At 37.5% G+C, this 71,453-nt stretch overlaps 2 protein-coding genes across 13 annotated transcripts; both read right to left on the bottom strand.

Moving 5' to 3' along the window:
- Positions 1 to 8,217: 8,217 nt before the first annotated feature.
- kcnj8 (potassium inwardly rectifying channel subfamily J member 8) lies at positions 8,218 to 11,269 on the bottom strand. Its single transcript, XM_079818175.1, has 2 exons — positions 10,663 to 11,269; positions 8,218 to 9,542 (listed from the first exon to the last, which is right to left on the bottom strand). Exons 1-2 carry the CDS (start codon positions 11,004 to 11,006, stop codon positions 8,642 to 8,644), a joined length of 1,245 nt encoding a protein of 414 aa, XP_079674301.1. The 5' UTR covers positions 11,007 to 11,269; the 3' UTR covers positions 8,218 to 8,641.
- A 2,465-nt stretch (positions 11,270 to 13,734) lies between these two features.
- On the bottom strand, positions 13,735 to 68,165 carry abcc9 (ATP-binding cassette, sub-family C (CFTR/MRP), member 9). 12 transcript variants are annotated; one of them, XM_079818170.1, is made up of 41 exons: positions 66,553 to 66,710; positions 65,209 to 65,364; positions 62,773 to 62,914; positions 62,572 to 62,693; positions 62,150 to 62,316; positions 61,038 to 61,280; positions 60,530 to 60,715; positions 57,769 to 57,939; positions 55,209 to 55,364; positions 54,992 to 55,126; positions 54,747 to 54,909; positions 54,543 to 54,583; positions 54,314 to 54,456; positions 54,124 to 54,238; positions 50,750 to 50,851; positions 49,385 to 49,457; positions 46,233 to 46,338; positions 43,467 to 43,505; positions 43,236 to 43,271; positions 42,404 to 42,505; positions 40,389 to 40,473; positions 40,142 to 40,222; positions 39,255 to 39,392; positions 38,953 to 39,078; positions 37,091 to 37,190; positions 36,715 to 36,995; positions 36,482 to 36,633; positions 36,324 to 36,393; positions 35,967 to 36,124; positions 34,715 to 34,807; positions 34,174 to 34,276; positions 32,510 to 32,611; positions 32,274 to 32,394; positions 30,155 to 30,285; positions 27,984 to 28,062; positions 23,665 to 23,773; positions 21,489 to 21,592; positions 21,157 to 21,290; positions 18,650 to 18,712; positions 17,958 to 18,140; positions 13,735 to 15,409 (listed from the first exon to the last, which is right to left on the bottom strand). In XM_079818170.1, exons 1-40 carry the CDS (start codon positions 66,575 to 66,577, stop codon positions 18,003 to 18,005), a joined length of 4,791 nt encoding a protein of 1,596 aa, XP_079674296.1. In that variant the 5' UTR covers positions 66,578 to 66,710; the 3' UTR covers positions 13,735 to 15,409; positions 17,958 to 18,002. The 12 variants fall into 12 exon arrangements, with proteins under 12 accessions (XP_079674296.1, XP_079674299.1, XP_079674292.1 ...); XM_079818173.1 differs by lacking the exons at positions 17,958 to 18,140; positions 43,236 to 43,271 and adding an exon at positions 68,036 to 68,165 and having other exon boundaries at positions 66,553 to 66,721; XM_079818166.1 differs by having other exon boundaries at positions 36,482 to 36,995; positions 60,530 to 60,712; positions 66,553 to 66,721.
- Between the last annotated feature and the right edge of the window lie 3,288 nt (positions 68,166 to 71,453).

Genomic DNA, 71,453 nt, shown 5'->3' with positions numbered 1-71,453 from the left:
ATTTGTTTCAAACTCAAAAGTCGCTTTTTAGAAAAGTACGGACCACAGAAAGGACTGATCCCATCCCGAGTCCTCCGCACCAAACAGAAGATCTACAAGATCAACAGTACCCACCAAATGAGGCAGGCATAAAGAAAATGGTCCAATATTTATTGAAAGAGAAAAGACTTCCTGCAGACCTGCCAAAGGAACTGGTCAATGGACTTAGGCCTAAGTGTGAATTCCCACGCAGGCTAATTCCAGAGGAGACTTTCTGCTCACAATGCAAGGAAAATCATATGTTAAGCGAGCCGATCCTCATAACATCAAGAGCAAAAATTCTGACCTTCACAGGAGTTATTGAAGGTAAATAAAATCTATTTTTTTTTTAATACAACAATATTCAGAAATGTTGAATGACTGCCGTTTGAAAAGCAAAACACACTCTTTTAAGGTATTTCCACCTACTACAAAATCTGCAGCAACTGCAGAATGACATTCCGTTACCAAGAGTACACAGATGGAATTCATAATTTTAATGACCACCTGCTGATTTGTCTGCATTTATGCATGATTCTTCGCAATGCTATTCAGGTATGTTACCCATTATAGTACCCGGTATTGCTGCTTAAATCAATTATTAGAAATATTTTTTTAATAATTATTTCTAAATAATATTTGAAAACTGAAATATATTGCATTTGAATTCCTTGAACTTTGATTTAAATTTGCCACTGTAATGTTTGAATTGTTCTTGTAGAATCACACAGCAGTTAGCAGAGTCCTCAGCCTGCTTGAAGCCACTGAAAATACTCAGTTTCCTAGTCATGACACTGTGCTTCATGCATACATTCATTTTGAAGCACTGACAAAGCATGATTACATGTACTCCTGCATAAATTGTGGTTATTACCCTAAAGTGGTAATCATGGACCTCCACAAAAAAGGAGTATTTACTGTGCCTTGTAAGTTACTTCACTGAACAGTACCTAAAATTTAAAAGTTTGTGCTTGTTTTTTTATATGAATTCCATTTGTTTTAGTCAGTGAAATAAAAACTCCCCCTGAAGACTTTGAGGGAAACACCAACATTGTGTCCTTCTGGGAGCAAGTGACACAAGAGATGGTTGGTCGGGGATTTCTGCGAAGTTGGTTTATTATTATTATTATTATTATTATTGTTATTTTTACTATGGTGGTGGTTTAATTGTTTTGTGTTATTAATAGTTATAGTACTGTTTTTGTTAACTTGTGTGCTTTACAATGTGTTTGTTAATGCAAGGTGGCAAGAATAACCGATTATGATTTTTGGGCTCCGTGGATTGGTGTCAACACAAGGAAATCCGAAATGGTGTTAAACACAGAATTTGCGAAAGTAAAAAAAAACAAGCCATGTGATATGGTGGATCTTGATATCACTGAAGAACGACTTGGAGATGAGCTCTTAAAGATGAAGGTGAGATCATAGATAACACTTATTAATAAATAAATAAATTAGTCAATGCTTTTTATCATTGTCATAATGATGGTTTAGGTTGAAGCCATAAGGAAACTCTGCAAAGAGTGTGGTTTGGAGTCGAAAGGATCAAAGATGGACCTTGTTTTACGGTTAAGACAGGAGATGCAAAACCGCTCCTCGTATGATAAAGTGTTCCAGCAGATCTCGGGTGCTTCTGGTAAGATTTCTTTCCACTCTCCTCGGCATTTACTATGATGATTATAATGTAGTAATTATTTTATATTGTTTTATTCATTACACTTGATAGTAACTTCAGTTATATTTCTAAAAGTTAAAGCAATTTTCCTAGACTACTTAATGCTTATTTGTACATTCTACTAATTATTTCTTCCTTTTTTGTTAGGTGGATGGGCAGTAATTACTTGTCCCTGTGGAGTAGTGTACTCAATTAAATTTAACATTAGAGCAGAGTCTCCAAGAGACTTTACTGATTTGCTCTTGTCTTGGAAACACTTCCAAAATGTGTCAATATATGATTTTGCTAGAGGACTAGCAACACATGCCAATCTTCGGGAACCAGACACTTTACCCTTTAGCCCTCATGAAGGCAGACTTGCGGAGCCAACACCTGAAAATATTCAGCTGGCTAAAGAAAAGAAGTTGACAGTGAATTTGACTTGGTTAAAAGTTAAACAGCCGGAAAAGGATCCCACTTGCCATCCTCTGAGCGGTTCTTCTGAGCATTATGCTCTGTATGACCGCTTTCATGAATACAGGGAGTGCAGAATTATTAGGCACATTGCTGCTTTTTTATAAAAAAATATAACATTCCTGCTTTTTTATAGGCTTTATAGGTTTTATAGGTTGAGAATGACTCTTGAAGGACCAGCACCACATCCTGTTTTGGGATTTCATTTTAGTCCATCCTGAAGTCCGTTTTGCAGAGATGGACTAAAAATGAACTCCCAAAACGTACTGCCAGATTCTGGAAGATGAATTCTTCAAACAGTGGTACTAGAGGATGTGGTGCTGGTTCTTCAAGAGTCATTCTCAACCTATCTGTCCATAAAGCCTATAAAAAAACCTTCTTCATGTATTTTACAACACTTCAGCTTGTGATTCTTATCTAGTGGGGGTCATTTTTTAGGATTCTTTACTTAACTTAAGTCTCTGAGATCCTGACACCTTGCACTTCTGGAGACTCCAGGTAGGTTGCAGCTCTGGAAAATGGTGGCGCTGGAGACTAAAGGGTTCCTGATGGTTTCACCCTTAATTCTTCACCTTAATTCTTAATTCTTTTGCAGTTAACAGGTGTCTTTTCTTCACCACCTGTTTTTGTCTGACCCTGCTGACCCAATGAGCATTTCACTGTCCAATGGTCACGCCTTAACTGCAATGTCTAGTATTGCATTAGTATTGCATCCTTCTCATGGGCATTTAATACTTTTTGACTTTTCAGTCTGAGTTAAATCTCTTTTTTGGCTCAATTTATCTGTAAAAGAAAACATGCCTAATAATTCTGCACACCTGAATATAAGGTGATTTTCATTTCCAGCCTTCATGAATAATTATATATCACTTATACATTATTAAATACTAAATCAATAGTAGTTATTAGGATTACTGTGGTTTGGAATTGGTCAAATGTGCCTGGAAAAAAAATATGATCAGAAAATCAACGTGCCTAATAATTCTGCACTCCCTGTATAGCTAACGTAACATTACTTAGCATAAAGTTACAATGTTATACACTTAGCGAACCATTAGTAAAGATGATAAATACTCAATATGCTTAGCTCAAGTTGATCGCTGTCGTGTTGAATTTCGGAAAATGTAACTTTAGATAACACAATGCATGTGTAAAAGCTAGTACACCGCATCCAGGAACTTTTTTTTAGAACTAAGTTAGCTTGAGCTACTACCCTCTGTCTAAACTCTTTTACCATGTTCACCGAGACTTTACCTGCACGTTTATTTCGGCCCTTGGTTTGTTTTTATATACTCTACCAATGTTTATGTTGATGTTTTTATCTTGTATCTGTGTGTGTCGTAGACACGGTGTTGTGTGTGTATTTTAAACTTTACCAGTATCGTTATTCTAGCTTGAGAGTGAGTACTAAAAGACATCTTATTTGTTTATATTCATAATGATAAAGTTAGATTTTTTATTACATGTGATTCTGACATGATGTCACTACATGCACTTCTTCTCCGCTCGCCTAAATAACGCGTAAATAATGCGTCTTTCAGCTGAGCTGATCGCGGTACGTGTTCATGTGTTTTGGGGGCGTGGCTTTGGAAAGAGCCTAGAAGGGAGAAGGTGGAGTGAATAGAAATAATGAGCTGTCTTTAAAACAGTCGTGAGAGGTCTACAGACACTCAACTTTTATACTTTCTTTTTCAGAGTACTTACATTTTAATTATGTATTGATATATAAAGAAAGTTTAAACAAATCTGGAAAAAAAGTTTTTTTAACCAAATCTTACCTACCCTACCTTTAATATATCTGAGATGATTTGACAGATCCCAGATCGTTTCATCGTGATAACTGATGTCTGGCTAATTTGGTTCTTTGTTCTTTGGTTCTTTTTTTTTCAAAACGAATTTGCGGATTGGATTTAAATATCTGGATTAAATTATCTAAGATCACTGCGCATTCTTGTTTTCCCTGAAGAGGGCAGATGCATCGATACTCGAAACCAGGATCAGCAATGCAGTGATTGGCTGGTGTCAAGACAGCAACGTAATGACATCATATAATTAAAAAAGCCACCTGGCAAAAAACTTGGCAAATTACACCAAAAAAAAAACCACGAATATCTGGACCTTTATAAGGAAACAGCTAAACGACCAAACCAACATTAAAGTTATTGATCAATGATACATTTTTTTTAAACATGATTACCTATTATTTATATTCACGATTTTATACAGTACTTGTACACCCTTTAAATTTTTATTTCAATGTTATACAATTGTAAAATGTAATACAATTTTTAATTCAATTTGAAGCACATTTGTAACGTGACCGTATTAAAGTTTCTTAAGGGTCAAGATCAAATTCTCTGCATCTCCAAGTGGCTGTGTCTATAGTGTTATACACAACATTATACTATTATATTCATTCTCTTATACATATACAATTTAAAATTTGTATATTATTATTATTTAAAATTATTTTTATTGCCCCTGGTTCAGTAATAAACTCTTGTAATAAAGTAGCAGTGGCTGGGACAGATTTTAAGTATCACCTCAAGATGCAATCTAATCCTGTTTAACGTTACATTAAATAAGCCTGCTCGCGAGCAGGTTTAAGCTTACGGACCTGTTGCTATGACAGCAAGTCCAGGGGCCGGTTGCATAAACCGTTAAGACTAGTCTTACAAGTTAGACATACATTTTTTTATTTAAGACTGTTCATAACTTTTTAAAATCAGTTAACGTTACATAACAACATAGACTGGCCTAATTTGATACGAAAAGTAAGACTGAATGCCACTTGCCTAACTGCTAGTGGGTCATACTAGATCTTAAGACACTGTCTTAACATAATGTCTTCGTTTATGGAACTGGCACCAGGATGAGCGTCAAAGAACCAATTAATCCAAGATCATGCCAAATCGTCAACAATCAAATCCAGCTAACTGAGTTAGCGAGGTACGAAGAACGGGCCCCAGCTCCAATAAACTACCTACACAAACAACTTGAGAGGTATGGCAAAGCAACACGGCGTCATTACCGTAATAACAATAAAAACCGCGCGTATAATATTTTAACTGTCCGTTAACTGAGCAACTATATATAATTGTATAATCATTACACTACACTGAACTGAAACAAATAATGCCGATTATTGAATACATATTAAACAATTAACATGCATTCATTGGAAAAAGTATTGATTTGGCAAATATATACGGCGCGAAATTACAATTATTTACGGTACTTCCGTTTAGAACCAGGAAGGAAATCATGTTAATTTTATTTTCACAAAAGTGATTCCATTCAGAGAGTTACAATTTCCCCCTTTGAGAGTTCTAATAACGCTCACATAATACACATTTAAACCTTCATCAGTCCATTATGTAGCTTATGTTTGTTAACATAAGCCCCATCTTCTAGTCATGTAATTTGGAAAAAGTTACAAGCACAAATCACTTGCTCTGTGTGTTGATTGTCTGTAGTGACGAATGACATGCTGACACAGAAACACTCATGCCACTAGGGTCCGTCTCTTTTTATTCCATAGCATGGTTCACTAACAATGTCCTGGTCTTCATTCAAAACTGTAAAATTCAATATGGTTGGCTCTCAATAACACGTTATCATAACGTGTTCAGTTTTGTAACAATGTTAGTTGTTTAGTCTCTCGCAGTTTAATAAAGTCGAGTGGGGATAATTATTTTAAGAAACAGCTTTAAAAACTACGTCACTCGAAGTTAGTCCAGTAGATTAAAAATAATAATGTTACATTTATTTCCCAGTTTGCACAAACTTTGTCACAGTTGAAATAGTCAAGTAGGGATAACTATTTTTAGAAATTGTGTTTTCTATCTTTTACTCACGCATGTTTAATTTTACTAGTTTATTTTCCACAATGTTAAATAGCTTTAAACTGTTCTACATGTTTCACATAAACATTATAATAATAGTCATCTTTATGAGTAAGAGTATAATACATATTTTAATTTGTGAAGTAGACACTAATATTTAGAGATACTCAAACTAGACTTCTATCATAACCATTACTTGTTTAAAAAATCTGTATCTGTTATTCACCAGTAAAATCAGTCTCCGTAGAGACCGTCAAAAATTGCCAATGCCGACTATATTTCAAGTCGTCACGGCGGGGTATTGGGTAAAGTTTTCAATTAGCAATAATCGCGCCTCGGATAAACCTCATAGGCTACGATACTGCCACTGCGCAAAGCTGACGTACCAACGGCCAGAGAGGGGACCTGGTCGATCAGCACACGAGTTTAGTCAACGGTAAGTGTATTTACCTTTCCTATCGCTAAAACAGAGTCACTGCGGGCTGAGATATGTAATCGAAATGCAGCAGCAAAAGTAAGTAATGAAAAAAAAGTGTTTTCATGTACGTTTTAACCAAAAGTATAGACGATTGGGTGACCTCGCCCAGTGCATGCTGGGATACACAGCAGTTTTTAAGCATACGCGGAACAAAGTGCCTCAAATTCTTTACGAACATACTTTTTGACATAGATGCACACGCGTAAACAAAAGTCAATTTCCTCTGCGGTCAGTGGCAGTGCAATGCAGCGATTCCTCGTCTCTTTAATCACATCTAACGTTATAATGTGCAGCCTGCTTTTAATATCAGAACTGCAAGTGACCGCCAGAGGGCGGTATTTACTCTCTTAAAAAAATAATTCCTCCCCATTGACAATGCCATCGAGTGATTAAGTTGGTAAAGCTGTTTAAAATTGATCAAATATTATAAACAATAAATACATAAGAGCGAATTTAACATCAAATAAAGTGGGACAGATTATCTTTTGTGTTGTTGTTGCAGCTGATGTTGATTCATTCGTTTGTCATTGGAATATCATGCCTATAAAAATGTTGGATAGAATATAAAACGTGATTCTATGTATCTTCATATCGTGGAATTATTCTAACAATATTATAATGAACGTAATAGCGTAATAAAAACACTTAAGAGCGTTATCTTTTGGTCGCGTTATCTTCATCCTGACTAAACATTCGACTTAGCCAGTTCTTAATTATGCACGACACAAGCATAATGCAAATGAACAGTCGTATGATGTTTACCTACCTTACTTTTAGATAATCAACGTTTGAGATGCTCTTGAGTCTTGCTAATCACAAAGTGGATGTTTGAGGAAAGTCGTAGCCTATACTCTCTGTTTACGTCCGTAATTCCACAGCACACCACCAGAGGTCTCCACACATGCAGTTTTACCAGTTCACCACCAGAGGTCTCCACACATGCAGTTTTACCAGTTCACCACCAGAGGTCTCCACGAACACTTTCACCGGCAGGGATCAGCATCTCAATCATTCTGACATGCAAGTTTCACGTTTATACAGTTAGTTTTCACTGTTTTACCCGTGATATTATAAGGTATTGCGTTCTTTTGATGATTTTCTTGGATCATTTAACTTCAGCTTTATTAATAGGCTAAACTTAAAGGCATAATATGTAGGTTTTCACCAGAGGTCGCTTATTCAAAACAAAGGCGTAGCTTGATGACGCCTGGATTTCGCAGAGCTTTTATTATGCCGCAGACGAGCACTTCCGCTTCTTCCGCTCATGCAGTGCTGTTTTATCATATTAAATACATTATTTGAGTGTGTTGAAAGTTATGTTATAATGCTACTCAGTGCGTTCGCTCGACATCTACTATGAGACACTTGTTGCTTATTGCAGTAGCTAGATCAATATTAGGCATGGTAAAACATGGTATTCATGGTAAATCATGAAAATGAGATTTAAACAATAAGACTAACTGTTGAGCTGTATAATAATGATTTGTTTTCTGTCGATGAATTCATCCAAACAGTTGCTTACATGTCTAATAAAACATAATTGACACAGTCTTTGGTGTTTTCATGGTTTCTACAAAATGAAAAAAAAAAAAAAAAATCGGAAATCGAGGGTAACACGGGTATGATGTCATTGATAGGCGACGCACAGAGACGTGTCCTGGTTAAAATAGCTTATTTCTCTGGATGAAACATTCTTGGAAGCATCTGGGATAATGCAAGTACACAAGTCAACAAAATAACACCGTTCTAGTGGTTTTTGGATATTTTAATCCGAAAATCGTACATAGTGAGCCGTTAATTAATGCATTAGGTTAAATTCGAGTTAATTTAAATAATAAAAAATAAAAAAAACAGAGGAAAGCAGATACTTTATTGAGCACATTTATTACAGAACAAAAAAAAACTGTCAAGTTTAATTAAGTGCGAACCATATTCTCATTGTCCATAGTACAATAGTGTGATCATTAGCCTACTTAATATATTTTGTGGAGCTCTTTAAAATTACACATTATTTGAAGATCAACAATTATAGAAAACCATCCATTATAATGTCTCAATGTCTCACGTTGCACCATCGCATATAAGAATGATCAAGGAACAGAAAAGAACATAGATAAGAGCATGACAAGGAATTAAAGAAAGACAAGTGAAAAGCGCTAACCAGGCCATTTGTCATGTGACGGGTAGATTTGCTCCCCCCTCAGGGGTGAGGAACTGCACTTTGGGCACGGAGAGGGCCGAATTGTTGCGGCGCATGGAGTTGCTTTTGCGCATGGAGTTGTTGCGCCGCATGGAGTTCCTCTTGCGCAAGGAGTTCTGGTGCGACAGCTCGCTCTTCTGGAGCGTTTGGATCAGGATGGAGGGCTTCTCGTCCAGCTCGCGGGCGCTGTAGCGCGGTGTGGCTACTTTGACCGTGTTCCCGAACTTTGAGTAGTCCACAGAGTAAACGCCCTCTTCCTCTGTCACTATAGGCACGAAGCGGTGGCCCCACTGGATCTCCTCGGTCACATACGAGGTGCGAGCCTGAGTGGTAATGCCTGTGGTTTCCACCACCCCTTCCAGGATAACGATGACCTCCAGGTCACTACACTGCAGCTCCATCGCCGAGAGATCATACAGAGGGCTGTCCTTATCGATGACGTGACAGATGATCAGAGGCGCCAACAGGAAGATGCTGTTGCTGGCCACCACGCTCTCAGTCTGGACGTCGATCTGGTGGATGGGTATGACCTCGCCCTCTGGCGTGGTGGTCTTTCGGACCACTTGGAGGCGAACGGCGGCATTGATGATCATGCTTTTGCGCAGGTCGCCCACCCGGATCATGAAGCACAGGCGGTTGTTGCGTACGGCGATGACGGCGTTCCGGCTGAAGATGAGGGTCTCGGCCCGCCGGTGGGACTGGGCGGTCTTCATGAAGATGCAGCCGAGCATGACGGCGTTAATTATTAGGCCGATGATGTTTTGTAATATGAGCATCGTGATGGCTGCGGTGCACTGCTCCGTTATCATACGCCCTCCGAAACCTATTGTCACCTGCACCTCGATGGAGAAGAGGAAGGCAGAGGTGAAAGAGCTGGAAAAGATGAAGAGAAGTCACAGTTTTAGGCTTCCAAAATGATTGAAATGATTATTGAAAGTTTCTATCCACATAGAATAAAACAACAATATTTTTTCCCTGACAACATCATCCATATTTTAAAAAGCACTTCTTTAATGATTAAATACAACACACATCAATTGTCACATTTTTTTTCTTCTAATTTTATAAAATAAAATTAAAAATGTGTTATTTTATCACTACATAATTCCCATAATTTGAATTATGGAAAATAATAAACAATGACTAGGTCAGTCTAAACTTTTTACTAGTATAATAGTAAAAAAACACACACATATATATATATATATATATATATATATATATATATATATATATATATATATATATATATATATATATATATATATATATATATATATATATAATATATATATATAAAATATATATTGCTACCTTAATTTTTTAAGTACCGTCAACTTGGATTTTTAAGTCATTTCAACTTAAATTACTTTAAACTGACTTTAAAATTGAGTTGAACCTTGTATAACTTATAAGTTATAAGTTGTATAACTTATAAGTATAAAAGTTGATATATAACAAGAATTGCTTAACTTATTTTGTTTTAAAACAATGTAAAAGGATATGTTGTCATAACTAATCATTTTTTACAGTATAGATAGATGGATTTAATAAACATGTATCTCAGTTTACATGTACTTTTTTCAGCTTGAATTAAAAACATATATATTTTAGATAATTTCAGTCATTATAAGATTTGTATTTATAGCCTATTATCACTTTATATTTATTTATAAAATAAATAATCATATAATCTATATCAATATAATTATTTTATAAATATTAAGACATTTAATAACATGAATGCAAGAGTTCTTATGTAGTACTTCATTCTTTTCATATCCTTTTCAACAACATCTGCTTCATGATGTCCTTTTAAACTTATTTAGAATTAAGAAAACAATAGTTTGCCATATCTGTAAGAGTTTTGACATGTTTGGGACATTTTTGTCTGAACATTATAGTCTCCATCTTCACAAACGTCAAAGTATACTCTTTTGATGTCTGTTACTGAACATTTAGCCATTGATTAAAATGACTTGAGCGCACTTACTTGACATTAGTGACACATTGCTCTACGACAGGTTTTCTGTCCAGATCCCCGTGCGCAAACGCCACCAGCCACCATCCCATAGCGAACAGCAGCCAGCTGCACAGGAACGTCATAGTGAAAATGACCAGGGTGAAGCGCCATTTGAGATCCACCAAAGTAGTGAACACGTCCTGCAGGAATCTGCCCTGCTCGCGGATGTTCTTGTGGGCCAGGTTGCACGCTCCACTCTTGGCGATGAAGCGCGCTTTGTTCACGCGGTCCCTGAACACGGGCTTTCGGGGGACCCGCGACACGAGCCCCGGGAGCGCGAACTCTTCCGGAATGATGCTTTTACGCGGCAACATTATTTGGGCATGTCAATGCAGACACTCAGGAATAAAGCCTCTCCAACGGCTGTCAAACGCGCAGTTCCAGTTTAATAACCATCCTGCCCTCTAACTCTGTTAAATAGCATAAACTAAAGCAAAGGCAGTTTTTACATCTATCAGACCTTAATCTGTGTTCTTGTGTGAGTTAATACTATAAACACTACATAAAGAGCGGAACACACTCTATGTGCCGCTAAAAGGCATCAAAAAGTATCTTTCTGATGATTGTGCAGCGCTCTACAGGACTTGACGCACATGGGCGGTACATGAGGACTGTCCTGCTGCCTCCGAGAAACATTCACCCTGGAGAGGAGTCTTTTACTTAAACTACTTTAAAAGATTGCATTGTTTATATCCACCCTTATTTTTTAGAGTAAAAAAATTAATACACTAAATTACAAACCAAAGTAAAATCGAGTTCATACAGTTGGCCTACCTATATAAAAATTAACACACAGTCAGTCACAAAATAATTGCAGATCAGGACATTTAAAAACAATTTTTTCTTTTTTAAATTTCTACAATTTGAATGTTTGTATCTTCAGTGCACTGTAATGAATGCAAGGGGTTTTCCATCTGGGATCTGGAGACCTTTCGAGGGCCGCAAGAGGGCGCTAAAGAGTAAATACACAATTTTATATTATTTCATATTTTACTTAAAGGGTTAGTTCACCCAAAAATGCAAATAATGTCATTTATTACTCACCCTCATGCCGTTCCACACCCATAAGTCCTCTGTTCATCTTCGGAACACAAATGAAAATATTTTTGTTGATATCCAAAGGCTCAGTGAGGCCTCCATAGGCAGCAATGACATTTCCTCTCTCAAGATCCATTAATGTACTAAAAACATATTTAAATCAGTTCATGTGAGTACAGTGGTTCAATGTTAATATTATAACGCAACAAGAATATTTTTTGTGCGCCAAAAAAAACTAAATAACGACTTGTATAGTGATAACCGATTTCAAAACACTGCTTCATGAAGCTTCGGAGCGTATCGAATCAGCGAGTCGAATCAGCGAGTCGAATCATGATTCGGATCGCGTGTCAAACTGCTGAAATCACGTGACTTTGGCACTCCGAACCACTGAATCGACTCGCTGATTCGATACGCTCCGAAGATTCATGAAGCAGTGTTTTGAAATCGGTTATCACTATAAAAGTCGTTATTTAGGTTTTTTTGGCGCACGAAAAACAACTTACGGGTGTGGAACGGCACGAGGGTGAGTAATGACATTATTTTCATTTTTGGGTGAACTAACCCTTTAAAGCCACAATATGATATTTCGCCACTAGAGGTCGCTTATTCAAAACAAAGGCGTAGCTTGATGAGGCGTTGCCTTGACTTCGGAGCTTTTATTATGCCACAGACGAGCACTTCCGCTTCTTCCGCTCATGTGTATGTGGGGGTAACGCTGTTTTATCATATTAGATATATTTGAGTGTGTTGAAAGCTGTGTTATAATGCTACAATGAGACACTTGTTGCACACTGCAGTAAGCTAGATCGATATTAGGCATGGTAAAACATAGTACTCACGGCGAGATTTAAACAATAAGACTGTGTGGAGCTATATAACAATGATAAGCTTTCTGTCGACGAATTTATCCAAACAGTTGCTCACCTGTCTCATAATATATTAACACAATATATTTAAGTCTTTGGTGTTTCCATGGTTTCTACAGAAATAAAACCGGTCCATGTCCTGTTTAAAATGGCTTATTTCTCTGGATTTACACATTCTTGGAAACATTTGGCATAATGTAAGTACACAAGTCAACATAATATATAACATTGTTCTAGTAGTTTTTGGATATTTCAATCCAAAAACGTACATATTGTGCCTTTAATTAAAATATATTTTACCTGAAACTTTTTAACTTTTATTTTAGGGTTAACAATCCGACACTTTATTTACTGAAATTCTTATTATTGTTTTAATCTGCTAGACAGATCGAAAATCAGATCAGTCAGAATAAAATTAATGTTTTATTTTAGCCTACTGTTAGCCCTAGTTTTTAACAGTAAGAAATAATAATATTAAACAAACGCACATAGTTTGCAAACATAATGCTAATCTTTTCTTCTATGAGACATGTATCTTTGAATCTTATCTTTTCTGTTGTTTTTAGCAGCTCATTATAATATTCTCTGTGAAATTCTCTAAATAAATCTGAATTAAAAAATTTTCCTCTTGAGGTTTAAACATCTAACAATATCCTAAGAATAGAAAGATACGCTTAATGCAATGTGAATATTATCCAGTTTTCTATGACTTCAGTGCATTTTCACATTTTAAAAGGCAGTCATTTAAATGTTTTCTTTATCCTTAATATGTTTCTCACACATTATAAATGGATTTTTGCATATGACAATACATAGCTGCCTTTATAATAGGAATGTGGCAAGATATCATATTTGGGAGCCCTTGGCATCAAATTGGAAAGTTCTATGAATTAGCGAAAATGTGAACAGAAGAGGGCGCTGTGTAGCAAACTATTTTCTCCAACAAGTGGTAATGTAAGATCTTCATATGTGTGAGAAATCTCATTATTTTAATAATGATAATAAATTGATGTCATTATTTTCATGTAGGATTTTCACCCATTAATTGTTCTGTAGACATGAGCACCATAAATGTTTTCTGTTTAATAATTGTTTTACATTGTGCTTAAAAGTATGCAATGGCACTCAATAGAGATAAGTAAACACACAAAGCAATTTTTATTTTCATTTCATGTGTAAAAAAAGTTAGGCACACAGTATAATGCAGTTAAATGCTTATACAAAAGCCATTTTAATTACATATGTACATTTAAAACAGTCCATCATGACTTACATTTAAAACAGTCCATCATGACTAACATGCAAATACCTGAAATTAGCAGTAATTGCAATAAACTCTTGGCTTGCAGTGAGTTTGACGCGGTGTTTACACATCACCAGAGTGTGTAAAGCGTGTCGGCTGCCGTTTTACGCACATGGTTGGATTCACAAGTTACTGGAATATCATTGCTCAAGTGTGACATCACAGCTCACTGCAAATATTCATCAAATCACTGGCCCTGACAGTCAGTGTCCAATGAACGGAAAGATTTCCCACAGTGCTCATAGCAAACACAGCAATGCATCATTTTACTGCAGGGACAACGAGTCATTGTTTAGATCAACCTTGGCTGTGATTTCAAGAAAGCAGAGCGTTCAAATAAAGAAAGCTGAAGGTTAAAAGGTAAAAGTGATGCGAGGGTAGAGACTGGCACTCCATTAAAGGGAGATGAGAGAAACAAACGACGTTATGTGTACAATATATCGCTTGGCTGTACAGAGACTGCAGACTCATTTTGACATCTCCATTATAAACGTTGTGTTAGGAGAGATAAATCACATGGTTTGAAATATTTAACTTGTTGTGTACTTGAAAAAGTGTGGGCCTTCAAACTACAATGCACCTTTTATAGTGTTTTTCTCTATTTTTAAATTGGGTTATAGGGTGAGCCTCGTGGGAAAAATGTCCAAATCATATTTCACCTCAATATATATTGCATTAAGTAAAAAGTACAATTACATTTAATTTTAAAATCTTGAAAGTGAAAAATGAAAGCAAAAAATTCCCCCTCTTTGTCTTTTGGATAAGGAGCAAATGTTAAAATGGAAAATTCCTGAACAAAGACTGACACAACATTAACAAAAAAAAAAACTAAACAAACAAACCGAAAATAAGCGTATGATTAAGTAATCTGCATTAAAGGAAAAGAAATTCTAAAATATGATGAGTTTTGTATATAGGGTGTGAATAACATGTAAGGGTTGATGTGGTGGACATTGCAGGACTCCCCAGAAAGTGAGGGCTCGCGATTCCCTCAAGAGTGCGGGCTTTGGGGAGCCGGCTATATTTGTCCTCCCTCCCTTAAATCTGTATCAGCAATGCACTTCAGACAGACAGAAAAGAGCGTCAGGCCTCAACGGGACAGACATGCTCTGTACAGTGTTTGTACTAGTCAAAACACAGTAGATAAATACTTATTGCTTATACGTTCAGGGTACACGCGTCATTATTTAGAAAAAGTGAAAAACAAAATGCTAAAAAAGAGTCTAATACTGTTTTGGGTTCATATAAAACGATAACAATTCAGAGTCTGTGTGTAGTTCAGTCCTTAATGCCTGTGCCAATGCATTTACTTTTTTTTTTATAAGGCCAAAAGTGGTGTAACTGGACGTGGTGATGGAGATGAGTGGCTCTACATGTCGGCTTTGACAAAGGATGCAAACAAGCCGTCCTCTTGTTCCATGAGAATCTCTGGTTTTCCGTACTCCATGATGCTTCCCCTTTTCATCACAATGACTAGATCAGCCGTCAGGATAGTGTGGACACGATGCTGTGGAAAACAGGTATAATGAAGCAGATGTGTGCAAAGGCATTTTGATTAAAACAACACCTTAGCTGGTGAGATTACATTTAACTCTTCCCTTTTGTTGCTCAAATCACTGCGGGTTTCTAATCGGAGCAAAACATCAAGCTGCTGTTTACAGGGACAATAAAAAGCAGCTTTCGGGAATACTACAATGGTCTTCTACATTTCCAGCACACAAAACAGTAGCAGGTGCAGGCATTCAATTCGGTGAAACTCATAAAGGACCCTGAAATAACTTGGCCAATCAATCATAAACCGCATTGGCTGACTCAAAGAAAGCTTGTGTATATATACACTCACCTAAAGGATTATTAGGAACACCATACCAATACTGTGTTTGACCCCCTTTCGCCTTCGACCCTGCTTTTATAAATCCAGAGTGTGTTTTATCAGGATATATTTCATTGATATCTCTCAGGAAAGAGCGTTCATGTTTTCAATATCTTTTATTTTGTAGTTTATCATAGTTGTGTTTCTTGTCATGCTTCATGTGTCATGTTCATGGGCTGCATTTAAAGGGATAGTTCACCCAAAAATGAAAATTAGCCCATGATTTATTCACCCTCAAGTCATCCTAGGTGTATATGACATTCTTCTTTCAGACGAATAAATTCTGAGTTATATTACAAAAGTCCAGGCTAATCCAAGCATTCTCGCGCATGCGTCGTGGAGGCACACGCGGAAGGCAATAACAAGCTGGATAAAGGTGTTATTTTGATTTTTTTTTTGCGCACAAAAACTATTGTCGTCGCATCGTAAGATTATTGTAGAGTCACTGTGGTGAGATGGACTTTGTAACGACGTTTTAACTGCCTTTTATCGGTCTTGGGAGTATAAGTGTACCGAATGCCAATGGAGGTCTATCTGAAGCCTTTCTCAGCCATCAGCTTTCAACAAAAATATCTTCATTTGTGTTCCGAATATGAACAGAGGTCTTACGGGTGTCGAACGACATAAAGGCCTGTTCACACCGGGACGATTTTCGCGCGCGTTTATCGCCGACGTTTAACGCCTCGTGACTAAACAATGGGCGCCAATGTGAGTGTGCACACCGACGCGTAAAACGGCAGGCGTAAAAGCGTCATTTAAAAAAAAACGCCTCGGGTTTGTTTTTTTATTTTGACGCGGCGCGTAAAAAACTGGCCGACCAATGAGATCCGCGCTTTTGTTCACGTGCCTGGAGCTGCTAGAGTGACAGTAAAACACGACTTGGTGGCGCTCAAGCACAAAATCGGTCTTGCCGAGCACACATTGATACGACGAAGAAGTAGTAAGTAGACAAAGAAGAAGATAGGCTGCTAATGCTGCTTGCCAGTTAGCAAAAAGTGTGTGAATGGTTTTGCCATAGACATAATATATCTATGGTTTTGGCAAGCACGTAAATACTGTCTCTCCTCTTCTTCTGTGTGACAAGCGAGTGTCAGAAGCGTAAAGTGCCGCAGCACCACCTTGTGTACCGGGAGCGCATCGACTGAATGTGCACGTTCACTCGGCGCAACGCCAGTGGAAATCGCTTGGGTGTGAACACTCAAGACGCGCCGAAAAACGTCACGAAAAACGCTGGCGATAAGCGCGTGCGATATTCGTCCCGGTGTGTACAGGCCTTAAGGGTGAGTAATTAATGACAGAATTTTCATTTTTGGGTGAACTAACCCTTTAACCCCACTCAACTCTAGTGTATGATATTGGCATTATTTTGACATTAACCCGCATTTAATACTTGTTGTAGTTACTGACTGTCTTTTTAAAAAAAACACATTTATAGTTTATATTGGCCTTTGTTCCAAATGGCACCCTAAACACTCCTGGTCTTCCTACAAGTCCGCACTTTTGCGGCGGAACGCCGCTTTGACTGTCGGGAAGAAGTCTGCTGTGGAGCTTGCACCAGGGAGGGCTCGGTAAAAGTGCGCGTCGAGGGCACATATCGACTGCAAAGGGGGCGCTCATGAGCACCCTTCTGAAACCTGAAATGACAAACGGGACACCTTGCGGTCTTGACTTAATGGGCAAGTCCACAAGATCGAAAGTGCATATGAAGTGTGCCATTTGGTGCACTTCATATGCAAAATGGTGCACTTCATATGCACTTTCGATCTTGTGGTCTTACATGGCTTCCGACTTACATGAGATATATATATATATATATATATATCATAATTTTGTAACAGTCCAAGCATACATACAGGCCTATAGAATGGCACATAAACAAATTCATAAGGGAAAAAAACTATAATAAGAAAATAATAAGATCCATAGCAGATTCCTTAAGGGCTTAGTGTGTTCCATTTAAACACATTTCAAGGGTTCCGCACTTAAGCAATGACATACATCTGAATGAACGAGACGGAGGGAAGTTAGCAAGGGAAGGCAGCCCCTAATATGATGTATCAGGATCAATTTACAAAGAAAAGACATAAAAACATGAATATTGTTGTGATGTGACAGTCAACCTGCTTTAGAATAGGGTTAGTGGCTGTGAGCTAAAATGCACAGATAGGAATTGGTTACCAACCAATGTACCAGGGCGTAGGCGCCTAGGGGCGGAGCCAAAGCACGGTTACTTGTGCGTCCGGACTAAGATGCTGAAGAGGCTGTCCTCCTGCGCCAAGAGGTTAGAAGCGCTGTCGCACTCTACCAGAGTCCCAGAGGAAAATACCAGCACCTGCTCCGCCTCCAAGATGGAGGAAACCAGGTGCTGTGTCAGAGGAAGAGAGACGGGTGGACAAAGAAGGAGAAGAAAGGGAGGGAAAAAGGGGATGAGGGTGAGGAGAAGAAAATGTGTGGAAAGCGCAGCAAACAGCAGCAGACAGAGATCATGCATTTATTCAAAGCTCAATGTTGTTCTTAAAAACACTTTTAAAGTTTTTACTGGATGCATTTGAAGTGACACAAACAGAGGCATAAAGACCATTTTTTGTGTATCTGTGGCTCTGAATGACAAAGTACAAACGTCAGACAACAGCGGCTGCAGGCTTATACTGATGAGCCAATGTGTTAATAGCAAGAGATTGATAGTAAACTGATTGTCAGCTGTCAGAAGTGTTGGAGAAATGTGAGAGCAGAAAAAGGAGTGAAGATGTCAAAGGCTGGCAAGCATTAAAAGTCCTTCTCAATTTAAAGATGTATTTCTATATTGTTTTGAATATTTCTGTACCTATTTTTCATTTAGACCAAAAAAAAGAAGGTTGATATAGGGAAACTTACCGCTATGGTGACAACCGTCCGATCAGCAAATGCAGTCATCACCACTTTCTGAAGAATATTTTCCTGTTGAATTTGCCACAAAATCATTTAGTTGTTTTTTTTTCAACATTATTCATGGATTAAAAATGTCTTTAAAGTCAAGATGAAATCAAAATTGACCTTATAATACATCCAATCAACTCACAATATTTTTTTCTCAAGAAATATCCTGTTTCACTCAAAAATACATCACATTATCGAAGTAATTGTATTGAGATTGTTTTAAATAAATCCAAGTTAAACACAACTATAAAATGTAATGGATGTGCAGTATATGGACGCCTATTTTCACCATCTAAGAAAATAAATCATGACTTGGTAAATCAAAAAGTCCAAATTGACATAAATTGACACAAAATTATGAAAAAAAGGTGCAACTATGATATATATATATATGTCTCATAATAATGACCATCTCATATCCATTTCATGACTTTTTATCTCATGATTGTGACTTAATATCTCATAACTCATGACTGACTTGTGTCATAATTATGACTTAGTATCTCATAATTTGACTTTTGTTGTAATTATAACTTAATGGCCTGGTTTCACAAACAAGGCTTAGATTAAGCCAGGGTTATGCTTTTGTTCAATTGGGGCATTTAAGTAGCTTTTATAAACGTTCTTTTGAATAAAATATTACTGGTTTGCATCTTGAGACAAAATAATGGCATTAAAGAGCACCTATCATGGAATTTTGAAATTTACCTTTCATGTAGTGTGTAACATAGATCTAAGTGAACAAAAACATCCTGTGATAGCTTGAAATATGACAGTGCACCGTATATATAGTTATTTTCTTTCAAAAGTAAGAGTCGACTCGGAGTCATTTTTAAGAATCGTTAGAAGACCGAAGCTTTTTCTCTGACTAGATGACGTCAACTTGTCAAGTTATTTGAATACGATACGCCCACTTATTGCGCTCCAAAACGCCAGTGAAAACTAGAAAACATCATGGCCACGAGACGCTGTGTTCTGAAGTGCGACTCAAAAGCAAACTTTTTTCATCTGCCCAAGGATGAGCATTTGAAGACTAAGTGGCTTGAAGACAAACCATACATCGTCGCGATTGAGTGTTTATTATTAGTCGTCAAATGTATGTTTCGCGATCTCAGGAAGCTTTTATTATGGACTTTTATTATGGCACATGGTATCTTCTTCGTCTGTCTGTACCATATTTGGATTACATGTGCACAGAGCGCCCTCCGGCTGCCAGTATGAATTGAAAACAACACATAAGAGACTCAATCGCTCATGATTAGGCTATTTCTGCCCATTTTGAGGAAGTATTGAATAAAAAATACTCCTCTGTTTAGAAATTTGACACAGACATATGAGAATCTATCAATATGTCTCCTCATCTGCACACTTTTGAACTAAAAGCCCTGAGGGATGTTGATTTGTCGCGAGTCTTCGTGAGGAGTTTTTTTATGAATGAGATCAGCTGAGGCTCATATTACAATCAAACAGTACCGACGCGGTTTTCATATTCATAACTCCTGACACATATTAACAAATTACTGTCATTATAAGACTTTGATGGGCGTTCCGTTTCCGAAAATATCTGCACAGACTATACCAATCACAACTGACTGGGTCATCTGACCAATCACCGCAGATTAGCGTCACGTAAAGGCGGGGTTTTGAAAAGTGAATCACTAAAGGAATCATTTGAGAATCGCTGTCAAAACAGGTAAAAATAAATGCATATTATAAGAAAACTAAAGTCTTTTTTGTCATTGCATGCATGCAAAACTGTTGTTGGGGACTTCTAAAACAATATTTGGAACATTTTAAATGCCATGATAGGTGCTCTTTAAGATATTTTAAGATATGCAAATTGCTTTCAGTTAAAACAGCTCAAACTTGCACTTTAGTTACTAGGGTACTACCCCGAGTACCCTAGTAACCTATCTATCGATCTGTAAGTCTATCTGTTACCACGTTCTAGTATGATTTACCATGATTCTAGCATGGTTTACCATAGCTTACCATGATTCTAGCATGATTTACCATAGTTTAACATGAATCTATCATGATTTACCATGGTTTACCATGATTTACCATAGTTTACCATGATTTATCATGATTCTAGCATGATTTACCATAGTTTACCAGGATTTACCATAGCTTACCATGATTCTAGCACGATTTACCATAGTTTACCATGATTTACCATGATTCTAGCATGATTCAACATAGCTTACCAGGATTTACCATAGTTTTCCATGATTTTCCATGATTTACCATAGTTTACCATGATTTGCCATGTTCTAGCATGATTTGCCATAGCTTACCAGGATTTACCATAGTTTACCATGATGCCTTGTCTGTGAAACCGGGGGGAAATCTTATAATTATGACGTAACTCATAATTTTACATTTTTATTTCATAATTATGATTTATTTAAGCATGATTTATTTTCTTATGTGGCAGAAATGGGCTTTCATAGATGTGGTTGTACCGTGGCCATGTCTATAGAAGCTGTCGCCTCGTCCATAATTAGGATGCTGCTTTTGCGGACAAAGGCCCGGGCAAGACAGAACAGCTGCCTCTGTCCCACGCTGAAGTTCTCCCCTCCTTCTGTTACCACAGCATCTGGTGGAAAACGTACATATAGCATGACGCTTTGACAAAATATCCCTTTTCACTGAATAAAACTAAATGAAAAGGTCAGAAGTCCCCAGCTTTTCATTTAGATGAATTTCCAGTCAGCGTCAAAATTACGAGGTGACCGACGTTATGATATCAACCAATCCTGATAAGCGTTTAACAGTTGGAGAGTATCATTCTTACCCAATCCTCCTGGGAGTGCTTTCACCATGTTCTTTAACTGGGCGATTTCAAGTGCTTCCCAAAGCCTGTCATCGTTGCAAGTGCACTCGGGGTCAAGATTTAACCTAAAAATGCACATACGCACATATTCACATTCAGTTCACTCACAATGAAATCGTCATATACTTGTGTCATTAGAAACCTGAAGGACTGTCTTTGTTATTGAAAGACATAGAAAAATGTACATGCTGCTCTTTTTCATTCAATGGAAGAGGCTCCATTATTGACAACAAATCACCAAAAAAAAGTTTCATAAAAGTGAAGCCATATGATAGTTTGGTGTGAGGAACAGCTTTGATATGCAATAGTCAATTGCAATGGTTATCATGTCCCCAATCACTGTCTGAACTCAGCAAGCAATTTTGCGTTTAAAGGACATCTAATAGCCATTCAAAGTCTAGGCTAAAACAAGGCAAAATCAGGGCTGTCAGTGAAAATGTAATAGACGTCTAACCAAAGCCCAAGAATAGACTAGTCATCTAGAACATGGACATGTCAAAGAAATGAAACCAAACACCTCGTAATCACTGTTGACTTTGCTTACGCGATGGAATATCATACATCTCGCAAGTTACTTTGGCAAAAGCGAAGGTTATTTTGGCTAGAAGTGGGTAACTCATAGCCGGACTTTATCGGGTCTGTAGTTAACCGAGACGGTGAAATGACGGCTATTGCATCCTGGGAATGTACACTACCGTTCAAAATGTTGGGATCAGTAAGATTCTTTTATTTAGCAAGCCAAGGATGCATCAAATGTGTAAATATACATTTATAACGTTATTTTGTTTATTAATAAATAGAATAGAAATCAAATTCTGTTCATTTGACGTTTCTATTCGTCAAAGAACCCTGGAAAAAATGTATTACGGTTTTCACAAAAATATTAAGCAGCACAAGAGTTTTCAACACTGATAATAATAAAAAATGTTTCTTGAGCACCAAATCAGCATATTAGATTGATTTATGAAGGATTATGTGACACTGAAGCCTTGAGTAATGATGCTGAAAAATCTGTTTTGCCATCTCATTAATAAATGATACTTTAAAATGTCTCAGTGTCTTTAATTTGTAATAATATTTCACAATATTACTTTGTTTACTGTAATTTTTGGGTCAAATGGTCATAAAACACTGAGCTCATGTTTTGAACGGTAGTGTACATGAAGATAAATGAGATTGGAGAGATTTTTAGGCACTCAACGAACCCCAGTAATTCCCTTTGATTGTATGGAAAAAAGCAGCTTGGACATTCTTCAAATTATCTCTTTTCTTGTTCCACGTAAGAAAGATGTGGAATTGGAGCATCATCAGGTTGACTAAAATTTGATAGAATTTCAATATTTGGACGAACTACCGCTTTAAAATGAGCAACAAACTCAAGGGACATTGTGTTAATGCACCCAAATGACCATAAGAGGCAATAATACTAATGAACCCATATTCACATCCGTTTTAACACACTGTGAAATGGCTTCCAACCACAGCTTCTTCCTTCATGGCCTGCGTTTTCCAAAATTAAAATCAAGAAGAGATTTGCTGTACCAATAACTCATACGCTCGGTCTCCTGGGCCCAATGATCCATTAGGCCTGCTTCATATAAACATTGTCATGACAACAGCTTGCCCAAAACCATTCCCAGATGACTTGTGATGGTGGTTCAGTTTTATTTTCTTTCTTATCCCATGGCGGCCTTTTTAAACAAACCCCATATGCTCACTGTCTTCAGAAACAAACATGACACTTAGTATCCGTGAGAAGTTCAAACAAGCTTGGAAGTTGAGGACTCATATTGAGTATCCAGTTAAAGAAATACTTAACAGTGTTTGAAAAGAAACATATTGTGGAATAAAATACTAGATGCATAGCTTCTGAAAACAGCATAATTATGCAAAGCCAATAAAGTGGAATGCCCCCTATGTCACATCCCAGGGATCCCTGTGTTTTGTAAATGATCTGTGTTTATATTGAACTTCTGATTAAAAATGTCAGGCAGGAAGTGAGTGTTTATTGTCCCCGGTCTTGTCTGTTTGGGTCAGTTTAGCCTCAGCGAGTGCGTGAGGTGCATGCATTACGCAGATACAAGTGTATCCGTGTGTCTGTTTGTATGTTTGCGTGAGCATGTTTGCGTGTGTTTACCGGATGGATCCGCTGAACAGCACTGGGTCCTGTAGGATGATCGACAGACGGGATCTCAGGGTTTGTAGTGGAAGCTTGCAGATGTCAATGCCATCAATAACAATCTTTCCTAAGAAAAGATTATATAAAAAACGTTTTTGAATTAGCTTTATATTTGTATTTATTTATTTCTATTTTTATCATTTACTTTTTTAGTTTGTTTTAGTCATTTTTGTTACATACTTTTGCCATTTTTACAATTTTTTTAAAACTAGCCTTATTTATTTTTATTTCATTTTAGTTTTAACATTCATTTAACATATCTAGCTATATAAGATATAGCTATGTTTAAAATCTCAAACTAATCATAATTTTTTTCCCCCTCTTCTCCTGAAGTATTGTTTTTTATTAGTTTTGGGTGTTCAGGTCAGTTTACAGTAACTTGACTTTAATACATAGTGGTCTGTAGTGAATACCCAAAGACCAAACAAGCTCTTAAGATTTTCATTTTAGCTTTATATGGACACGGTGAAGAGAAGGTCCGTGCTCTTCTGATTTAAAACATATCATGTGCTCATGTGCACAGCAAGAACTGTTTGATTTGGCTAAAGATTTATTTTGGCCAAGAGAAATATGAAGTTAATGCTGTACGCTGGATAATATGATAAAACACTTGGAGAAAATAACTTTGTATTTCTTTCTAATAAAAACAATACGCTTAAACTGAGGCAATTCCTTAAAAATAATACTACCTTTTTTCATAGAAGTTTTAGTCCTAAAACATTCTTTAATTTTATTTAATTTATAACGGGGAAAAAGTAGAGGAAAAAACATAGTTTTGCATTTACAAATGCATCAGTGAACATTGTACTAAATATTACTAATATTAGTTATAATTACTAATAATAGTACTAATATTAATTATCCACATGTACTTACTATAGAGTTAGGGTTTGGTTTAGGGTTAGTTACTTGTAATTATGAATAATTTACTGTTTGTACTATAGTAAGTCTATGTCCACTGTGAGAGACATAATCTAAAAAAAAAAATCCAGAAATCACAATGTATGATTTTTTTAACTATTTATTTGTATGATACAGCTGCAAATAAGTATTTTAACACCTGTCTATCAGCTAGAATTCTGACCCTCAAAGACCTGTTAGTCTGCCTTTAAAATGTCCACCTCCACTCCATTTATTATCCTAAATTAGATGCACCTGTTTGAGGTCGTTAGCTGCATAAAGACACCTGTCCACCCCATACAATCAGTAAGAATCCAACTACTAACATGCCCAAGACCAAAGAGCTTTCCAAAGACACTAGAGACAAAATTGTACACCTCCACAAGGCTGGAAAGGGCTACGGGGAAATTGCCAAGCAGCTTGGTGAAAAAAGGTCCACTGTTGGAGCAATCATTAGAAAATGGAAGAAGCTAAACATGAATGTCAATCTCCCTCGGACTGGAGCTCTATGCAAGATCTCACCTCGTGGGGTCTCAATGATCCTAAGAAAGGTGAGAAATCAGCCCAGAACTACACGGGAGGAGCTGGTCAATGACCTGAAAAGAGCTGGGACCACCGTTTCCAAGGTTACTGTTGGTAATACACTAAGACGTCATGGTTTGAAATCATGCATGGCACGGAAGGTTCCCCTGCTTAAACCAGCGCATGTCCAGGCTCGTCTTAAGTTTGCCAATGACCATTTGGATGATCCAGAGGAGTCATGGGAGAAAGTCATGTGGTCAGATGAGACCAAAATAGAACTTTTTGGTCATAATTCCACTAAACGTGTTTGGAGGAAGAAGAATGATGAGTACCATCCCAAGAACACCATCCCTACTGTGAAGCATGGGGGTGGTACCATCATGCTTTGGGGGTGTTTTTCTGCACATGGGACAGGGCGACTGCACTGTATTAAGGAGAGGATGACTGGGGCCATGTATTGCGAGATTTTGGGGAACAACCTCCTTCCCTCAGTTAGAGCATTGAAGATGGGTCTTCCAACATGACAATGACCCGAAGCACACAGCCAGGATAACCAAGGAGTGGCTCTGTAAGAAGCATATCAAGGTTCTGGCATGGCCTTATGGAGACAGATTAGTCTCATTAATAATTCACGCAAAAAACAAGATGCACACATGTGTAGCCAATTTCACATGCATAAAACCAAATTCACGTGCGCAAATTAAAATTATACATTCATAAAATACATTTCACAAATGCAAAACACAATTCGTAGATTTACAACTGTGCACAAAAACTTCTGAATGTTTAAAATGTACACGTTCATCCTGTAATGTGAATGTGCAAATCGTCATTCACGTGTGAATTGCTTTGGATTTGTGCGTGTGTGTTTTTGAGACTTTCCTGGCAGCACTCTCCTCCCACCCGGATCAGTCGAACGCTTTAGCCAATCAGATTTAAGCTTATCAATCGGCCAATCATTATCGCGTGGGGGCGGGCCCACCTGCTGTCACGTCATTAGCTTCCTTTCGACCACAAGCAGAGGTAGGCTATGTGCAGTGTGATCGGTTCATTTCTGTGTTTACTGAAACTAAGAAGTAACAGATCAGTTGAAGTGATAGTTTATTAACTGCTGTGTGAAAATAAACATTTATGTAGCCTATTGATGGATTCTTATGTTTACTTCATAAAGAATTATTCATATGCATACCATACAGTGCTAGGATTGTCTCCATAGAAAGCATAACAATGGTTTGAATGATGAGAGATGGTGTATATAAATAGACTATTATGAAAAGTATAAAGTTTTTGGATATTTTTCACTTGGTCTTGTTCTATTATTTAATTAGGAAAGAGCAGTTAGTGCTAATTCGCCACTCAGATGATTGTTTTGCACTCATTTATGTGATTGTAACTGAAAGAGATGTCCGTCTCTGTACCTGCAGCTAAAATCCAACACAACAAGCATCATTTTCCTCTTCATATGGGACATCTGATTACCACAGCAGTTGCTTACATCTGTTAATATTTAATAAACTATCACTTCAACTGATCTGTAACTTCTTCGTTTCAGTAAACACAGAAGTGAACCGATCACACTGCACATAGCCTACCTCTGCTTGTGGTCGAAAGGAAGCTAATGACGTGACAGCAGGTGGGCCCGCCCCCACGCGATAATGATTGGCCGATTGATAAGCTTAAATCTGATTGGCTAAAGCGTTCGACTGATCCGGGTGGGAGGAGAGTGCTGCCAGGAAAGTCTCAAAAACACACACGCACAAATCCAAAGCAATTCACACGTGAATGACGATTTGCACATTCACATTACAGGATGAACGTGTACATTTTAAACATTCAGAAGTTTTTGTGCACAGTTGTAAATCTACGAATTGTGTTTTGCATTTGTGAAATGTATTTTATGAATGTATAATTTTAATTTGCGCACGTGAATTTGGTTTTATGCATGTGAAATTGGCTACACATGTGTGCATCTTGTTTTTTGCGTGAATTATTAATGAGACTAATCTGTCTCCATATGGCCTAGCCAGTCTCCAGACCTAAACCCAATAGAGAATCTTTGGAGGGAGCTCAAACTCTGTGTTTCTCAGCGACAGGCCAGAAACCTGACTGATCTAGAGAAGATCTGTGTGGAGGAGTGGGCCAAAATCCCTCCTGCAGTGTGTGCAAACCTGGTGAAAAACTACAGGAAACGGTTGACCTCTGTAATTGCAAACAAAGGCTACTGTACCAAATATTAACATTGATTTTCTCAGGTGTTCAAATACTTATTTACAGCTGTATCATACAAATAAATAGTTAAAAAATCATACATTGTGATTTCTTGATTTTTTTGTTTTTTAGATTATGTCTCTCACAGTGGACATGCACCTACGATGACAATTTCAGACCCCCCCCATGATTTCTAAGTGGGAGAACTTGCAAAATAGCAGGGTGTTCAAATACTTATTTTCCTCACTGTATAGCATGATTTAGATTCTGTTTGACATTTTCATACAGGTTTGAAAAAAAATCTGTCAATAATAACAGTAAGACTCAACAAATCTCTATGTTTAATGTCTAAATATGACATCATGGCTTCTTGTCAAAGTGACAGTAACCATACGGTAACAGAACAAACAACACGCGCAAAAGAAATAAATGTTTCTGGGCTAAGCAGCTGAGGACATTAAAATATCTTTATCATAAACATCCATGGCTTTTCTTTCACATTTTCCTAACTCCTTTTTTTCTTCTTTAAGGATCCACAAGGGTCAGCATCTCCCCAGCGGCGAGCTTGAAATACATCCAAGCGCTGTAATGCTGAACCGTAATATTTTATTAAATAGAGACTTGGAAGATGTCCTGGGAAGACCTACCTTCGAAAACATCCACCATGTTGAAGAAGGCCAGAGACAGCGAAGACTTTCCACTGCCCGTTCTACCACAGATGCCCACCTGCGACAGTAAGAACAACATGTGAGCGCTTTACACTGCTTGACATTTACAGATTGCTTTTGTATAAACACGCTCTGGGCTGTTAAATTACACAAACTAGTGCGGACACGGTTCCCATGTCACAAGAAGAAGCCATCTGTGCTGTCATACTCGTATATTGTGAGCCAGGGAACCTCTTAAAAACAAGTTAGACTAATAAAGATTAAAGCTGATGAGGGAGTTGCAAATTGTGAAGATTTTGCTGCACTGTGTAGTCGATATTCCGGCAGAGAATGACTGTGGTTTGACAGTGCAACAAGAAATTTAACGGCACTGTGACGAAACCACAACTTAGTGGTACAGTATACGTGCTACAACAGGTCGATCGGTATCAGGACCGCCGAATGCTCTTTGACATCTTCGGTTGGAGGTTTCATTTCACTGCGACTTACTGGACCACTTTAAAGGGGTGGTTGCATGCGATTTCACTTTTTTAACTTTAGTTAGTGTGTAATGTTGCTGCTTGAGCATAAACAGTATCTACAAAGTTACAGCACTGAAAGTTCAATGCAAACGGAGATATTGTCTTTTAAAGTTATGGCAGTTTATTGCCTACAAAAACGGCCGGTTTGGACTACAACAAGCTTCTTCCCGGGTTGGTGACATCATACCCTTGCTATTAACATAAACACTGCCCCCCGCGAACACGCAACAAAGTGGGCTAGGCCACGTCGCAGTCATTACGAAAGAGAGAGAGAGCTGTTGCAGAACTACAAACTACATTTGGCCATCTAACCAATCTAAGACCATTGCGTTTTTCGGAGGGATGGGCTTCATAGAAGCAGGAAGCAAATGAGCCGTTCAAGGGACAGTGGAGACAGCGGTGTGGAATAAAGGTAAAACATAAGAAAAATACAGCGTTTAAAAAAAAAAAGAAGTATTAAGACATGTTATACTGCGCCCCATAAACACAACCAAGCCTAGAAAAAAAACCACGGAACCACCCCTTTAATGATACCATTGAGGTTAACAGACTGCTTGAGAATAATAATAATATTGTTTATTTATTGCAATTGTTTATTTATTTATAATATTGGTTATTTTAGTATTATTTATATTCAACTATAGTATTTTGAATTAGCTTTTAGCTTTATATTTTAAGTTTAGTTTAAGATGTAGTCATTTTGTTCTTTTTTATGTATTAGTTTATTACGCTTTAGTAATTTTAGCAGTAATTTTAGATTTTTTTCATTTATTATTTCATGATTTTCTTTAAAGGAACACTCCACTTTTAATGAAAATAGGCTCATTTTCCAACTTGAGTTGAGGTTTACCGTTTTCGAATCAATTCTGCCGATCTCCGGGTCTGGCGGTAGCACTTTTAGCATAGCCTAGCATAGATCATTGAATCTGATTAGACCATTAGCATCTCGCTCAAAAAATGACCAAAGAGTTTTTATATTTTTCCTATTTAAAACTTGACTCTTCTGTAGTTACATTGTGTACTAAGACCGACGGAAAATTACAAGTTGATTTTTCTAGGCCGATATGGCTAGGAAATATACTCTCATTCCTGCTTAATAATAAAGGAGCTTTGTGCCGTACCATGAGTGCAGCGGCACAATGATATTACGCAAAGCCTGAAAATAGGCTAACTTCCGTCAACATAACCAACGTGACAACCTGCTTGCACAGAGAGCATGCTGGGGACTATTTTCAGGCGCTGCGTAATATCATTGCGCCGCTGCACTCATGGTACGGCAGCAACGTTCCTTGGTCATTTTTGAGGGAGATGCTAACGGTCTAATCAGATTTAATGATCTATGCTAAGCTATGCTAAAAGTGATATCGCCAGACCCGGAGATCGGCTGAATGGATTCGAAAACGGGTAGAACTCAACTGTTTAACTCTAGGGGAGTTGGAAAATGAGCCTATTTTCATAAAAAGTGGAGTGTTCCTTTAATAGTGTTTGTTTTATTTAACAATAACAACACTTAATTATTGCTTGTTTCACCATCCTTGCCTATTCATTCAAGATTAATGACAAGATTAATGAAAATTAAGGGAAAAAATTTGATAAAAATATCTCTAAGTTGTAAGTTGGTGTGTATACCTTCTGCCCAGGGTTGATGTGGGCATTGACGTGTTTGAGGACAGGTTTTAACAAGGAGTCGTAACGGACACACAAATCATGGATTTCTATTTCGCCATGCTGTGGCCAGTCTTCCGGTACCTGTGAGACATCTGAAATCACATAAAAACCAGAAGGTGAATGATTGTGAATGAAAAATGAATGAAAGATCTGGATTTAGTTACCATAATATATTCAATACTGATACCAGTCTCCTCATGCTATATCCATTAGAAGATAAAATATAGATATAAATATAGATATATATATAAAGGGCTACCAACTGTATTTTGATGGTACCCTTTAGATATTCTGTTGACTATAAATAACATTGCACCTACTTGCCAACTAACTCTCATTAGAGTATTAGTTGAATATTAAGCCCCAGGTATACTTCATTTTACACATTACGCTCCGTCTTGCGAGCCTTTCAAAGTGCACTCTTTTGGCCTTGAGCGCACGATCAGCGTGTGCACACTATCTAGTGGACTTTGTTTTCAAGCGTTCAAGTCACTTGTATATGCGCTGTTGTATACAAAAAATTGGGCTCCTTGCGGACAGTGTGCGCGAACATCCACAGACTCTCCTGATGAAGAAAATTACGCACACAGACCGTTGTGGAACGCGGACGGCCGAAAGTATACTTTGGGATTTACTCAAATGGGGTAGGGTTAGTAGAATAAGCTGTCCTGTTGCAAAGTTACCTATAGCAAAGTCCCTTTTAAGACAAGTAATTTCACTCGGCGGCCATCTTTGAAACGCCTCTCGGGCATGCAAATGCATCTCCTATATCTTTGAATGGGGAAACATCAAATTCTTTGAACAAAACAGTTAGCCAAGCTTACGATTCAATTTCATATTTGAAATCACCAATGAAATCGGACAACAACTGTCTCATAAATTCTGTTTCTAAACGCTCAAATCATAACAAAAAAAACTGCATATTTCGGCCTGGACAAAGCTAATGCAGATGTGCAATCCTAAAAGTCTCAGAACACTGCCTGTTTCTAAAGCAACCGTCCGGAGCTTCTAACGGCAGCTGCAGTGACACGATGACTTTACTGATCAACTATTGGCTCTTTCATTTAGAAGGCAGGGCTTATTCGCCATATTGGGCGTTGCACTTTCTCCCATTCATAAGTAATCAGAGTGCACCGTCTTCCTATATATAAAGTCTTTTTTTTATAGGCAGTAGAATATCAACCGGGAGACAGTGTTAGCAGATATTAAGCAGACAGTCTACTAATACTCTAATGAGAGTTAGTTGACATGTAGGTGCAATGCTACTTGTAGTCAGTAGAATGTCTAAAGGGGATCATCAAAATAAAGTGTTACCCCAACGTTATGTAAACTAAAATAGCTTATCTGGGCCACCTGTGTCTGGAGGCATACTTAATGTGAGTGCACAATATTTCAAAAGTACTATTTATGTCTTTAGGCGAAACCTTTTGAAGTGGAAAAAACATTTAATATTGTGGTAAAGCATGTTTTTGGATAGAATTTGGTTTATAGAACGGTTAGCTACAGAATGTTCTTTCCTGCCCTGTCAGTGGATTAAGTGCCGCCACCCATGACTTTATCTGAGGAGAGTGAAAGTAGACATAACACTGATACATCAATGGCAACAAAAAACCCAGAACACTACAAGCGAGCACTTTAACAAGCTGCAATTAACACAGCTATATATGGTGTCCAAATGTCAAAGTTTTGTCACGTGCCTACTACTATCCACCTCAGTTTTCCATTAGGTCACTGAGAAGGAGATGGAGAATAAGCTATTTTTTTGCGGCTAACAGTGGCTATTGCTAAAACTGGCCTTTTGTCATTCCTTCTTTGTCTCTAGAGGCGAGTGTTTAGATGTGCTAAACATCCTTTCATGATGCTCTGAGTGGTTTGTGTCAGGTCGCTCTGTCCTAATGCACTAAAATGTGAGGAAATGCACATGTTAGTAGTGCTCTGAATGCCAGGAAGTCGGGGCTTTTATCTAGTAGGTCTAAATCTTCATTTAGAAACTAAATAAAACTCTGGATTATCATAAAAATATTTTTAAGTAGAAAAATACTAAATGTGTCAAACAAAAGACACATTTATAATGTATTACCCATGGATCCCTCATAGTTCTCAGATTCTGTGCTCAGGAAGCTGTTGACCTTCTTTACTGCAGCCATCTGGACTTCCAGGTCTGCCAGATTCCTCACCACCCAGTTCAGATAATTTGTCACCTTAAAACAAAGCACATTGAGGACGTTAAGTGTTTATTAAGTTTTAAATCACTGCGATGAACCTGATGACCACTGTTGCATGCTAGAAATTCAGTAAAGCTGTGTTTAAACTCACAGTGAGGGCATATGTTAGACCCAGTCCGACCCGACCGGACTCTGATGAGGTCCAGATGGCTGCCACTGCTGCAGTGAGGACAATCACAGCACCCAGATAATCCTGAGAGGAAAATACAAATGGTGTTATATAGGTTTTTAAAATACCACAGATAAGTTGATAGCAATACTGTGTCGATTAATTAATCAATTAATTAATAAAATTACCCCCAAAAGTCATTATTGTGTTAAATAGAAAAGCATCAAATAAACATTAAATTGGCTTTGGAAAAAAAGGAAACACATTTTATTTGATTCAACATAGGATTTATTATACATAATCTTCTAGGCTTCAACGAACATGAATGTGAGTAAATGATGATATATTTTTTAGGTAAACTATACCTTTAATGGGTTTGTTATTAAAGGAACAAAAAACTGTCAGTAGGTGGGGGTAAATGTCTAAATAAGTAAATCATTGAATCATGCATTCATTTCGATTCATTCAAATGGTTGATTTATTCAGGAATGAAGTAAATTAAAATTATATTAATAAATGAAAATAAAACAAAAGAATTTCCAACCCTATCTTGTGAGAAAACGTAACTATTTTATAAGGTGGTGATTTTGCATTAAAGGGTTAGTTCACCCAAAAATGAAAATTAGCCCATGATTTACTCACCCTCAAGTCATCCTAGGTGTATATGACATTCTTCTTTCATACTAGTTATTTTACAAAAGTCCTGGCTAATCCAAGCTTTATAATAGCAGTAATAGTTGCTCTGTTTTTGAAGTCCATAAAAAATGCATCTGTCCGTCAAATAACGTGCTCCATGTGGCTCCGGGGTGTTAATAAAGGCCTTCTGAAGCGAATCGATGCGTTTGTGTAAGAAAAATATCCATATTTAAAACTTTATAAAATAAAGTTTCGGCCGACTGCCTTCCGTGTTCAATTTATGGAAAAAGTGTTGAAGGTCCTCTGCCGATCGAAAGACTAACGCGACCAGGTACGCTCGTCATGACGTCACGTACGCATCTTGAGTTTCACTTTCAACTTTCAACACTTTTCCACGGAAGGCGATCGGCTGGAACTTTACGTGATAAAGTTTTAAATATGGATATTTTTCTTACACAAACGCATCGATTCGCTTCAGAAGGCCTTTATTAACACCCCGGAGCCGCGTGGAGCACGTTATTCGATGGACAGGTGCATTTTTTATGGACTTCAAAAACAGAGCAACTATTACTGCTATTATAATGCTTGGATTAGCCTGGACTTTTTTAATATAACTCTGATTATATTCGTCTGAAAGAAGAATGTCATATTTATGCACCTAGGATGTATATTATATACACCTAGGATGACTTGAGGGTGAGTAAATCATGGGCTAATTTTCATTTTTGGGTGAACTATCCCTTTAATCCATACGATGTGATACAAAAATGTACGATTTTTTGAAAAAAGTAAGCATGAAGCTCCGCCCAAAAACCTAACCCTAGGTGGGCACAGATTGAATGAAAATGTATAAAAAATGGGATCATATGAATTAATGCAAATTAGCAACCAACATACCAAAACGTAAAATAGTTACGAATTGTCGTGATATTGTTAATATTTCTACATCACATGAACACTGCTTAAAGTTTTTCAAGTTATAATTTTTCAGCATGTGACGCTTTACTTACAGTTCTAACCTCCAGCCAGCGGTTGGCAGCAGAGAGAAATAGGTAGGCCGTGTTGTTAGTGTCAGTTAGCTCCAACATCCGCTGCTTAAAGCGAGCCTCATGTCTGGAAACAGAGACCTTTTACTATGCGAGTTAAAACCATTTAGTGCATGATACAGAAACTGTGACTGACTACAGCTAAACAGCAACACAGCTGTGAAGGATGAGAGTGTTCAATTCATTAATGTAAACACTCTGGAGACTTAACAGAGGAGATGAAAGCTTAATCTTTTAATGTTTATTTTCAGATTACTACTAAGTCCAGGATGGATGAACGTGCACCATGTGTTTATAAGAAATGGCCCAGAGCCACTGAGACGGCATCAATTCTGCATGGCTGATATTGCACAAAAATGCCTTTGTATCATAAAGATGCATTTAATTCTGTTGTCACTCATATGCAAATGCTTAGTTCTGCATCCAGTCAGGGGAACAGAGAGAAAGATAAAATGTAGGTTATTCAAACAGCCATGTGCTTTCAGAAAAGCCTAGATTCACTGACCTGAATGCTCGAATGGTGGTGAGGCCTTCTGCAGTCTCAGAGAAATGACAGAGAAGAGGCAGTTGAGTGGAGTCATCGAGATCTTGCAGATCTCTGAAGGAGAAAAGAAAAAGCAGCAGAGAGAGAGAGAGAGAGAGAGAGAGAGAGAGAGAGAGAGAGAGAGAGAGAGAGAGAGAGAGAGAGAGAGAGAGAGAGAGAGAGAGAGAGAGAGAGAGAGAGAGAGAGAGAGAGAGAGAGAGAGAGAGAGAGAGAGAGAGAGAGAGAGAGAGAGAGAGAGAGAGAGAGAGAGAGAGAGAGAGAGAGAGAGAGAGAGAGAGAGAGAGAGAGAGAGAGAGAGAGAGAGATCGATCAATAGAGTCAATAGAGCTAAGTCAGGTTCTGGAAGTAAAAATGTCTTTCAAAATATTTATAGTAAAACTGATTTTAGCGATTACTGTATAATCATTGCAAGACAGAACTATCATGAGTTTCGATCTTGCTAAACAATATATGCTTCTGTAATACTGTGATTTCAACTTTTTTAATAGTCAAATTTCAGGTTAAGTGCTACACTAGAGCCAACACTACAGTGTTGTTTTGTAACTTTGGCTTTGTCTTGGAGCTAGTTAGTTTAGTTAAAATTATTCTTGTTAAAGTAGCATTGTAGAAACTGGGAAACAGCCTTTCCACTTGCCATCACACTTTGCACAGGACTGGATAGGGAGAGTATTGGTATTGTTGGTATTTAAAACAGTTTCTGATCTACTGGTGTTTTTAAGGGGGGTTCCATTGTGGTGAAGTGTAGAGGATGTGCTTGGGTTGAGAACATGCAAACAAAAACGCCCGAAAGTGGTGAAAGCCATTTTTTCCCATCTTTGAGGAACATCTGAGTGTAGCGGATTGTGAAAAAGGAAAAATGTGGAGCAGGGTTCCAATCATTGATTGTTGATTGAATTTTGAGATGTGGGCGTTGCACTCAAAAACAAATGTGAGCTTGCTGTCGATTGTAAGAAAAGGTGGGGTTTAAATGAAGTCCATCATTCGTCACCAGAGAGAAGTCTGTCATTTTCACCAGAAGACCAAATTAAGACATTTCATTCAATCAAGTTATTTTGACACATCTAATTTGAGTTGGGTTTACTCAAATCAACTTGATCCTATACAAAGTATAGATAACATGTTTCCAACCTGTGGAACCACTGTCCATGACTGAATCGAGTTCAGCCAAAGAGTAATTTTTTTGAGTACGTTCATTGTTCAGTGAACCACTTACTTGGAAGCAACCCGGAAGTACTTCTGGATGAAGTAGAAGGCTACAGCGAGGGGAACCAGTGCAACGAGGAAAGCAGGGGTGACAAAAGCAATGACCCCAATTGCCGAGAGACAGAGCAGAGTGGAGCGAGTGAGAGACTCTAGTGTTGGGGGAATGTGCTGTGGAGAGAAAACGAAAAAGTTGCACATTAGCACACATACGCCATATTCCTCATCTCATTAACACAATAATGTTGACTACCACAGCACGGAGGTCACAAGTTTGTGTGGAAACCCAAGGCTTGTCTCAATAGACTTAAAATGAGAGAGACGTACTTGACACTTCAAACAGACCTCGTTCTGTCTGTCTTTCTCTCACCTGATCGATGATGTTGGTGTCCGCTGAGAAACGGTTCAGGATTTGTCCAAGCGGTGTGACATCAAAGAATCTATCGATGTAGCAAAAGAACATTTTATAATAACATGATAGTGTGTTCCCTTCAAATAACAGTAGGATTCCTAATAATGAGTAAGTACCTGATGGGAGCATGAATGATCTTGTTCAGGAGGTTATGATGGAGGTTTGTAGCTGCAGCTACTCCTAGAAACTCTACAGTTAAGGAAGTGATAAGGCAGAGTGCTATCCCAGCCCCGCACAGGATAATAAACACTGGCACGTAGGAGTGATGCTGTAAAAAAAGCAAAGAGCTCCACTTCAGTATAACTACAAAGTAGAATATTTCAAAGAGGAAACAGCAGTTATGCGTCACCTCTGCGATCTGTGTGGCATTAAAGTTCTTTGTGTAATTGGTTGCGTTGACAAAAGAATCAGCAAGACTTTGGCTTTGCGAGTTTGAGGACGTCCAATCTGCTAGCCAATAGTCAATGGCCACCATAACTGAGTGCTTGGCCAACTTGGATGACACCATCAGGAAGACCATGAGGAAGCCACCTGAGGAAAGGTAACTGCAGCACATCTTCCATGGGATCTTAGAACGGCGGCTGGTGGTGGTGGACATGTTGTCATCTTCATCCTCCTCCACCTCCTCCTCTATGGAATGGAAAAATAAGGTGTCCAAGACATGTTTTTCCAAAAGAAACAATAGAAAAGTTGCTGAAAGTGCTGAAATGTTGACAAACATTTACCTTCATCCTCATCGTCAATCTGGTTCTTCGCCTCTCTGGAATAGAACGCTCTCCTCAGGGTTTTCCTCTCCAGAGTGGTCTGACTCTCCAGTTCGGGCTCCTAAAACAGTGCAACAGAAACACAACTTTTTCAACAAAAATGGTGTCTGCTCAATGTTCATTTTTACAGTTTTTTGTTGTTGTTTGTTTTAAGGTTGGAATACACTACACTACTTTGCCCAAATTTTTGCCCCAATTTGCAATCTAAACAAGTAAACGGTCGTTGCTGAAAGTCTGCAGACTTTTGGGAAGTTGGAGTTCAGTTCAGATTTCACAGTAAATCATGTCATGTAGGCCTACGATGGGCACCGACTCTAATCTAGTCAAAGGATATCAAACATGTTTGATATTTTGAACTAATTTTAGAACACTAATTTTAGGCCCCTATCATACACCTGGCGCAATGGGACGCTAAGCGTGGCGCAAATGTTTTTTTGCTAATTTCAGCCCGACACAGTTATCATTTTCATGTCCAGCGACACATTGTTTAATTAGCAAACGCACTCATGCCCATCTGGTCTGAAAACGAGGCTTGTTCAGGCGCATTGTTAGCGTGTTGCTATTTTGAGGCAACTGAATACGACTGCACCATACTAACAAAAACTTTACTAACAAAAACCTGGTCTAAAGTCAATAGCGCAGTCATATGTGCCTATAGGCGGGTACACAACGCGCGTACACTGTTTTTTTTACACACACAGGGACGAGCAGCAGCACACAAACTTAAAAATATTTATTTTTAAATATAAAAAATAAAAGGATTTCTCTCTGGAGAAGCGTTCAGTTAGCCTGACAAGCCAGACCCACATCAAGATGATGGGTCTGGGAACTCACCATTGGCAGGGCTCAATCCGAGGGGCGGGATAAACGGTTGTCTTTTAAATTCCCTCTGCATGCAATAGGATAGCGCTACAACCAACCAGAGCAACGAAGAAGGTGAAGCCGAGCTAGTTGATAGATTAAACTTTCGCCGTATCCGGTCGGCAAAACTCCAAACACATCTTCCTTTTTTAAGAATGACTTCAGTGCCGTTCTTTGTTCTTTTCTCAAAGAAAAGCTTAACTCCAAGTCTTCCAGAGTCGTGGCCAAAGCCGATTTGAAAGACCGTTGTTCGCCAGCTTCTTTGTTTACAAGTAGCACGCGGAACCGCCACAACTCTACTGTCATTATTTTAACCCCACCCACCGACTCTATACACGATGTGATTGGCCTGACCAGAGTTTGGTTTTTCCAGCACGCAAGCCAACGGAGAGTTGCTAGACTACCCTGGCTGCAAATTAGATTTGCTGCCGCCAGGGTGCGTCTAGATTTCTAGGCTAGCGCTCAATCTTTACGCTCGCAAATTCCGCCATGTAAATAGTGAATCCGCCATGGTGCAAGCGCAACTGGCTTTTAAAGGGAATGGGAGATGACACTCCGATTGGTTTGTTGCACATTACGCCCAAAACAACCCATTTTTTTCCGTCGTTAAACTTGCAAAAGTGGATTCGGACACGCTCTAAGTGCACCTGCGCCATGCGCTTCAGACCATGCGCTCAGATTGTTGAAATAGTTGCATCTTCTAGCAACAACGTGCATGTTTGTTGTGTTCAGAATGACGCAAAAGTCTGTTAGTGTGTGATTCTCAGTTGCCAAATGTATGATGCCCAGTTTTTCTCTGCGAATATTCACAAAGTTAGCAAGTTTACGATGCTTAATTTTTAAAAATCTGTACAGATCATAAAAGTCGTGCAAAGCCTTTAGTTTTTGTCTTACACAGAGAATTTTACTATGTCAAACATTAAATTACAAAATACAACATCTTGTTTTTATAGATGAAGGACCTTTTCAAGCTCTTGGTCATGTCTGTTCATCAGGGTCTTCCAGTGCTCGTAGAGTTCCACATCATGAGTCTGGATATCCTTTAATGTTCCCTCTCTCAGCACTGAGCCGTCCTTCATGGCTATTATCTACCACACAGAGAAAGTAAGACAGAGTCTAAAGCCATTTGTTTTTGATTATTGTCTTTGCTATGACAGCAAGTAATTAATCTTTAATTCATCAAGACATCCCCCTTTTCCAGAGTATCATGAAGAACCAGCCTCAAAATGTTCAAGGTCAACAGTCAGCAAAGAATCATAGTTACCCAGTCTGCATGGATGAGATACTGTAGCTTATGAGTGACCAAGACCACCGTCCGTTTGTCGTCCTGAAGGAACTTGAGTATCCCCTCCTGCATCAGATGATCACTGAGGTGGATGTCCAGGGCAGAGAACGGGTCATCCTATAGGTAAGCAAAGCCAAAACCAGGTTAACACAACTTCAATTCAATATGAGATTGTAGAAACAGATCTAGACATTTAGAAACCAGGGTTAATTCAGCTTTGCTTGATGTTTGTTTCAACTTGAGACAACATTACACTCCATCCAAAAGGGAATTTTCACAGCGATGCTATAGAAGAACTATTTTGAGTTCCCCAAAGAACCTAAATAACGTTTTTCCATTATAAAGAGCCTTTTTGTGAAATGGAAAGGTTCAATGGATGTTAAAGATTCCATAGATGCGTAAATACAAAATTACCATCTCTGAAAATTATCAGTTCAGAAAACCATCCAAAAGCATATAGAGTAACCACTTCAATAGTAATTAAATGTGCTTTATATTTGCTTAAATCACTTTTACGATTGACCCAAAATGTCACTAAATCAACTTTCTAGGTTGTGAGACATAACGTCATTACAAGGAATGGTAATTGGAATGAGATGAAGTCATGATCATGTCCGGAAGGGTGTGTAGTTTTGTACAGTAATCTAATAACAGCCCTTAAACATAACTGTGTTTTCTGCTATTGCTGCCACAACGTACCCTGTGCTATCTTGTGTCAGTTAAGAAATCTCTTCTGGGAGTACCTCTGAAATTGAATTAAAAGCTGCGGTCATTCATAGCATCTCAGACGTGTGGCATATCACTTGTGGAGGGTGGAGGTAAGACACAATCGGGAAGATATATGTATTGGAAAAGTTGGTTCCTACCAGGAAAACGATGTTGGTGTTCTGGTACAGAGCTCTGGCCACACAGATCCGTTGTCTCTGACCACCACTGAGATTAATACCCTGTAGGATTACAGCACACAAACACAAATTAAACACTTTTGATTCTGATGACATAGTGTAACATCATGGTAGTCTCAATAACACGTTTTTTATTTGATTAGTATCACAGCAGCTGAGGTCAGAGAGCTGGTCTCAAGCCCAGACACAGTGAGCTGTCTTCTCTTACCCGCTCTCCGATTTCCGTCTGGTCTCCAAAAGGAAGGAGGTCGATATCTGGTTGAAGCGAGCAGGCATCAATCACCGCTTTGTATCTGTCCAATAGATTTGGAGTTTAAAAATATAAGAATGTTTTCCCGCAAAAACCAAAGCATAGGAATTTTGAACATGAGATCTCTAGGGAGTGAAAATGAACAATGACATGACCCGGAGTTTCCACAGGGAGTTTTATTATAGTTAAGGTCTAGCCCTGAACGCTGTAAAAAAAAAATCAGTGAAAGTGCTGACTGATTTAAAATCAAAGTGACATAAAGGCTACAAGCCACAATAGCAAGTTCACAGTTTTTTTTAAAAGTCAATGTTAATCTCCATTCACAAACCACTTTTATTTCTGTGATATGACATATTTCAAGTGAAAAGGGATATTCAAATAAGACACAATTGTATCTATCAACACTCGTTTGGATGGTATTCTTTATCAATGCTTGAACATGTATGTATGGTTACAGCTTCAGCTACATGATTGCTGAAAGGTTAAGGGAATGTTAGGGGAATGTTGTGGGTTCTGTTGAGGCACATAACAAAAAATAATATCCCATACGACCTAGGTGACATAATTGCAGAAACATGGTTTAAGAAAGTAAATAAGGTCAGAACAAATTCATGTTTAAACTCATAAAAGCAAGTCAAAATGGGGGGGGGGGGGGCTTTGGGTGCTCGAGCCCCTGCCCTTTTTCAAAATGAATCAAAAGTGCCCCTCTCAGACAAATATCAATGATAATATCGTGGTCAATAAAACTAAATAAATGTGATTATAATAACATGACAATGCATACAATAGTAACGAACGGCTCAAAAGTCGGACAATTTCTGTTGAGGCGTGGCCATAATGCGTTGCTATGCGTTGCTACACTTCACATATTTATTATGTGAAGTGTAGGCTGGCGACATGGTTACGTGAAATGACTTTATTATATTAATTTACCATTTTTGAATATTATGCAGCATTATAAGTCTCTTATGTTCATCAAGCCTGCATTTATTTGATAAAAAACAGCAATATTGTGAAATATTACTAAAATAATGGTTTTCTATTTTAAAATAATTTAAAATATAATTTATTCCTGTGGTCAAAGCTGTATTTTCAGCATCATTACTCCACTCTTCAGTGTCACATGATCATTCAGAAATCATTCTAATATGATGATTTAATGTCAATAATGGAAACTGTGACACTCTTTTCAAGATTCTTTGATTAATAAAAAGTTAAAAAGAACATAATGTAATAATATTTCACAATATTAGGATACAGTTTTTTCTGTATTTTTGATTAAATAAATGCAGGCTTGATGAGCATAAGGATATATATATATATATATATATATATATATATATATATATATATATATATATATATATATATATATATATATATATATATATATATATATATATATATATATATATATATTATTGCCCCTTTTTTACATTTGAGCCCCTGAAGAACTCTCTGCACGGCCCTGCTTCCCTGTATGTTTTTGATTGAAAAGGGATATTCGATGAGAAAAAAAATAGGACTTAATTGGATGGTGAAAAGTAGGCATTCTCAGAATGCTAAAACGGTTATGTAATGTTAGAGCATGGTTGCAGATCGGTTAAGGGAACATTAGGGGAATGTTGTGTCATGCACAACTTAAAACAAATGTTCTATTGATGCAAACAATGAAATGAATATCCCACATGGCCTAAGTGATGTCATTTCAAAGGAAAAGCAAGCTATTATTTTGATTTAAAAAATGTAAGACAATTTGGGGAGAAATTTTGAGCCAAAATATGCACAAATGAATCATTCACAATAAGACCATGCATTAAGAAAGTAAATAGTTTAAATTTCAATGTTATGCTGACTTTAATTAGAATGAAAAAAAACAGAGTTCTTATCAAGTAGAGATGACAGAAATTACTCTAACGAGTTAAACACAATGGCATTTTCTATAGTGATGTTTTGAGATCTTTTGACCTCACCTCTGTTTATTGAAAGGACTTCCAAACGTGATGTTTTCCTCTACGGTGGCGTTCAGCAGCCATGACTTCTGCGTTGCATAGGCCACAGAGTACCTGTTTTTACTGATCCATGAAAGGTCGAGAAAGAGAGGAAGAATGAAAGAATTGATCAGTTAGAAATGTGGAAAACACACTCAGCTTGCCATCACAGCAAACACTAATGTTTCTGCTATGAAATGAAGGAAAAAAACCTGGTTAATGATGAGATTAAAGCTACAGATTAAATGCAGGGAACTCTTCACTGTGAGAGCTGATGTGTGTTTTACAAAATGTTCTCCTGTCCTTTCTTATTCAGAGACTGTTATAAGTAAGCTATGTCTGCAAAAAAATTTATGCTTTTTACTTATTCAACATTGCTCTGTAGCAAGTTCTGGTGTGAGTTTGGAAACAGTTATTTTTACAATTCCAATTGGTACCACTAGAGGCATTGAAATCTCACACCGCAGTTTTAATGGCTACAAAACCAAAAAATAAACCACATGATATCGAGAAGGGCCTCGTCTTGTTAGACAAAATTCTGTTGTTCTTTCCGTTGGAGGGGTCCAGCTTTTAACTAAACCAATTATTGTCCAAAATCAATATCTGTACAAGAAAGCCTCACTGTGTCCAAGAGAGGTGAAGACTCCCGGCATTTTTAAACGCTTTGCACAACACATCTCACAAAAACAAACACACCACCCATTTTATCGAAGCCAGAGAAATGTAAAGGAAGGGATAAATGCATTGGTAAATGAATGCATGGGGAGAGGGGGTGATGAGGGCACATCTGCTGAAAGGGTTTGCAAACGGGTACCTCCGTTCTTCATGAGACAGCTCTGTATCGTGCCCGCTGCAAGTCGCAAGTCATCCACGTTAGAAGACATTATAGAACATCAACACTGCTAGTTAGCAGTTGGCAAACCAATAATCTTTAGTCTAGGCCATCTGAATCTTTGCCTATTTTGGCCATTTTTATGTTTTGGTTAATAGAGGTCACTGTGTGGCTGTGTAGCATGTAAGCATGTGAAGACCTCTGGTGAAATACCTTATGTTCCCATCGAAGAGTATCTCACAATCAGGCAGCCTGATTTAGCACACCATTGGAGAAAAGGACACAGAGAAACAAACACACACACACACACACACACACACGTGACCAGAGTTAGTTGTGCATTAGGACACGTGCCGTTCTGTAAGAACATTGACAGACTCTCCTCAAGAGGTAAATAGGGTAGAGTGATATTTTAAACTATAACTGGTCTCCAGAAAGTCTCTTTTAGTAATATATTAGTATAACATTTTAATTGGAGAGTAATATCATTGTCATTAGAGAACTGACAAACTCTAACTGAAAGACCAAGATTCATTGCACTGTTCGCAAAGACAGCAGAGATACTATTTAATTCAATATCGCAATGTCGCAAATTGTCTTAAAGTGCCCCTTTTGTAATGTGTAATATAACGGTTTGTGAATGTAAAAGGGCTGCAAAGTTATTCACTGATTCTGAATTTTCCGAAACGAGTCGTCAGTAATTCCAGTATTACTTTCTGCATGAACCTAAGTAGGTTTGTAACAAATTTGAATAATGCCCGCAAATGGTCTTCATTGGCCATCGAGAAGATGCTGTTTTCTGCACTATGAAAGTGAAAGCACTTTGAATGCACTTCCAAAGAATGAGGAATCGGGCTCGAATTTATACGGTAAAACCAATGCCATCGCTACGCTTCTTATATAGGGTACGAATTTCTGGATGCCTCTGAGCTGAAATTAATACTATAATGGCTGTTTTCTTTCTGACATGCACGGTAACCGGTAGACCAATCGCAACAGACTGAGCCATCTGACCAATCAGAGCAGAGTAGGCTCTCTGAAAGGAGGGGTTTAGAGAGGCTGGATACTTTATTGAACGGTTTCAGACAAAGATACTGGTCATGCTGCAATGTATATTATGAGACAATTACAGTGTTTTTTTTATTTTATTTTTTTACCTTAGATACATTACCTAAACCTATTGCAGAAGACCTAATAGCATAATAGGGGCACTTTGACAAATTCATTTTCCTCCATATTATTATGAACTGAATGGCTTTACAATTACAGTGGCCCTGTAATTGCCCATACAATAAAAGTCATTGGGGCTCAAAACAACACTGGCCCCCATTAACTTTCATTGTATGGACATTTTTCAAAATATCTTCCACAGAAGAAATGTAAAAATGTTTGGAACGACATTCTGACCGAATTTTCATTATTATACAGAATTGTAATGATTATTTTACTGTAAGCCACACTTAAAATGTATGAATGCCATTGCATTACATTACAAAATATCAAAGAAAAGGCATTTATTTTAAAGTTTAACCACTCATTTCAAATGTTTTGAGGGCAAAACAAGGACAACAAACTTAGGAATTTAAACAACTAAGATTTCGTCTGGTATTTCTGCTGTAATTATGACAACGCCTATTGTTTTCACACTTGTTATTAACAGAAACCAAGATATATTAGATATATTAAATTAGATGTATTAACCACGTTTCATATGCTGACTGCCAAGATTTTGATTCTGAATTTTCTTTAATAAAAAAGTTATCAAGGATCCTTTGGATCCTATTTTTATTTTATTTAACCTTTATTTAACCAGGAAAAGTCCCATTGAGTTACAGTAACTCTTCTCTCAGGGAATCCTGGCCAAGACTGGCGGCGAAAAGAAAGACATAAAAGACAGGACAAAGATCATAAAACACCACAAATCTCTATACATACACTATACATACTAGAACACAAACAAGACATTATACTTGACGTAAGCAAATACAGACATACAATTTAAAAGGCACCTTAAAAGCAATTACACTGTTCAGTCATATTTGATTTTAAAAGGTTTTTAAAAGTATTAATAGATGGAAGTGATTCTAGATTTAAGGTGTTTTGGAGTTCATTCCAGATATTTGGTGCATATGATGCAAAAGATTTTTTACCCAGTTCTGTTCGTGTTGATGGAATAATTAATAGTATTTTTTTGATGACCTTGTCCTGTTAAAACTATTTTGATAAGTAAGCAAATTTTAAATGTAGAGAGGTAATTTACCCATTAGTGCTTTAACAATGAAAATCAATAAATGGAATTTCCTTCTGATGGCATTAAGATGGTTTAGCATTTAGTTATCTAATGCAATGCACAATTTTAAAATGTGACTTGCGTTCATATTTCGGAGCCACTGTAAATGTGTATACATGTATATTTAGCATGTGGATCTGCTTGGCTTTGCTTACAAATGCTAATCAGAGACCATCTCCAGCATGGAGATGGAGATATTCACAGAAAGAAAAGCATTTCCCTTGTGTGCTGATAACGCAGATGACAGAATGACATGTGGGAGAAAAAGACAGAAGAAAGATAGAAGAAATACACAGAGCCAGTGTAATAAGTAATGAATACACTCATACACAAACACACAGGGAGAGTAAGACAGTCCTCACACACATCTGTGTATGTACACCATGGTACATACATACATCATAATAGCGGATGCAATGCACAGTGGGATATTTATGTGCATGTGTGCTTGTAAAGATGAAGACTTTGATTAGCATCTGATGAGTCTGGCATGCAGATGTACTCCCCTGTTTTCTGCTACACAAACACAAATTGCAAATTACTGCTTTAGGGGGTCACAACAGGCAGTAATTTGGCCCCTTTGAGTTTTAAGGCAAATCGCAAGCTCCATAATGTTTATAAACACTTCTGCAAATAATAATACATCATAGTATTTTCAACAATAATTATGCAAATTTTGAAATTCTCACTTGCTCCAGAAGACTTTTCCACTGATCGTCTGCATCTCCCCCAGCATTGCCAATAGCAGGGATGATTTCCCACAACCCACCTGGCCCACAATCATGGTAAGCTGACCTGAAGAAGGAAATAAGATAAAGGTTAATTACAGTTTTATATGAACCAGTTTTGCCCTTACGGACAGGTTTTATTGTTCACAGTCAATGGTAGAAGGGAAAGACTACAGCAGGCAGCAGCCTTGCCTATTTGTTTAGTTGGCAACAGCTAGCTAGTGCTCAGCTCAATTTAATGAGGCTATCAAACCACTAAACCAGAACACTAAACCTGAGCCAAGACATTACATATTAAGAATTAATATTTTCAATATTTTTATTTATTTTTATTTAGTGTAGGGCTTTCTTTTAGACATAAACCTGCCAATAATAATGAGGCATTTTTGGAAAATGTTGGTTTATATCACATATATCATATCATATATATAGGGAGTGCAGAATTATTAGGCACGTTGATTTTCTGATCATATTTTTTTTCCAGGCACATTTGACCAATTCCAAACCACAGTAATCCTAATAACTACTATTGATTTAGTATTTAATAATGTATAAGTGATATATAATTGTTCATGAAGGCTGGAAATGAAAATCACCTTATATTCAGGTGTGCAGAATTATTAGGCATGTTTTCTTTTACAGATAAATTGAGCCAAAAAAGAGATTTAACTCAGACTGAAAAGTCAAAAAGTATGAAATGCCCATGAGAAGGATGCAATACTAATGCAATACTAGACATTGCAGTTAAGGCATGACCATTGGACAGTGAAATGCTCGTTGGGTCAGCAGGGTCAGACAAAAACAGGTGGTGAAGAAAAGACACCTGTTAACTGCAAAATAATTAAGAATTAAGGTGAAGAATTAAGTGTGAAACCATCAGGAACCCTTTAGTCTCCAGCGCCACCATTTTCCAGAGCTGAACCTTAACCTGGAGTCTCCAGAAGTGCAAGGTGTCAGGATCTCAGAGACTTCAGTTAGGTAAAGAATCCTAAAAAATGACCCCCACTAGATAAGAATCACAAGCTGAAGTGTTGTAAAATACATGAAGAAGGTTTTTTTATAGGCTTTATGGACAGATAGGTTGAGAGTGACTCTTGAAGGACCAGCACCACATCCTCTAGTACCACTGTTTGAAGAATTCATCTTCCAGAATCTGGCAGTACGTTTTGGGAGTTCATTTTTAGTCCATCTCTGCAAAACGGACTTCAGGATGGACTAAAATGAACTCCCAAAACGTACTGCCAGATTCTGGAAGATGAATTCTTCAAACAGTGGTGCTAGAGGATGTGGTGCTGGTCCTTCAAGAGTCATTCTCAACCTATAAAACCTATAAAGCCTATAAAAAAGCAGGCTTCATGTATTTTACAACACTTCAGCTTATGATTCTTATTTAGTGGGGGTCATTTTTTAGGATTCTTTACCTAACTGAAGTCTCTGAGATCCTGACACCTTGCACTTCTGGAGACTCCAGGTAGGTTGCAGCTCTGGAAAATGGTGGCGCTGGAGACTAAAGGGTTCCTGATGGTTTCACCCTTAATTCTTCACCTTAATTCTTAATTCTTTTGCAGTTAACAGGTGTCTTTTCTCCGCCACATGTTTTTGTCTGACCCTGCTGACCCAACGAGCATTTCACTGTGCAATGGTCACGCCTTAACTGCAATGTCTAGTATTGCATTAGTATTGCATACTTCTCATGGGCATTTAATACTTTTTGACTTTTCAGTCTGAGTTAAATCTCTTTTTAGGCTCAATTTATCTGTAAAAGAAAACATGCCTAATAATTCTGCACACCTGAATATAAGGTGATTTTCATTTCCAGCCTTCATGAACAATTATATATCACTTATACATTATTAAATACTAAATTAATAGTAGTTATTAGGATTACTGTGGTTTGGAATTGGTCAAATGTGCCTGGAAAAAAAATATGATCAGAAAATCAACGTGCCTAATAATTCTGCACTCCCTGTATATATATAAATGGTAAACTTTAAGCATGATTGACAAATAAATAAATAAATATGCACTCTTGATATCTATGGTACTTGCATCGATCAAGCATAACATTATGACCATTATTTGTTCAGCAAATCCCACATGCTTGATTGGATTGAGATCTGGGGAATTTGGAGGCCAAGTCAACACTTCAAACTCGTCGGATGGCTTGACCCAAGGTTTCCCAGCAGAAAATTGCCCAAAGTATCACACTGCCTCCGCTGGCTTGCCTTCTTCCTATAATGAAGGCGCCATGTGTTCCCCAGGTAAGCGACGCACACGCACCTGGCCGTCCACGTGATGTAAAGGAAAACGAGATTAATCAGACCAGGCCACCTTCTTCCATTCCCCGTGGTCCAGTTCTGATGCTCACGTGCCCACTGTTGCCGCTTTCAGTGGTGGACAGGGGTCAGCATGGGCACCCTGACTGGTCTGCGGCTATGCAGCCACATGCGCAACAAACTGCGATGCACTTCGTATTCTTACACCTTTCTATCAGAACCAGCATTAACTTCTTGATCAATTTGAGCTACAGTAGCTTGTCTGTTTGTTCGGACCACATGACTTTGTTTCCCACGTGCATCAATGAGCATTGGCCGCCATGACCCTGTCGCCGGTTCACCACTGTTCCTTCCTTGGACAACTTTTGATAGATACTGACCACTGCAGACCAGGAACACCCCACAAGAGCTGCAATTTTGGAGATGCTCTGACCCAGTCGTCTAGCCATCACAATTTGGCCCTTATCAAACTTCCTCAAATCCTTACACTTGCCCATTTTTCCTGCTTCTAACACATCAACTGTGAGGATAAAATGTTCACTTGCTGCCTAATATATCCCACCCACTAACAGGTGCCGTGATGAAGAGATAATCAGTGTTAATCACTTCACCTGTCATAATGTTGTGCCTGGTCGGTGTATTTATGATATTTATATATTATTTGTTAAATAAATAACATGCACTTTAGATATTTAAGAGTAATAAATACTCTTAAATATCTAAAGTGCGGGTTATTTATTTATGTGTATATTTTATTATATTTACAGGTTATAATATAATATAACATTCAAAAAGACATTATTGCCTTAGAGTAAATTAGTAGTAAACAGAGTGTACCTGTAGGGATTTGGATGTTGATATCCGACAACGTCGACAAGTTGCTTCCCCATGTGAAGAAGCCATCATTCACCTGAATGAGACATATGACAATAACAAATATAAACAAAAACCAAGGGGTTTAGCGTGATGGAAACAAAGCAGAATGCAAGAGGAATGATCTTTTCATCTCTGCACGTACAAACTACTCCTGTCACATTTACATCTTCTGGATGTGTTCTGAATTAAATTTTCCAAATGTTTATTTACAATAATGATAACACTCCCATTCATCAGAGCAGCACAGTAGACCAGAACAGCATACTGGGAAAATGGGAGAACACTGAACAATCAAAAACATCTGTGAGAACAAGAGAGCGAGAGCGAGAGAGAAAGGGTAAAATGGGAGTAATGGTTGAGAATGGCTGAAGTGAAGGAGTGTAAATGTCAGAGTAGATTAGGCCATATTCATAACAAAATGAGCGGATGTGACAGTAGGTCACTGTGGGAGAATCCATGAGGATGTGTGTATGTGTGCTTATTAGACTTGTTAGATAAGAAGAACCAAATGATTCCATAACCAATAACTGAAGGATTCCAAAATCAGAACAGTTTAACGCTTTTACAAAGCCATCATTATTCCCTTAAAAAATATGCATCAGAACTAATTTAGACTACTTTAGCTATGCATAAGAATCATCAAATAACTTTGAAATGTTATTTTATTTTAAGTGTCGTTACTAAGTTATAAGTTATGGGTTATAAGAATGTCCATTGTAATCACAGAATCACAACCAGAATCATTACATTTACGATTCCCACCCCCTAGTCCAGAGGGATGGCGAAGGAAGTGGACCCTCCAGGGACCGAGAGACAGAGGCAAAACCAAAAAAAATAAACACTTAAATTAATGTCCTTCTGATTTTTAATCCTGGTTTTTCTTCTCATGAGAATCCCAAACGGCATTCAGAGGGAAGCTGAACTCAAACCACCATGTCTGAGAAACTATAACAAACCCCATATGGGGGGTTTTAAACTAGCTGAGAAAGGAAAGAAAATGCTCAGAAAAAAACTCTCTGTGTGTGTGTGTGTGTGTGTGTGTGTGTGTGTGTGTGTGTGTGTGTGTGTGTGTGTGTGTGTGTGTGTGTGTGTGTGTGTGTGTGTGTGTGTGTGTGTGTGTGTGTGTTAAAAAAAAGGGGTTTGAACACTTCCTCAAGCAGAGTAGGACTAAAACAACCTATTGGCCGTGACTTAAAGGTTACTGGCATCTAGATGAGAACATGCAGATCCTAAGCCCTCTTAATGAACTTTAACATGTGCTCTGCGAGCGAAAAGTGCCTGAGAATCAGTGCTGATGAGGTCTTTGGCGAGATAGTGACGTCTGACCTGTACGGCGACATCTTCGGTCTCTGTGGGCCGCAGCTGCCTGCGCATGGGCTGTTCGTAGTTATCCATACGATAACGCCCCTTCCTGTTGAACGCCGTTGTCTATACAATGATAAAGATAAATAGAGAGATTAAGGGAAAATTTAAGGATAAAGATTCATATTTTCATCAAAAATCCTTTAAGGAGTTTGACAGCTCTTGTCATTGTATTGAACAGATTCTTCAAATATTTGTGATGTGCATGCTGTATCATTTTGGATCAGAAAAAAATAAAATTCAAACAATAAATGTCTTTTCAGAGCTCTTAATAAAGCATATCACTAAATTTGTAAATATATTCCATTGTTAAATATATGCACTATGATATAATTAATTATATAAATTATTAATAATTATGTTTTAATAATATTTCACATTTTAGTCTTAATTATTTAATACTTTGATAAATGTCCTAATTCTGTCAAAAAAACAACAACAAAATTGTTTGGAATCTTTTCCATTTTTTCAAAAATAATATTTTATGACTGCCACCATTTAAATGATTATAACTTGAGAGCAGCTTGGAGTAGAAACATAATAATTAAAGAATTGTAAACAATAAAAAAACTCAAAACAAGTTTTCTGGGTCAAAATGACTCAAATTATGGAGCCGGTCACATTTCTGTTAAAAAATAACTGCACACAGGTTTGCAAAAACAACAGAGTAAATGCTAACAGAATTGTCATTTTGGGTCAGCAAACATCATATGACTCTTAAAAGCTGCTGTCATGAGCTAAAACAAGGAACACGAGTTCCCGCTTGCATCTAGCCAAGCCATTTTCCCAGCTTAACACCATTTCCTCTCTTGGACCCCCTTCCTTCTTCTTCCTGCCACAGTATACATTTCCATCCCTAGCCTTAATCTCTCGTTCCCTCCCTTTCCTTCACCCCTTGCTCCCGCTCTCCTCCTCTCTGGAGACGGGTAGTTATAGTTTATCCTTCTCTCAGAGAACAGCAGAGGGCCACTGCACTGACCAGAGAGAGAAGATTCTTTTTAAACGCTTTTATAAGATCAGAACTATGCTGGCTGAGGATTGACCAGCTCCCGTTTCAGCCCCCTAAACGTGGGAGAGTTGTCTCTAGAGGCATAACCATGTGGAGTCTCATGTTTGCTGTTACTGGAGGTCATAAAGAGTGCTATAACTGTTTGATGTATACTTTACAGACACAGATACAAGAGATCTGATGCCACACTTTATTTCAGTTGCTCTACTTATAAAAACCATCTCTGGTTAGGGCAACTCAACTGTTGAAATTATGTAATGAAATGTCAAAAATAGTTTTAAATTGTGTAGCTTTTTGAGGAGAGCTATAATTTTTCTGAGCTATCAAATTGAGGATTTTCAGCTGGCTGGCAATAAAATGTGTAAAAAAAGCCCAACAACTTAAATTAAACCATTAATCAACCACACAGAAATGCCCTAGCAACTGCATTGCAACATGCTAAAAATTATTTTACGTTAAAATGCATTTTAATATAATTTAAAATAAATGATATATTTTAATTTAGTTTAATTTAATTTAATTTTATTTTATTTTATTTTATTTTATTTAATTTAATTTAATTATTTTATTTTATTTTATTTTATTTTATTTTATTTTATTTTATTTTATTTTATTTTATTTTATTTTATTTTATTTTATTTTATTTTATTTTATTTTATTTTATTTTATTTTATTTTATTTTATTTTATTTTATTTTATTTTATTTTATTTTATTTTTTTGGCCCCAAACCCTTGCGGACCCAAATGTAGAACTTTGGCCACTTATCTAGTATGTTAAAGGGATAGTTTACCCAAAAAACGAAAAATTTATGTTTTTTGCTAACCCCCAGGGCATCCAAGATGTAGGTGTCTTTGTTTCTTCAGTAGAACAGAAATGAAGATTTTTTAACTCCAACCGTTGCCGTCTGTCAGTCGTATAATGCATGTGAATGGGGTCCAATTCTATTAGAGTAAAAAAAACATGCACAGACAACTGCAAATTAAAGCCTGCGGCTCGTGGCGACACATTGATGTCTTAAGACACGAAACGATCGTTTTCTGCGAGAAACCGAACGGTATTTATGCTATTATTTCACCTCATATCAGATGAATGTCATCAGCTCTCCAGACCGCCATAACTTCCTGCGAGTAAGGTCAAAATACCAGCGCGATCATAGAAATATATATACGTAGATTCCTCATTCGACTGATCCGCGCAGGCACTAATGACGCATCTATTTATATATCTATGACCGCACAGGTATTTTGACCTTATTCGCAGGAAGTTATGGCGGTCTGGAGAGCTGATGACATTCGTCTGATAATAGGTGAAATAATAGCATAAATACTGCTCGGTTTCTCGCGGAAACTGATCGTTTCGTGTCTTAAGACATCAATGTGTCGTCACGAGCCGCAGGGTTTGATTTGAAGTTGTTTCGGCATGTTTTTTTTTAACTTTAATAGAATTGGACCCCATTCACATGCATTATACGTTATAAATCTTGTGTTCTACTGAAGAAACAAAGACACCTACATCTTGGATTCCTTGGGGGTAAGCAGAAAAATATAATTTTTTTGTTTTTGGGTGAACTATCCCTTTAATCCAGTGAGATAAATTATAACCATTAATATTCATTTGTTTCTCTTGTTCAGTTACAGAGCAGGAAAAGTCCCAGTTAATCAACATATAATATTTCTCCCTTAAAACTGATCCAAGAATATTATATCCATTTTTAAACTTCAGAAAAAATGTTACAAAAAAAAAAAAAAAAAAAATGAAATTATCACATTGCAACCCAGCTAGTTTAGGTGTCCCACATCACCCGAATTGACATATCAGCAACAGTTCCTTTAAGAGCATCTTATTTCTTACTGAAGTGCTCCTTGTTCCTCATAAAGCTCTGCGAAAGTCAAGGCTTGGAATTGTTTATGAGTATTGCAAAATGTGCAGTCGCCAATTTCGCAGGCAAAAAGGTCCATTGTCTTTAGTCAATAGCGATGTAAGAAACATAGTTCACACAGGTCACTTTCAAACCAAGCAGATTCTGTTGGTCAACGTGGCAAATCCTTGTGACCAACTTGAACCTGTTGCGAAATCTGCGTGCGAAATCTTTCGCTCAAATTAAATTCCAGATCACGTGGATTTCTATTGAAATGACAGTATTTTGCCTGCGACAATTCACAAACGATGGTAGATTTCACAACTGGTTCAATGGGCTCAATTCACCATTCGTTGACCAACTTGAATGCATTTCTACTTGAAATGACTGGATTTTGCCTACAAAATGTTCCCGAACCATGGTAAATGTGACGACACCTTTAAGGTGCAAATTTGCCTGTGAACACTCACATCTCCTTGGTATTTGTACTTCTTTCCGACCTCTAGAGACATGGACATATCTCCGTTTCTCCAGCTGTCATCTCCAATCTCATCACTTTGCAGGAACTCGCTGAGCTTCTGTACGCTGCAGACATCAATCAGATGATCATATCCTTCAAGAGAAGCCAATATGAAGTGATTGTTGGAGTTAGCGACATACCTAACAAGGGCCTTGACAGCAAACCTGACCACCGTGGACAACAGGAAGAGTGGCGTGACCAGAATGTGGAATAGAGCCAAAGAGGCAAACGCCTTGGCTGGACTGAGCCTGACCTCTTCAATGTAGGCGTGTGTGACAAAGGTCTACAAAAACAAGATACAAGATAAGGTACGTTCTACATGGTGGATAAAATACAACTAATTGAAGCCTATAATGATGAATCTCTTACCGCCAGAACTGCAGCAATAGGGATGGCGGCATTCAAAAATACTGTGGAGATAAAGAGAGACAGAACTGTTTTCCAGTTGTGAACAACAAACAAACTCTCAGCTATTAGAGAGTTGAACAAATGAGAATATGGGTTGGGTAATAACAAGGGGAGGGGTTTATGCATGTGGGCGGGGCATGCGATGGAAGGAGGAGCCTGTCATACTGGACATTGATGTGTAGAGGGCGAAAGTCTTGAGACTGGTCAGCTCTTTTCCTCGGGTCTCTTCCACGCGGTCACAGAAGATGTTCTCCCATGCATAGAGCTTCAGCAGCTTTATTCCTTTCAAGATCTCTGTCGTCTTTTTAAGACGGTCTGTCGAGTAGTCCTGAGAAAATATTTAGTCACAAACATGAGCTTGTCGGAGTGTTGACAACACGCACATGCACAAAGGTGTAGGTAAAGCTCACCAGCGTGCTCTTCTGGGTGTCTGCCAGCTTGGTAGCGATGAGGTACTGAACCGGGGCCAGCAGCAAAATGACACCGGCCCCTATCAACGCACTCTTACCCAACAAATAATATAGCAGGATCACTCCCATAATGATCTATGAACAGAAATATATATATTTTTAGGGACACAACGGCTGTTAAGTTATCTGCTTGAGAAGTGTGTTCGCAATGAAATACCTGAACTGGCATGGCCCACAGGTTGGGGCATAAGAAGAGAAACCACATGAGCTGATTGGTTTCTATGGCAACAAGATTGTTGATCTGGCCGAGCGTCATCTCTCCCATGGACATGTTTGAAGTAGAGAGACGCAGCATTTTATTGTAGATCATCGCCTAGAGGATGAGACACGTGATTCACAAAAAACTTGAATGTGCTTTATGTGATCATTTTTATTAGCTTTTGGTAAAAATATTTCAGAAATATTTCATATTTAAAATGTTTTAGTTAAAGTAATAGAATAGAATAGAATAATTGGAAATATAACTGAAAGGAACAGAATAATGTAGAATAGAATAGCATAGAATAAAATTAACTGAATAGAATTCAATAGAAGCGAGTAGAAAGAATAACACAGACAGAATATTAGGCAAAGTTTAGTAGAAAAAAATAATGGGACAAAGTAGAGTAGAATAGAATTGAATAGGACACAGCATAATAGAATAGAATAAATGTAAATATATTTGAAATTAACATAATGCAGAATAGAATAGAATAGCATAGAATAATATGAACTGAATAGAATTCAATAGAAGCGAGTAGAAGGAATAAAACAGACAGAATATTAGATGAAGATGACTAGAAAATAATTATGGGACAAAGTATTGTAGAATATAATTGAACAGGAAAAGGCAGAATAGAATAGCAAAAAATAGAATGAAATGAATAGAATTCAATAGAAGCGAGTAGAAAGAATTCAACTGACAGAATATTTGACGAAAGTTGAGTAGAAAATAATAATGGGACAAAGTAGAGTAGAATAGAATTGAACAGGAAAAGGCTAAATAGAATAGGAAAAAGCAGAATAGAATAGAATAAATGGAAATATAACTGAAATGAACAGAATAATGCAGAATAGAATAGAATACCATAGAATAAAATTAACTGAATAGAATTCAATAGAAGTGAGTAGAAAGAATAACAGACAGAATATTAGACGAAGTTGAGTAGAAAAGAATAATGGGACAAAGTAGAGTAGAATAGATTTGAACTGGAAAAAGCATAATAGAATAGAAAAGGATGTGGTAAGCAGTCGAGGCCAGGGCTGTGAGAGAAAGGGCAGAATAGAATAGCAAAAAATAGAATGAACTGAATAGAACTCAATAGAAGCGAGCAGAAATAATAACACAGACAGAATTTGAGTAGAAAATAATAATGGGACAAAGTAGAGTAGAATATAATAGGACAAAGCATAATAGAATAGAATAGAATAAAGGGAAATATATTTTAAATGAACATAATGCAGAATAGAATAGCATAGAATAAAATTAACTGAATAGAATTCAATAGAAGCGAGTAGAAAGAATAACAGACAGAATATTAGACAAATATTAGACGAATCAGACAAAATAGATTAGCATAGAATTGAACAGGAAAAGGAAGAATAGAATAAATGGAAATATAATTTAAATGAACAGAATAATGCAGAATCGAACAGCATAGAATAAAATGAACTGAACAGAAAGCGAATAGAAATAGAAGTGAATAGAAAGAATAACACAGACAGAATATTAGACGAAGTTGAGTAGAAAAGAATAATGGGACAGAGTAGAGTAGAATAGATTTGAACTGGAAAAAGCATAATAGAATAGAAAAGGATGTGGTAAGCAGTCAAGGCCAGGGCTGTGAGAGAAAGGGCAGAATAGAATAGCAAAAAATAGAATTGAATAGAATTCAATAGAGCTGAAATAGAACAGAGTAGAGTAGAATAGATTTGAACTGGAAAAAGCATAATAGAATAGAAAAGGATGTGGTAAGCAGAATAGAATAGCAAAAAATAGAATTGAATAGAATTCAATAGAGCTGAAATAGAACAGAGTAGAGTAGAATAGATTTGAACTGGAAAAAGCATAATAGAATAGAAAAGGATGTGGTAAGCAGTCGAGGCCAGGGCTGTGAGAGAAAGGGCAGAATAGAATAGCAAAAAATAGAACTGAATAGAATTAAATAGAAGCGAGTAGAAATAATAACACAGACAGAATATTAGACGAAGCTGAGTAGAAAATAATAATGGGACAAAGTAGAGTAGAATAGAATTGAACAGGAAAATGCTAAATAGAATAGGAAAAAGCAGAATAGAATAGAATAAATGGAAATTAGAATTTAAATGAACAGAATAATGAAGAATAGAATGGAAAAAATAGAATTAACTGAATAGAATTCAATAAGCGAGTAGAAAGTATAAAATAGACAAAATATTAGACAAATTTGAGTAGAAAAGAATAATGGGACAAAGTAGAGTAGAATAGAATAGAATAGGACAAAGCATAATAGAATAGAATAGGACAAAGCATAATAGAATAGAATAGAATAGAATGAACAAAATATTGGACAAAGTAAAGTAGAATTGAATTGAACAGGAAAAAGAAAAAAATGTAATAGAATAGAATACACTTTCCTAGAAAGGTAAGAATTTGTTTTATACAATATTTTGGTATTGGTATTTGGTATACAATGCAACTTGAAATGAGCAGTACAGGCTGATGAATATTCTATTCCAATAAACTCTACAAAACTTACAAGCAGTGCCCCGCGCAGGTTAATGCCAGTTTCTATTGTGACATAGTAGGAGGCCTGGAGGAATGTTCGCTGCAGCACGAGCGCCAGGAACAGCAGAACAGCTAGAACAGACGTATTCTGCAGCAGCTCAGTGGAAGACATGAAGTAAACCCCGAGAGGCATGTTCCCTGTCTGACAGGACATAAACAGAGTATGAACGCACACACACACACACACACACACACACACACACACACACGCATAATGCATAAAAACACTTCAGCATTTCAGCCCTCAATGATGTCATACATAAGCACACACACTAAAATTAAGAGAAGGAGTCACTTAAACAGTGTCGCTGGCAGCAACGTACGTGTGAGAGGGAGTGTGATGTGAATAGGGAATTTTCCATGTCACACAGATATGCACATCTGTTTTGTCTTCATTTTGTCACACACACATATACAGAGACCCCAAAAAGTATTAGATTTTTTGAACAGTAGTGTATATTATTCAAAATTCAAACGAAAAGTATTTGGACACTTGTTTGCATATAACATTCGTTTTCCAGCACTGAATCCATCCTTATCTAAACCTCCCGAGAGTATCTTTTCAAACGCACATGACATCATCTGGTTATCTGAGCAGGGAGAACACACTATGTGAAATCTAATAATTGCTGTCATCTCAAGGCGATGACATACGGTTCTCTCATTAATAGCATTGACGCCTCTGTGACATCACACAGGAAGTGATAAATGGCAAGGCAAAACAGAAGACATCAGATTGTAGATGATTCTCTAGAATACTGTCACGTTGCACTCAGAAAAAAAACAAATACAGTCTAATTAGTAGCATGAACACCAGCCAATATCTGCAGCAAATCATTTAATTGACAGTTATTTGAAAAACATCCTTAATGATTTAATGAGGCACGTTACGAATGGGCTCCAAAGTAAATGAGATAATATCAAAGTGCTCTGAGACAGTGACTGGATTGTGATATATTTCCATTACATTATTTGCGTAGCTGTCTTTTTCACTCCATTTCCATCCAGTTTTACCATCACCCGGGTATGTATTTGGAATTGACAGTTGAATTGTCATGTTTGTAAACAACATGCCTTGAATACTGTCTGGGTGAACAAATAACAAAATCAAGCCCCCTTACTCAAAAAAAATATTTTCTTTCTTAGTATTTTTGTCTTGTTTTCCAGTGCAAATATCAAACATTTTTGACTTTTTATCTCACAATTGTGAGTGTACGTCTCGCAGTTTTCTCAGAATTGTGAGATATAAAGTCGCAGTTGCGTGTTATAAAGTCAGACTTTATATCAGACTTTTAAAAGCTTTATATCACACATTCTGACTTAATAACGCAATTCTGATTTTATAACTCGCAATTGCGACTTTATATCACGCAATTCTGATTTTATAACTCCCAATTGCGACTTTATTTCACGCAATTCTGATTTTATAACTCGCAATTGCGACTATATCACGCAATTCTGATTTTATAACTCGCAATTGTGACTTTATATCACGCAATTTTGATTTTATAACTCGCAATTGCGACTTTATATCACTCAATTCTGATTTTATAACTCGCAATTGCGACTTTATATCACGCAATTCTGATTTTATAACTCGCAATTGCGACTTTATATCACGCAATTCTGATTTCATAACTCGCAATTGCGACTTTATATAACGCAATTCTGATTTTATAACTCGCAATTGCGACTTTATATCACGCAATTCTGATTTTATAACTCGCAATTGCGACTTTATATCACTCAATTCTGATTTTATAACTCGCAATTGCGACTTTATATCACGCAATTCTGATTTTATAACTCGCAAATGCGACTTTATATCACTCAATTCTGATTTTATAACTCGCAATTGCGACTTTATATCACACAATTCTGATTTTATAACTCGCAATTGCGACTTTATATCACGCAATTCTGATTTTATAACTCGCAATTGCGACTTTATATCACGCAATTCTGATTTTATAACTCCCAATTGCGACTTTATTTCACGCAATTCTGATTTTATAACTCGCAATTGCGACTTTATATCACACAATTCTGAGATATAAATTCAGAATTGTGAGATATAAACTCGCAATTGTGTTTTAAAGTCAGAATGTGTGATATAAAGTCTTTAAAAATCTGATATAAACTCTGGCTTTATAACACGCAATTGCGTCAGAATTGTGAGATAAAAATATGCAAATACGTTAATTATTTTTTATTCTGAGGCGGAAACAAGCTTAAATATAAACAGTCTTAAATTAAAATTGAGAAGTAACTTAAGATATTTACACTTAACACTTTACAATAAAATCGTTAGTTTATACATTAACTAACATTAACTGAGAAATACATTTGTTACAGTATTTATTCATATTTGTTAACGTCCGTTATTTATTAAAAATACAGCTGCGTTGTTAATCTTAGCTCAGGTCCATTAAATATTATTAAGTGATATCCCTTGTGATTGTATAAGTACATTTTGGAATTAACATTAACTTTAATTTAACGAAGATATAAATAAAATAAAGCCTCACTTAATTTTTTAGAAAAATTAAGTGATTGCTTCTGAAGTGAATGTATTTTGAAATGTATCTGATATTAAGAAATTTGTACTGGAAAACAAGACAAAATAAACTGAGTAAGGAAAGCTCATTTGCAGTGTTTTCTATTTTCACAATACCATGAATAGCAACAGTAACCATACTAATAAGATGGCGACACACATGTGACAAACACACCTTTGTCCTGTTAATCTCTGTGGAGTTATCTAAGTGTTCCACAATCCCAGAGATGCAGAGTGGCCCGGCAAAGCCCAGCAGGTCTGCCATGTACCGGAAGGTGCTGCTGAGGAGGATTGGCCCCCCAAAGGCCCTGTACATGGATTTCCAGATGGATGGGGATTTTTCTGGGTCCTCTGTGTTCTGCTGTCAAAATTGGACAAGCAAAGAGCTCTGGTTAACCAAGACTTCTCATTACTTCTGTATGTCACCACCAAGTATGAAAATATGGTAGCACTTTATTTTACAGTCCTGTTCCCCATGTACATACTATGTACTTATTATAGTAAGTGCAATTACTGGGTAATAACTAGGCACTAACCCTGAACCTAAGCTCAACCCATGTAGTTACCTTATATTACCCAAATACTAATAAGTTACCCTAAAATAAAGTGCAACCTAAAATATAGTTTATTTAGATTATGAGTTATAATGTTTGCTCTTAACCCTGGTGATCGTCTCCACATACCCTCTGTTCCTCATAGGAATCCTTCAGACGCAGATAGTTGGTCAAGGCCCTCATCGCAATAGGAAGTTTGCCAATCTTCTTCAGCTCAATGGGTCTCTTATGGGCTCCAATGATGAGCGGGTTCATCCACCAATATGTTGCCTTGGAGAGGAGGTTGACGAAGGGCTGGAGGAATCGGACGCCCAAGTCCTGCAAGTCTTCTGGAGGCTTTACCCTTTGGGGGTTTGCAAAGAACACGTACTTCTGCAGGTAAGACAAAAATTAAAAATACTTAATGCTTGTTAGTACAATGTACACAAACAGCTCAACAAACAGCCTTGATGGTAAACAACAGCATGGCTATATGTCTATCAGCTAGACGAGTATGGAAATCCGTGCCAGTCCAAGCTGTTTTTTCAGCAGGTTAACAACTGTTATTTAGTCTACAATTATTAAATAGTCCAGAATTTTTGTACAATAAAGCCTTAATTTAGTGGATCAAATTAGAGGTACATAGAAAACAAATAATTAAATAAATAATCATATTTAAATAATAAAATAATACAAAATAAAATAAAATGATTTGCCTTAAATTAGTGGATCAAATAAAAGGAATATAGAAAAAATAATAGAATAAAATAAAATTAGTGGATCATATTAGAGGCACATAGATATAGATATACAGTATAAATACAAATAATTTTTTTTAAAACAAATTTTATTAGTATATCAAATAAAAAATAAAATAAATTAGTGGATCAAATAAGATGCATATGGAAAAAAATTAATAAAACAAAATATAAAATTTCATAAAATACAATTCTGCCTTAAATTTGTGGATAAAATGAAAAAATAAAATAAATTAAAATGAGTAAATCAAATAAGAATCATATAGATATAGATTAAAAAATAAAATAAAATTCTGCCTTAAATTAGTGGATAAAAAAAAGAAGTAAAATACAATACATTAGTGGATAAAATAAAAGGAAAATAGAAAAAATTACAGAATAAAATAAAATTTGTGGATCTAATTAGAGCCATATAGAAAAAAGTCACACAAAATTAAATAACTCAACGGAGAGAAAAAAAAAATACACTTAATAAAAAAATTAATACATTTGCCATGAACTCACCCTGACTCTGATAACGTTTATCTCGACAGCCATGAGCAGGCCGTACAGAACCACGAGCAAAGCTGTGATACAGAAACGAAGTTCTTGCACCCCCAAGCTCGCCTCTGCAAACTTCCATAACTTTATCATCTTGGTGATGAAAGCCAGAATCCAGTAAATAAATAAAGCTGTGAAAGAGTATTTCTGAGGTTAGGTCTCATTCTCATATCCCAATGACAGAAACTACATTTGATAATGGCTAAAAATAAGGATCGACCATTATGTGTTGCCAAGCAACAGACAGAATGGAAGTGTTTTATTTAAATTAGAGGACCCGGACTAACTGTTGTAAGTAACGTAAGTAATGAACAACCACACTCAAATTACAATTTATTGCTAACTGCCAGCATCACATTTGCATAATGACATTGACATTGACTTACCAAGCAGCAGTTTGGGGAAATTGGCTGTTTCTATATTGTGATAATATACAACTGATGTCGTGGCCGCTATGAAGCCCATTAGCGCTGGCATGAAGAGGTGCAAGTGATTGGACTCCATCTGCCTGAAATAATCCATTCATACACAAAGACATAAACATCAATGCATACCGGTCATAAACACACAACTAAACTGAAACCCACGTATTGGAGACGATTCCCTCTGCGATCTCGCACACGTGCACAAAGAGCAGTGTGAAGGTGAGGATCCAGCGCAGGTTGTGGCCTGGGAAGTGCAGCCAGGTGTTATGGTGGATCTGCACCTTTGAACTCTGGCTACCCCAGCCTGGACACAAAAACATGTGTTCCATCACTTTAACACATCTTTATTTTCAAATGTATTATCTGAACCACATGACCCAGCCTGTTGTGAGGCTGGCAGCATGGAGAGATGGAAACACTACATCAGAGACTTTTGAACATGTCTGGCAGCATCATTCTATTATTCCCTAGTGTATCTAATATAATATACAGTTAACAATTACTTTTTCCTTGACGTTTGCTAATCAGCGCTTTGGATCTGTCTCCGCCTGTCTCGTTCATTCGTTGTTTTCCTTTCTTTGGCTAATAGTGTAATAATTCTTCTATGGGAAACATTTCTTCATTATGAGATAAGGTAAAATGCTTACATACCGAATGAGGAATGACACTGACACAATTACGGCGTCAGCGTAAAGGATTTTGCGAAGGTTTAAAGTAAAGTAAAGGCTCTTAGGGGAGCTGATACAGATAATGAATTGGCCCACTGATACAGTGTCTAGGGCCCACAGCTTCTGAAGACGTGATGGATGTCATAAACAACCAGGGCGTCACAATTTAAGAATTGATTTCTTTGCAATTTGTGAGTTGGAATTTGAACTGAATTGGCTACGTTCCACAGGAAGTTTAACTGGAATCGCAAGAACAGGAATTCCTATTACTAAACTGTAAGACAAAGAAATTCACACATCACACAACAGGAGGTCAGTTTACGGGTCCCACTTTGTAAACTTAATGTTGTGTGGCTCCATTTACTTTGGTGAAATTATATAACTTAAAATAGAAAATAAAATAAGAATTCTCTCTCCATAAAGTATACACCGATCATAACATTATAATATTGTGTTGGTCCCTTATTGGTGGCTAAAACAGCCTTAACCCATTGAGGCATGGACTTCACTAGACCCCTGAAGGTGTGCTGTAGTACCTGGCACCAAGATGTTAGCAGCAGATCCTTTAAGTCCTGTAAGTTGCGAGGTGGGGCCTCCATGGATCTGACTTGTTTGTTCAGCACGTCCCACCGATGCTTGTTTGAACTGAAATCTTGGAAATTTGGAAGTCAAGTCAACACCTCAAACTAATTGTTGCGCTCCTAAAACCATTCCTGAACCATTTTTGATTTGTGGCAGGGCGCATTATCCTGTCGAAAGAGGCCACAGCCACCAGGGGATACCATTTCCATGAAAGAGCGTACATGTTCTGCAACAATGCTTAGGTAGGTGGTACATGTTAAAGTAACATCCACATGGAGGGCAGGACCTAAGTTTTCCCAGCAGAACATTGCCCAAAGCATCACACTGCCTCCACCTTCTTCCCATATGGCATCCTGGTGCCATGTGTTCCCCAGGTAAGCAACGCACATGCACCCGGACATCCACGTGATGTAAAAGAAAATATGATTCATCAGACCAGGCCACCTTCTTCCATTGCTCTGTGGTCCAGTTGTGATGCTCATGTGCCCACTGTTGGCACTTTCGGCGGTGGACAGGGGTCAGCATGGGCACCCTGACTGGTCTGCGGCTATGCAGCCCCATACGCAACAAACTGCGATGCACTGTGTATTCTGACACCTTTCTATCAGAACCAGCATTAACTTCTTGAGCATTTTTAGCTATAGTAGCTTGTCTGTTTGATCGGACCACACGGGCCAGCCTTCGCTCCCCACGTGCATCAATGAGCCTTGGCCGCCCATGACCCTGTTGCCGGTTCACCACTGTTCCTTCCTTGGATCACTTTTGACCGTGGGGAACACCCCACAAGAGCTGCAGTTTTGGAGATGCTCTTACCCAGTCGTCTAGCCTTCACAATTTGGCCCTTGTCCGACTCGCTCAAATCCTTACACTTGCCATTTTTCCTGCTTCTAACACATCAACTTTGTGTTTTTCACTTCACCTGTCATAATGTTATGCTTGATTGGTGTGTGTGTGTGTGAGTGTGTGTATAGATGTCTCCTGTTTAACCACACCTATTATCTTACAATCCAGCAGAAATTCTTTATGGATAATTCAATTAATTATTATTTAAAAAATTACAGTGGTTATTGATTTATAATTTTGTTTAATTTAATTCCATTTTAATCCTACTTCCATAAATTCAAATGTATTGAAGTGCTCTTGCATGGTCTATAAAATAAATAAATAATTAAACAATAAATCCGCTTTAAATTAGTGTATCAAATAAATAAACATTTAAATTAAACTTCTCAATTAAAAGACAGTCTGTATTAAATTCTGATTGCAATCAAAAAATAAAATCTGTTTGAGAGACTGCAAAGCATGTGCACGGTTGTCGAACAGGGATAAAAGACGAGAGCTTTCATACCAATGAAGAGGATAGGGAAGGTGATGAAGAGAAGAAATACATGAGGGACGAGGTTGATGGCATCCACGAAGCAGCCATTGTCCAGGACTCCTTTGCCCACGCTGTAGGCATTAGTACCATTCCCACAGAAAGACAATCCCATGTCACCTGATTGGGCTAAAGGATAAAAGAAAAAAAGTTGAAGTTAGATTGGAACATACAGCATTCAAAGTTGAATGAACTGTAATCTGAAAAAAATTGCAAAATTACTTAGACTTTCCGTTTATACAGAATGCCAGCTTTGAGCCCGTTGACAGCACTGAAAGCAGTATTCCTGCAATTATTATTGACTATGAGGTCTGGGGTAGTATTTGACTAAATTGATCCTCTGCTGCCAATCAGTGTAAGAGCAAGATTAACAAACCCTCTTTAGGAACAGTGCCTGTACCCATCCGCCAGCTCATTTACCAATAAAGTTTAATTTCTCATTCAGGAGAGCTGCATTATACAACATCACAACCAGTAGTGTTTGCCTGTGCGGAATATACTCTGGTAGATGAAGGCTTGCATGCTGTATGCCCTCCGGTGACCCATCAAAGTGGGTTTTTGACAAGCCTATTTTAACTATTTTAACATCTATATCATCATGATATCACATATAAATATCACTATATTGACAGAAAAAAATCTATTTTTATTTATGTTTATGTAGCTGAAATGATAGTTTCATTTTAAACTGTCACTTATATGCGTGTATGGAAAATTGTTAGAAATGCTAATATTATTAGCATATAATGCTATATGCTGTGAAAGCATATTCAATAATGCATAATTTATTCCGCAACCAAAAGTATCTGATAAAAGGGGCTACAAAGAAAGTGAGTAGCATTCATTTGGTCACATGATCACAACATGTCGACCACCAAGAGGCAACCCTCCATGTAAAATAAAACCGCTTTTATTAAGCTACTGATATGACAGGGGTCTTCACACTCTTATTAACAATTACTTTAAGATACGCTGTCATGTATGACCTTATTGATATTATTAACAAAAAAATGTATTGCTGGCTCTTGGTTGATTTGAAATGAAGTGAATTACAAGGTAAAGACCCATGGCAAGTGCATTAAAAATAATGGTCTCCCGTAACAAACTCATTCATACTTAGATTTGTAATAAACACTGCTGTTCATTATTATTATTATTATTATAGGATATCACGCACTCTGATGGCTATTCAAATCCCTCCACATGCTCATTGACAGCCAGACCTTGTCTTTTCTCTTCTTTTAATTGGCATGAATAGTAAATAAAATAGTAAAATCCGCAGCGACAGTCATATATGATTATTAAACAATCACTTACCAGAGAAATTGCTTTTCGTGCTCATTGCCTGGTGTTAGAAAGAGTAATTCACAGGGAATATTATTTTTAGCTGCGGTGTATCAGCTGCTCATGGTCTCGCTCTCCCTCTAGCTCTTGGATCGTATTTCCAAACTTGAACAGGAATGTTGGCATGAAAGTATCGACCCTCCTGAGAAAATAGACATTGACTGTGACACTGTGACTGCGTCTCAAAAGCTTGCGAGCTGCCTGCCTACACAACATTTTGGGCCATCAGGGGTGTGCGTGATGGCCACACATGATGTCTAGGTAAGCAGAGGAAGAGTACAAAATAGATGGATAATAAAGGGTTTTTTTAATGAAAGAAAATTGATAACAAATAAGATATACACAAACTTGATTGAATAAATAAATACTTATTTTACATTTTTAATATTTACTTAAAATTCAAATGATTATGTGCATCTGTAGATTTCATGATGTAATTTTTAAAATATAATGTACATTATATTTAACAGAATTATATATATTTTTTTATTTATTTAAATATGTAACAACATAACATAAAAACACAATTTATTCCATTTTTTTTAAATGTGTAATTTCTGATTAATGAATATTTTATTAAGTTAAACAGCTGTAGCCTACTTTATAACCACATTGCTCACCAGTTTCCGGAATAGTCTCAGTTGTTTTCCCAGCATGCACAGGGGGATAAATGATTATGGTAGCATTTTTGCCAGTTTGTCATCATGTTTAGTATTGCCTTAATTGTGGACGTCAAGAGTTCATTGCTCTATTAAAATAATGAGCCTTGTGTTCTTTTTTTCTTCTCTCTCTTTTTTTTTTGGCCCCAGGAGTGTTTATGTGCTTAAACATACATTTTGCTAACTGTGTAGGCTACACATTATGAAAAAGAGATACTTAATAACAAACAGTCAAAACATAAACAGAATAGTAACTCTTTAAGATGATGCAGTAACAGTCTAATGTTTCTAGAGTTAGGCTACTTTGTTAAGATTACAAAATGTTTTTTTTTATTATTATTATTTTTGCTCATTCACTTTTAAGGAGTTCGTTTGCTGTTACTCAATTATAAACATAGGCTACTTCATAGTTGTATTTATTATTGTTCATAATTGTTTTTGAGTAAATACTGCACATGCAGTGCCGTCTACTGTAATAGGTAGACTACACCGAAGTCACATGGCTGTTGCCTTTGTAAACCAAGTTTACCTGACAAAAAATAAATAAATAAATAACTTAATCTTATTTACTTCGGATGTTTTACATAATGGCATATCTCTACATGAAAATCCATGTTATTCAGTCATTCATTAGCCTACGACCAAGCGTCAAAATACAATTAAAAGGCAACGTAAAAATACAATGCCTATCCATAGAAGGCCATTGTATCAGGCAGTGAGCGTAATTCAGGACCAACCTTTGAGATTTGAATGAATGAATTTAAGATTTAATGCACCAAGAATGCGGACACGCTCACCTAGATGTCTCCGGTTGTAGTTTTTGTCATCGATACTTGTCGTAAACCCGCTCCGACATCAGCGAAGAGACATTGAACACGATGGTTGTTGTATCTCCGTGTCTTTGTGGTAGCCTATTGAAGAAAGCGCGCATCAGGGCTTCGGCATAGCGTTGCTATGGCGTCAGATATAAAGGAGGGATGCCCGTGCACGAGCGTGTCTCCTCCTGATGTAGGTCACATTAACAATAACGGGATATTATTGACATAATACTCAATAAACTATAAAGAGGATTTACTGGTGGCTTGATAGCTAAAAGAAAGAGAGAATGTTGAATATGTGGTAGCGCCACATCAACTGAAAATGATGCGTAATGATTTCATTCAGTGAGGGGGTGTGTGTGTAAATTTCGTTTATGGACCCAGTGACAATAAAAAACAGTTATTGCGCATTGTATTCTCAAGGCAGTTTACTCTTAGTTTACAGAATGCTTTTCTTTTAATGACCCTCCTAAATATATCAGCTCATGCTGTATTCCTCAGGGAAGAAGAACTCTTGGGAGTTGTAGTTTTTTTTAATTCACGTTTGTAGTTTTGCTAGAAATTATCTATCTATCTATCTATCTATCTATCTATCTATCTATCTATCTATCTATCTATCTATCTATCTATCTATCTATCTATCTATCTATCTATCTATCTATCTATCTATCTATCTATCTATCTATCTATCTATCTATCTATCTATCTATCTATCTATGAAGGATAGATACATGCAAGGACACTGAGAACTTTTTACAGATGGTTTTACTGTTTACATATTTAATAATATTCTTTTTGTCTCATGTTACCCATTATTAATACCAAACCAGAAATGGTTTGTGTTCATTTTCGAAAAACAGACGTGCGAACTGAAGTAGAACATATGTGACAAATGTCACACAGATATAAACACATTAGTATTACTTTTTTCTATATGTTTTAGCAAAGCAAAATGTTGATCACTGGGGTACCCTTGGTTGGCATGTTCAAAATGTTAAGGATCTTCATAGCCACTGACTGGCTGATGCTGGGACTGCATGGGAAGCAGGACCTCCATTCCAGAGGGACATAACTCAAAGGTCAAAGATGGTTTGGACTGAAGTGTGATGAGAACTGCTGCAGGGTGAATGTGTATGAGTGAGGGAAGTGAGGGTGTGTGAGAGGTTGAAGAAGCGCTGAATTTTTATGGAGATTATGGAAGGGTTTGTGTGTGAGCGTGTGTGCGCAAACAGCCACTTCCCCTGTGTATCCCTAGAGACCAAAAGGGGTCAGCCCTAACCCAGCCTCTCCCCCACAGGAAGTAGTACAGGATGCAGCCCATGTGTGAGCCATCAAAGGCTCTGTGGTGACACCCAGAGCCTGGGACGAGGTGATGTGACTGGGGACAGAGTGGTGCAGTAAAGGCCGAAGGATTCTAGAGGCCAGGGGGTCAAACACAACTTCTTTGAGAAAGTTTCAGTTTCCCATAACTAAGCTGAGAATCGGCGGTTTCCACACGTATGCATGTGGTGTGCGTCATCAATTGAGACATAAAGCCTACAGAGACAATTAAGTTATCCCTCTTTTCCCCTTGAATCTCTGATTATTCCACTATAATAAATTACTTTGGAACATAGAAGCTAATTTCTAGCTGGTCTAAACTGGTATATACTGGTCCAAATGGCTAATTTGCTGGTGAATGCTAGTTGACCATCTTGGACCATACATCAACTGACCAATTTGGATCTACTAATGACCAGCTTGAACCAGCTAATGACCCAGCTAATGACCCAGCTAATGACCAGCTTGAACCAGCTAATGACCCAGCTAATGACCAGCATGACCCAGCTAATGACCAGCTTGAACCAGCTAATGACCAGCATGACCCAGCTAATGACCAGCTTGAACCAGCTAATGATCAGCATGAGTCATGACCCAGCTAATGACCAACATGACCCAGTTAATGACCATCTTAAACCAACTAATGACCCAGCTAATGACCAGCATGACCCAGCTAATGACCAGCATGACCCAGCTAATGACCAGGTTGAACCAGCTAATGACCAGCATGACCCAGCTAATGACCAACATGACCCAGGTAATGACCATCTTAAACCAACTAATGACCCAGCTAATGACCAGCATGACCCAGCTAATGTCCAGGTTGAACCAGCTAATGACCAGCTTGAACCAGAAAATGACCAGGTTGAACCAGCTAATGAGCATGACCCAGTTAATGGCCAGCTTGAACCAACTAATGATCCAGCTAATGACCAGCTTGAACCAACTAATGACCAGGTTGAACCAGCTAATGACCAGCATGACCCAGTTAATGACCAGCTTGAACCAACTAATGACCAGCATGTCCCAGCTAATGACCAGGTTGAACCAGCTAATGACCAGCATGACCCAGTTAATGACCAGCTTGAACCAACTAATGACCAGCATGACCCAGTTAATGACCAGCTTGAACCAATTAATGACCAGCATGTCCCAGCTAATGACCAGGTTGAACCAGCTAATGACCAGCATGACCCAGTTAATGACCAGATTGAACCAACTAATGACCCTGCTAATGACCAAGTTGAACCAGCTAATGACCAGGTTGAACCAGCTAATGACCAGCATGACCCAGTTAATGACCAGATTGAACCAACTAATGAACCTGCTAATGACCAGCTTGAACCAGCTAATGACCAGCATGACCCAGCTAATGACCAGGTTGAACCAGCTAATGACCAGCTTGAACCAGCTAATGACCAGCTTGAACCAGATAATGACCAGCTTGAGACAACTAATAACCAGGTTGAACCAGCTAATGACCAGCTTGAACCAGCTAATGACCAGTATGACCCAGTTAATGACCAGCTTGAACCAGATAATGACCAGGTTGAACCAGCTAATGAGTATGACCCAGTTAATGGCCAGCTTGAACCAAATAATGATCCAGCTAATGACCAGCTTGAACCAACTAATGACCAGGTGGAACCAGCTAATGACCAGCTTGAACCAGCTAATGACCAGTATGACCCAGCTAATGACCTGCATGACCCAGCTACTGACCAGCTTGAACCAACTAAAGACCAGCCTGACCCAGCTAATGACAAGCATGACCCAGCTAATGACCAGCTTGAACCAGCTAATGACCAGCATGAACCAGCTAATGACCAGCATGACCCAGCTAATGACCGGCATGACCCAGGTAATGACCAGGTTGAACCAGCTAATGAGCATGACCCAGTTAATGGCCAGCTTGAACCAACTAATGATCCAGCTAATGACCAGCTTGAACCAACTAATGACCAGGTTGAACCAGCTAATGACCAGCTTGAACCATCTAATGACCAGCATGACCCAGCTAATGACCAGCTTGAACCAACAAATGACCATGCAGCATAACCAACCTAATGACCATGTT

This window comes from Gobio gobio, assembly GCF_949357685.1.
Source record: "Gobio gobio genome assembly, chromosome: 5".
NCBI classification, from domain to species: Eukaryota; Metazoa; Chordata; class Actinopteri; order Cypriniformes; family Gobionidae; genus Gobio; species Gobio gobio.
This window is presented reverse-complemented; position numbering and strand designations above follow the sequence as displayed.

What these genes read in the sequence shown, in the direction of transcription:
- kcnj8 (XM_079818175.1), bottom strand. Translation starts at nt 11,006, where the DNA reads ATGTTGCCGCGTAAAAGCATCATTCCGGAAGAGTTCGCGCTCCCGGGG. An exon ending in CAATGTGTCACTAATGTCAA is followed by an intron (nt 9,543 to 10,662) that starts GTAAGTGCGCTC and finishes CATCTTTTCCAG; the next exon opens with CTCTTTCACCTCTGCCTTCC.
- abcc9 (XM_079818162.1), bottom strand. Translation starts at nt 66,577, where the DNA reads ATGAGCACGAAAAGCAATTTCTCTG. An exon ending in CTCTTCGATGGGAACATAAG is followed by an intron (nt 43,272 to 43,466) that starts GTATTTCACCAG and finishes TGCGACTTGCAG; the next exon opens with CGGGCACGATACAGAGCTGT. An exon ending in CTGTCTCATGAAGAACGGAG is followed by an intron (nt 42,506 to 43,235) that starts GTACCCGTTTGC and finishes TTCATGGATCAG; the next exon opens with TAAAAACAGGTACTCTGTGG.